At 31.9% G+C, this 72089-nt stretch overlaps 3 protein-coding genes across 3 annotated transcripts; 1 reads left to right on the top strand and 2 right to left on the bottom strand.

The window, feature by feature from the left end:
* Positions 1-13131: 13131 nt before the first annotated feature.
* On the bottom strand, positions 13132-14335 carry LOC115883790. Its single transcript, XM_030902197.1, has 2 exons — positions 13636-14335; positions 13132-13574 (listed from the first exon to the last, which is right to left on the bottom strand). Exons 1-2 carry the CDS (start codon positions 13831-13833, stop codon positions 13365-13367), a joined length of 408 nt encoding a protein of 135 aa, XP_030758057.1. The 5' UTR covers positions 13834-14335; the 3' UTR covers positions 13132-13364.
* A 34461-nt stretch (positions 14336-48796) lies between these two features.
* LOC115883758 (putative nuclease HARBI1) lies at positions 48797-50514 on the top strand. Its single transcript, XM_030902166.1, has 5 exons — positions 48797-48976; positions 49097-49290; positions 49390-49522; positions 49930-50086; positions 50135-50514. The coding sequence occupies exons 1-5, from the start codon at positions 48797-48799 to the stop codon at positions 50512-50514; spliced, it is 1044 nt and encodes a 347-aa protein (XP_030758026.1).
* Positions 50515-50635: 121 nt separating this feature from the next.
* Positions 50636-51380, bottom strand: LOC115883716. The gene is made up of 2 exons (XM_030902115.1): positions 51150-51380; positions 50636-51026 (listed from the first exon to the last, which is right to left on the bottom strand). The coding sequence occupies exons 1-2, from the start codon at positions 51288-51290 to the stop codon at positions 50661-50663; spliced, it is 507 nt and encodes a 168-aa protein (XP_030757975.1). The 5' UTR covers positions 51291-51380; the 3' UTR covers positions 50636-50660.
* Positions 51381-72089: the final 20709 nt, after the last annotated feature.

The raw sequence follows: 72089 nt of genomic DNA, 5'->3' as shown, positions 1-72089 counted from the left end.
GCTGCTAGAGAAGGCACGAGAAAATATTCTAATACTGCAAAATTGGACAATGATCTTACAGTAATTTCATTTGATTTAATGAAGACATTGGCAACACCCATCATCTCAACAGGAGTTGCGTACTACAAAAGACAACTTTGGACGTTTTGCTTCGGTATTCATGATCTTCAAACTGGCGAGGTGCACATGTAGGTACATGAAAGTGTCGCTTCCCGGGGTTCCCAGGAAATTGATTCATGTTTTCCTAACCACCTCAAGAACTTTGTTACCACAAGAAAGTTAATAATGTACAGCGACCAATGCGGTGTGGTCAAAATAGAAATTTCAAAATGGCTGCCCTTCTCAAAATGGCTGCCACATTGCCTTATCCAACGAATATACAGTTGACACCATTCACCACACATTTTTAGTATCTGGTCACTCCTACTTACCAAACGATCAAGACTTTGGTCTAGTTGAGAAAAACAAAAAACACTATAAAAATATTTTCGTTCACAATGACTGAGTGCAAGTGGTTCTTGAAACCAAGAAAAGACAGCCGTTCAAAGTAGTAGTTATGAAATCCAGTGACTTTTTCTCAAGAAAAGAACTAGAAAGAGCATTAACAAATCGTAAAAAAACCCGATATACAGTACAATGGCTACGTATACAGTGGCTTCGGTATGAAAAAGAAAAACCCGGAATTATCCAATATAAGTATTCTAACAACGATGATGTTTTATTCAACGAAGTTAATGTGAGAAAAAGGGGCAAGCAATCTTTCCAAGAGATGGCCAGACTTCTTCCTCCGTTTGAGGGACCCAAGTCCATACCAGTGTTGCGGACCGGTGTGGACTCGACCTAACCTAACAATATGGCCCGCCCTCGGATGACCTTAACATCGCATAGATACCGCAATGCTTCATTCGAAGATTCGAGAAGGATCGAGTCCCACTGGAATGGAGTAGTACCTACGAGAACATTCGAAAACCTTCTCTATGCACCTAACGATCTATGGACTATTCTAGTAAACTTTAACTGTAGGTATAAAAGCCGGCGGCTGTGGCCTAGAGAGGGCAGATATAAATATACCAGTGCAGTTGACGCGCTAAAATTCAAAATAAATTCTTTGTTATAAATCGTTTGCAAATAGTTCTATAAGTCTTTTATCGTTATTGTTTTTGTTAATTAGTGTTAAATAAATAGTGTTTAAATAAATTGTGACTTTCTATCCACACGGAACCGACGAAAAACGTAACACCAGAAAAGAAGTACCAGGACTTGTCTCTGCTTGACTACATTCCACCTGTGAACCATGTATTTTATCGCAAACTGGCCAACAATGCACGTGTGGAAAAAGACCCGAATGTTTTTGGAATTGAAAGACAAGAAGAAGTTGATTACGTTAGGTTAAGTTTTGTTTGAAAATGTTGTAACGTGCCAAAATTTCACTAGACTATTTTATTTATTTTTCTCAATAATTTAACGCTAGTTGATATTATTATTAGCCTGAAATATCGATCAGTTCAATTCAGTAAACCAAGAATAAATAAATCGTACTTACATGTCAACAAAAGTAATTATTCCATTCTTATTTTTAACAAAACATATTTCACACTTAATAACATTTTATTTGCAGCACAAAACTAGTTCGATTTAATACAATTTAATATTTATTTTAGCTGAAATAGATAAAATAAATCGTTCCGCCGTTAATTATGTTTATTTACTAAATACGTAGGTTAGGAATTTTTGAATTGAACCGTCAAATATTTATTTATATTTTTATTAACATTAACTATTAGGCAACCCAAAATTTACTGTAATAAATTGATTGTCAAACGATTCGGATGAATTATTACACGTGAAACAAATAAATAGTCAACTTGTAGACAAAAACAATATTCTTAAGGAACTAAACACTACACTCAAGGAACTAAATACGGAATTAAAAGATAAAAATACCAAGCTTTCTGAAAACATAACCTCAAACAACAACATTATGCAACATTCACCGATATAGTTAGAAACAAACATTTTAGTTACAAGAAAAATATTCCTTGTATTATTGTTAAATACAACAGTGAATCCTGCAACGAAACATCTATAAATGATATTAAAAAATTGCTATTTCATTCTACAGGCATACAGTTTAATAGAGTTAAATCTGTTAAAGGGAAATTGATTATAAGCTGCAACAACGAGGAAGATATTGTGAAAGTTTGTCAAAAATTGGAGAATAATATCACACAAGGAATGACTATGGAAGTTGAACAGTTGAAAAAACCCAGGCTAAAAATACAAGGGATAGACATGGATTTGAAAAACGTTAATAAGGAAGAAATTATTCATGAAATTAAAGAGAGAAATGGATTTGATGGCAAATTAGTTATGAACTATCAGCATAAATTTTTTAATAAGAAAAATTCAAATTGGAACATAATAATTGAGTGTGATGCAGCAGCATACAGCCAGATAATGTCTACCAAATACATATATTTTGGCTATAATAGATGCAGAGTGATGGACGATTACAATTTGAATAGATGTTATAACTGTTCGCAGTATTTTCATTCCAAATGCACAACTAATACAGTATGCAGTAAATGTGCTGGAAATCACAATACCAATGAATGTAACAACAGTAATTCTCCAAAATGTATCAATTGTATTACCTCAAATCAAAAATATAAAACAACAAGACGTACAGACCATGAAGCTTATGATTTAAATGCTTGTGACACCTATAAGTACTACCTACAGAGGCATATTCAATCAGCTGACTACCCATACAACCCTACACACACAAAAGGCACCAATGACAATCGATGATGCTAGACAAGTGGACAAAAGTTAGTTAAACTAAATTATTATTATTATTTATCTTTTTTTTTATTATAAATAAGTTTGATATATAATGGATGAAAACATAAGGATAGCACATTTGAATGTGCGATCTATATTTACAGGGTTTAATGAATTGAAATATCTGGTTGAAAGCAACGATTTTGATTTCATATTTTTGTCTGAGACATGGTTGTCTGATGGTGACGACTCGCTAATGTTTCAAATTCCTCATTATAATTTAATTAGAAGGGATAGAATGGGTAGAGGCGGGGCGTTAGGGTTTATATAAAAAGTGTTTTTTTAGTATTAATATGATCACTTTCGATTTTGTAACAAATGACTCATTCAGTATCTAGCATTTACGACCAAGATAAAAGACAAGATATATGGATTTGTTGTATTTTATAGACCGCCATCACTGAATTTTAATACCGTAACAGCTGATTTTGACAATATTTTCTCCAATTTTGTTCCATCGGTGGATGATATATTTTGTCTGGGTGACTTTAACATTAATTTACTTAGTTTAAATAATCCGTTAATTCCGTTATTTGAGAATTATAATTTGGTTCAAATTATAGAAGAGCCTACTAGGGTCTCTGCAAATGCGATTACCTTATTGGATGCAATTTTGTGACAAATCAATCACTTATAGCAAAATGTGGAGTCATGTCAGCAGATAATATATCTGATCATAAACTTATATATTGTAGTATAAATATACATAAGCCCTTGGTCACACCTAAGCTTATTAAATATCGTTGTTTCAGAAATTTTAATTATAATAATTTTTTGCACTCGCTGCATTCTCTACCTTGGGATGATATTCTGTATACGAATAACATTGATAATAAAATTGAAGTTTTTAATGAACTTATAATAAGTCTCTTCGATATACATGCCCCGATAAAAGAATCTAGAATAACAAAACCCAGAGCGCCCTGGTTAACTTCTGATATAAAAATATTTATGAAACAACGAGACACTGCCTTGCAAAAATATAAGAAATCCAAGCTTAGTGAAGATTGGACCCATTATAAATTTTTGAGAAATTTTACTCTCTCTGCCATCAGACGAGAGAAGAAAAAATATTTGGACTCTTTATATAAAGAGAAAAATACAAGGCGATTTCTTTGTATCTCCAAAATATGTCAAATTGTGATACAAAAACTGAGTATTACAGAAAAAATATTTTCAACGGTAATTTACAATTTTCGTTTAGACTTGCTAAGGTATCTGAAATAAATGAAATTTTGAATAGCATAAAAACTAACGCAACTGGTGAAGACAAGATTACGCCGCTGATGTTAAAATATTGCAGTCCATATATAGACAAGTATATTACGCACATAATTAATTGTTGCTTGGAACGCAATTACTTTCCGGATAAATGGAAGATATCTATAGGAATACCCCTTTCTAAAGTTACTAGTCCGACGACATACAACGATCTACGGATAATAAGTATTCTACCGGCACTGTCAAAAATATATGAGAAAATTTTATACAGTCAAATGTATGATTATTTTATTACTAATGAAATTATTCCTCACAGTCAGTGTGGTTTTCGAAAACATTTTGGAACAACAGTGGCTTTAGCGAATGTTGTTGATGATATCATCAGAGCTTGCGACAAAAGTCTTGCTAGCATTTTGATACTGTTAGATTTTTCAAAGGCTTTTGATACAATAAACCATGCACTTCTCTTATCTAAATTACATTTCTATGGCTTTTGTACTGAATCGTATTTCTTAATTGAGTCTTATTTATCCAACAGATTTTTGACTGTTTTTTCTAATAATAAATATTTCAACAAAATTAGGCTGCACTCTGGTGTACCACAGGGCTCTGTCTTGGGTCCGTTGCTGTTCCTTGTTTATTCATCTGACATATTAAAGTCTTTACTGCTTGTAAAGTACAAACATTTGCGGATGACACTCAACTGTATAGTTGCTTTGAGATGGATGACTATCTGGAAACTGAAGTAAATATAAATAAAGATTTAGAGATCTTAAGCCAACTTGCAAAAGGTCACAATTTGGTACTGAATAGTTCTAAATGTTACATTTTACTCTTTGGAAGCAGCAACAAAATTAATTTCTTGGAAAACAATCTTAATATAACAATAGACAATGGAAAGCTAACTTTTGTTAACAGTTCAAAAAATTTACGATTACTTTTGGATGTGGAACTTAGATTTAAGGAGCATTTGAAAAAACTATTACAACGAGCATACCTTGCTTTAAAGCTGTTATACAACAACAAACATATTCTAAATGTATACCTAAAGAAAAATCTTTGCGAATCGCTTGTAATATCTCACTTTAACTATGGCGATTTTATTTCTGGTTTTTGTCTGGATCTAGAGAGTAGGTTGCGCATTCAAAAGGTGCAAAATGATGTGTTCGTTTTATTTTTAATATAAGAAAGTTTGATCATGTGGCCCCCTTTTTTAAAGAACTTAATTGGCTAAAAATGGACTCGCGTAGAACTTTACACTTGTGTACATATGTTGTGAAAATAATTAACAACCCCGCTGCTCCCCTATCTATTATAGAGCGTTTAATTTTCAGACGTGACATACACGAAGTTAATATTAGGAATGGAGGTGAGTTGACGATGCCTCATCATCGGACAGCCATTTTTCGGCGCGGGTTTTCATATAATGCCGTTAAGGGGTATAACTCGTTACCAACAGAATTGTTGAATTTGGGTGAGAATGCGTTTAAGCATAAATACAGAGAGTATCTTTTAATGCATTCGTAATTTTTCATATTTTTCTTTTTTTTTATACTTTACTTGCATTGTACATTTGAAACTTTTTTTAAGGCAATTTGTAAAACATTATATTTAATTATTGAGTTTGCATGTTCTGGTTAAGTTGAGTAGCTATTGCAGCTAGACTACGCCAGACTTGCAATTTCGTTACCGTCTTATGTATTTTTTTTTTCTGTAAAATAAAGGCAATTTATTATTATTATTATTATTGTATATTTTTGTATTTTATTTAATCAGCAGTAATTATTGAGCCTATTGTCCCTTAGTTAAATTTATTAAATTTATGTTGATCTATTTTAATTTTTTAGTAAAATTTTCTAGGCATAATTGTCTTAGTAAAAATATCGTATCGATTCGGCAAGTGAGTCATGCGCAATATCTCTAGATGGTTATTATTTATTCATTTTTGAACGTTTTGATAAGTAAATTTCCATATAACTTTCATTAATCTCGTTAACTTTATTTATTCTATTAATTATATAAATTATTGATATTAACTTTATTTTCCTTTAACATATAACTTTTTCTTCATGTCTTTATTTAGCTCGTGGTTGGCAATCCATACTTTATCAAGGGCTCGTGTTTTTATCTGGCTATTTCTTTGTCGCAAAAAAGGTTTTCGTTTTTCTTGGAACTATCTTGGTTTGGTCACTTTACGTTCAGCTAGTGTGAGGTACAGAGGCCTCTCGGTATTTTGTCAAGTTTTGATTTTTTACCCTTTGGGGATTTTCGAGTGTGCCTCAAAAATTACTGCAGCACTCTATCTTACCTTTTGTTTTTTTGGACGGTGCTACAGTTTACCGGTGACGGGATTTTCACCTCAAAAAGCTGACGTGGGTCAATCAAGCAGCCCGCCTTTTTTTTCTCATCAAGCACCCCATTCCATCCAGGGGAAGAACTAATTTTAACCACCTGAGGATTCGTAGAAAACCCAGTTAGCAGGGTTTTTCATCTAGGCTAAAGAAGTTTTTTTCGTCTGGGCCAAAGAAGTTTTTTTGTCTGGGCCGAAGAAGTTTTTCTTCTCTGTTGAAGACATTTTCTCTGAACCAGTTTTTTTGCCGTATCCATTCTGCTTTTCTGGAGGAGTTGACAGTCCACGGTTGACAGTTGACAGCCGACGGTTTCTGCCCAAGTCAGATGTTAATTTAGAAGATTTTCAACTTTTTGGTATCGTACAATTCAATTTTTACTTTTTTCTATTTCACGATTTAAATTTTGATGGTGCCTACAAATACTGACCGTAGATAATTTTTTTCTTAACATTATAATATAATTAGAATAAATTTTCACATACACAATTCTGTTGATAAAATAATATTTCATTTTTTTTTTCTCTATTTAATTTTTTTTTTTTGTAAATTTAATACTACTGACATAGTTTCTTTTTGTCTATATTTAAATCTATTAATTTTTTTTATCGATATCTGAATTTTTTTTTGTAACTATTAGTTCATTATTTTATTTATTTAATAATTATATTATTAATTATTAATATTAATGAATTAGCTTATTATTATTTATTTCATTTATTACTTTGTTGATTAATTTGATATATTATCTGAATTTAGTTGCGCTGATTTATACATATATTTTTTTTTGTAAATCTTACGTGATCACGAAAGGTACCTGGGTATTTGCGTAATTTTACTACTTGCGTATTATGATATATATTTTTCTTGGTGCATAATTTTTTTTATTGATTTATTTAATTTAGTGTTTTCTATTTGGTATTTTCTATTTACTGGTTTCCTATATTTCCTTTTTATATTTTAATAGAGGGTACTGCAACTAAATTAGTTGCTTTTATTACCTTTGGCCCTATGTCAACCTTTTACTCTAAAATCTAATAATATATTTTTTTATTTTAATTATTTATTTTTTTTATGTATTTGTGGAACTTGTGAGGCCCTAAATATATATTGGGGGATTTCTGACTTTTCCGTCTAAAGTCAGTGGCGCTCTTAACCCGCCCCTACTCTCCGATTTTTCTGAGCTAGGGCATAAATTTGTTCACGACCAGACCCCTACAAATTACACAAATACTTTTTTTTAATCGCTAACTATATAACTCTTTTTTATAATTATTTTTTTTATATTTTTTCTTTCTATTTTTTTTTCTTTTTCTAAATTGAAAAGAGCCAGCTAAGGCCAAACGCGTGACAATGTCTTATCATTTACTTATAAATAAAAAAAATTGCGTCGAAATCTCTTTTTATTCCAAAATTAGTGAAGAAAGGGGTATATGCAAAAGTGGCGTAAGTCTATAATTGTTGTTCATTCAATGATGCTACCTCAGTTTTATGGAAAACTGATCCTGAGACACCTTGTATTGGTATTTATATTAAGTATACGATTATTAAAATATTTATTTTTTATTACATGGCGGAAATATATTTTATGCTCATAACTGCAGGGCTTTATTTCAATGTTCAGGGTGTCCCATTTTGGTTGAAATCATACGGTAGGGGTTTGCAGAAACCTTTGCCACTTTTTTGTCAAACGGAAGATGCCGTAAACAAAATTTTCATAGCTCTCTTCGTTTCTGAGCAACAGGGTCTTTTTGAAAATTTTGCAATTTTGGACACCCCCTGTATCTCTGTTATTGTTAAAGGTATTGAGACGGTGAAAACTGTTTATTGTAGAACTTTTTACTTAGAATACAATGGCGTAGTGTGTTATTCTACGAAAAGAATATTTTTAAAAATATGAAGTAATGTTTTCTTAAATGGAACATCCTATATATCTACAAATTATATAATCTGGCTTGCCATAAGCTTCTCAAAAATATATAACACTCTATATTTATTTTCCTTATTTAATGCAATATTTAAAAAAAATATATTAAAAGATCATATTAATTAGTAGGCCATGATAATAAAAGAAACTAAAGAAATATTAAAAGTAATACTGGCTATCTGTCTCTTGTTTTATTTTGAGAGCCACTAATTAATTCTTTGTATATTAGGGAAACTTAAATATCTACCGTTATTTGTAAATCTTGGAAGCTATCGTATCGGAACTTTTAAATATTCCTTTAGCTAATTTACGTGAAATATACTTCAGAAAGATGGGGCTCCCCCTCACAACTTAACTTAACGAATTTTGTTAAATTATTATTTCTCAAATCAATTAATTGAAACCAATGTACCAATGTCTACGTAAAAAGTTCTACAAGAATCAGTTTTCACCTACTCGATATCATCTATAATAGCGGAGATACGGGGGTTGTCCCAAATTGCAAAATTTTCGAAAAGACCCTGTAGCTCAGAAACGAAGAGAGCTATGAAAATGTTGACAGCATCTTCCTTTTGACAAAAAAGTGGCACAGGTTTGTGCAAACCGCACCCTTCTATCTTCACGAATAACTGAGATACCGTATGATTTCAACCAAAACGGGACACCCTGGTCAATTCCGGACTACTTAATTTTGTACTTTATGCCCGTGGGCCAAACTCACCCGCTTATCTGCTTCATGGCCCTACTTTTTTTTACTTGGAACACACCATCGACGGAAGGTTCGTTTATTTGTAAGAATTCATTTAAGAGAATACCAATGATAATGATTTTTTTGGGAGTGCTGCCATCATGCATCAGATTCTTTTGGTTTTGAAGCGAAACTGATTACTAATTTTAACTAAAAACAAACCTTTGCATGGAATATTGCAAGAAATAAAGAATCAAACAGGAACCTGATGACGGCAGTACCCTTCAAAAATGTCATCATTATCATTGGCATTCAGTCAAAACGAGTATAAATTAAACGGCAATCAAATGTTTTGTCAATGATGAGTCGTAAGTAAAAAAAATAGTACGGCCATAAAGTAGATAAGTAGATAGGTTGACATAAATGTCAACATAAAAGTGATAAATTAGGAATTATTATCGTTACTGTAATGTTTAAAATTGGCATCGCAAAAATGTTTAATTTTTTTTTGCAGTACAATATAACGTGATGAATTTAGTTATCTAGAACGTTGACCAAATACGTTAAGATCTGGTTTTACTTTTATTTCAATCAAACGTTTACAATTTGGGTATGCAGAACAACGTGCGACATTTTTAAGTTGAATGTACGTATTGATGACGTCACGGCAGCCATTTTTTACGAATTGGTTCCAAACAAAACAAAGTACTGTCAGTGTCAGTTTGTATCAAATTTTGTTTTGTTTTAATAATCTTTTATGCGTTTATTTAAGTATATTATGTATTCTAAAAGTTATTTATTAACTCAAGGTAAGCACACTGGTGATGTATAATTTAATTTAGATTATTTTTAAAGAGCAGTTTTTATTCATAAAGTAAGGTTTTGTCGAATGAAATGAACAACATGATTATTCTAAAATCATTGTTTAATGTTTACTTATTATATACATATACTTATTTTTATTAATAGATCATGGTTATGTGTTTCGCCCCAACATGTAAACACTACAGTGAACAAAGAAAATGCAAGTTTTTCTATTTTCCTAAGGATCCTATAGTATTTAGAAAATGGATTCAGTTGGTGAGGTAATATCATTATGCCAATACTTATCTTAATATTCAGTGGAAGGAACTCTACTGAGTGTACATTACTTTTAATACATTAAGTGAAATTAACTTTTAGACGTCAAGACAGAGAGCCCAGCATGTACGCTCGTCTTTGTAGCTGTCATGTTGTGAAAGAGGATAAAGAGAATCTTCCAACAATATTTAGTTATAACTTAAGAAAATCTTTTGACTCTTCAGAAGATGAATCAATGTGTAAAAGGTTAATATTATTTTCTAATATTTTTGCTAATTAATTTTTTGCAAAAGTTAATTATGTCATAAATAAATATATGTTAAGTAATATCTAATCAAATATCAGAGCAAAAAACGAGGAAGATATGCCTCAAGCTAGTATCTGGGCTACAGAGTCAACCTCGTAAATCATTGACAACTGCTTGTGAAGAGGGGTTGCTAGAAAGTCAACCTCTTACATTATCTACAACCCCTTGTGAACAGGAGTCATCTGATGAAAGTGTAGAAATGTCTGGACCAAGCAAAGAATTGGAGGAAGTATCTGCTTCTTCCGGACCAACGACTACAGCCACTCCAGCCACTACCGAACATTTTTCTGCATGTTGGAGTCGGAAATTTTTTATAAAACAAAAAATCGAAAATTTATTCACAGAAAAATTAAAATTGGAAGCCTTTTCTTTTGTACATATAAAAGATAATGATCGCATTATAATGATATACACAGGAATTCCTACAAAGGATATATTTTTATCTTTATTTAAACTGTTTGAAAATTTAGAGTTGACATATTTTCATCAATGGCACGTTGTGAATATGCCAAAAATTGACCAACTTTTGTTAACATTAATGAAACTTAAATTAAATTTGCTAAATGATGACTTAGGCTTTAGATTTAGAGTTAGTAGGGCGACTGTCTCAAATATTTTTAAAACTTGGTTGTTTGCCCTACATGAGGTACTAGTTAAACAGTTAATGGCCAATATTCCATCTAGGGAAAGGAATAAAATGTGCACGCCCACTTCCTTTAGTCCCTTTACTAATTGTAGGATTATAATTGACTGTACAGAAATTAATACGGTACAACCAGGACAAATGGACCGACAAAAGTCAACCTATAGTAGTTACAAACATCGTAATACATTAAAAGCACTGGTGGGTGTTGCGCCAAATGGTGTTGTAACATTTGTAAGTCAATTATATCCTGGTTCTACATCAGATAAAAAAATTACACAACATTGTGGTATTCTTGACAAACTAGAGGCAGGTGATTTAATATTAGCCGATAAGGGGTTTTTAATACATGACATACTGCTCTAAGGAATGTCACTTAATATACCACCATTTCTAATGACCCCACAATTCACACCAGAACAAGTGTTGAGAACGCGAAAAATAGCTAGAGCTCGAATACATGTAGAGCGTGCTATACGACGTATAAAGTCATTTTTGATTTTGAATGTTATACCTCCAAATGTTATTCCTTATTCTTCAGAAATATTCCAAGTGTGCGCTGCACTAACAAACTTACAATTTCCTCTAATTAAAGAAGTGGAAAAATTGTTTGATAATTAATTTTTTAACATATTTATATCATATAATTGAATGTATAATAATTTTAAGACAATTATTTTAATAATATGTTTCTACAGTCTCTTTGAATTTGTGGAATGTGTATTTTAGTAACTTGTGTAGAAATAGCGACATAATTTTATATGTATTGTTATATATTTTTTCTTTTTGACTATATTTTGTTACTAAATGTGATTTTATTTATATATCTGTGTATGGTTTGTTAACTTTGAAATTAGTAAACAAAGTATGTTTTAAGTATTTTATTTTTGCATTAGATACCTATTTACCAATATTTAAAAAAACATATTTTGTATCTAATAATATTTTGTCATTTATGTTGTTCATCTAAATAAATTAAGAACACAGCTAGATTACTGAAAACTTTATTAAAATTAATACTATATTACATATTAAACCTACTAAAATTAGAATAATAACAATAATAATTATATTTATCTATCCTAAAACAAACAATATGTACTTAAAATTAATGGATTTGTACTAGATCAATATTAATGTAATTATAAATAAATACATCCATGAATAATGAATCTAATGTTTAATATTTTATTAATTTTGTAATATATAAGTATAGCATTAAAAAGAAATGCTGCCAATCAACTATGGCAAGTATTCCTCTAAATAAAATGCTTTCAATATATCAAGGCTTTGTAACCATTCTTCATTTCTATACACTTCGTGTATAATTAATGTCTGAGGTGTCCACAATACAAGGTAACACAGATTTTTATTTGTTATGAATAGGTTACCTTGTATGTCGTAGTAGTACTCATCTAGTTTAAAACAAAATTGTTGTTGATTTTTTTAGTATATATGTAGAGTCCTTCTCTAATTCTTCTTCTAATAATTTGTTCCGATATTTGTATGGACATTTAACTTGTATAATGGCGTCTTCCCCAACAAGGCCATCTGGCTAGATCCAATGTAGCCACATGCATCTAACCAAAGTCCAGTCTTTTTTACTTCTAGACCAGTGGCCTCTTGGAATTGTAGGGTGGCTTCATTTTCATTAGAAAGGCCATATTGTATGGCTGCAACGCCTTGAAGGTTGTATGTTCCTATAAAACTATCAGTAATTAATTCAAATATTTTTTTTTTCTGTAATGATTCCAGGTTCAAATTTAGTTACATCTAACGTATCTATCAAAGCACTGTCCATCAAGAGCAGGGATGACATATAACAATTTTTTTTATATTAAAAATCATTATCTTTTATCTAAAATGACAACATCTCTGTCACTATAATTTATATTCTCTAGTTGGATAGACAACAGATAACACACATATAACACATACCTGTTAACTTTTTGAAAAGCGAAGGTGGATATTTATTACGTTTTGTTGCTGTCAACACTGCCCCAAAATACTCGCTGTGAGACGGTTCTTCCTTGATGTTAGCCACTTCTCATTTAGGGATTGACCTATAGTTAACTGGCATAGTTCTCGAATTTGGTCCTATGACACTTGCATTTCCTTTTTGAAAAACTCAATTTTATTTTCTGCATTGCAATATTCAGCAGAAAATAAAAATTCTTCTACATCTTTTACCAATGTTGGTGTATTTTCAGGTTCAGGTCTTAGTAACCAACTAAAACCTAGAGTGGTTCTATAGCTTTGTAGGCCCTCACGAAATTGAGCCAATTCGCCATCTGTTAAATTTCTATTCACAGATGTGTGACTTTTCTCCTTGTATATATCTGATACCGTTTTACGTCTTCCTCTTTTGGTTTCCTCGCAGTCCAGCGACATTCAGTATCTGTAACTGATATGTTATAATGTCCATATATACATAAAGCAGCAACATGATGACATAAGTACTGGCCTCTAGGGCAATTACATTCTGATTTTCGAATGGAATCTTCATTAAGCTCTACCTATAAATATGAAAAATAACAGTTAGTTTTTGAATTATTATTTACAAATATTATAATTTACTTGGACATTATCAACACGATCTCTCATACTAGCATGTATTTCGCCTTTTAATAACCCTAAGTTTGCCACAAAATGGAAACTTTTTATATGGTTCGATTCCACCGCATTCTCTCCTCTCGAAATAAGCTTTATCTCATCAGCACCCGAAAAATAGTTCATAATGGAACTGAATTTTAGAACATGTTTCACGGAAGCCATGGTTCATCTAAAATAAAATGAATATTTGCCAAAAACAGTAAACAATACTATCATGAAAAAGCATTCTAACCTAACTTTATTTAAAAAGCAATTTTAATCTATTTGAATAAAGTAATAAACTAATTCTACTTTGCAAAAAGTTTATCACTTAATGTATCTACAAAATATTAAAAATTACCTGTTTGATCTCTTCTAATTTTTCAAAAAAATACACAAATTCAAAAAGCTTATGGCAGAACACGTTTCGACACAACAATTGACAGTACTTTGTTTTGTTTGGAACTAAATCGTCACAAAAATGGCTGCCCTGACGTCACAGTTACGCGGTCCATTAAACTGGTATTGCCAAAAACCCAATAATTACATAATTTTAAAAATAATAATTTCCAAGTAATCTAGATCACTTAGATCAGTTAATTTTTAGTAAACAAAACCACAAATTATATTTTGGTAGTATGCCGCTAGTGCCGCCATTCCGAATTTTAGTGTAATGATTTTAAAGTATTTTATGTGTGTTTTTCTAAAAATTTTACAGATTTTCACGAATTTTAAGTGCAATAGAGGATAGAAACAATAAATTGATAGCCTAAATAGTGCAATATATTACATCTGTTAATATTAATCTAGTTCATTTAGAACTAGCCAAATTTATTTGAGGTTAGACAAATTTATATCTTTTTCAAAATTTTTGGTTTGGTAAAAAAGTGTATGGCCAAATTTCCACACGCTTATGCAAGCTTAGTTCAGCTCTGAAAAAGAAAGATGACAAACTGAAAATGTTGAATAATTTATACAACACCGGGAAATTCAATTTCATCAATGAAAATTTAAATATAGTTGCTAAGGAATTTCTTAACTCTCAATTAAGAAATTGTAGTAAAAACCAAATGCGCGAAGATGGACTGATCAGGATAAGGCTTTTGCTTTATCAATGTATAACAGAAGTCCAAGGTTGTATAAATATTTACAACAATATTTTCACTTGTCTTCTTCAAGAACTCTAAAATCCGTTTTATCAAAAATTCCTTTTGATACTGGTATTAATCCAGCAGTTTTACAGCATTTAAAAATTCAGTCAGAGAAAATGAAAAGTGCAGACCGCTGTTGCACATTAATTTTTGATGAAATTTTTATCACTTCAGGACTTCTTTATGAACAATTTAAACAATATATATATCTGGTTTTAGTAATAAATTAGCTAATCATGTACTGGTTTTTATGATTCGAGGAGTAAGGAAACAATGGAAGATGTGATTGCTTATTATTTCATTAGTAATACAGTTTCAACAAGCAATCTAAAGTTGTTAATTCAGGAAATAATTACCAAACTCCAACAGATTGGACTTACTGTAGTGGCCACAGTTTGTGACCAGGGGCGGACAAATTTCGCTGCTGTAAACCAGCTTTGCCAAGAAACAAATTCTGATAAAAGTCCACATTACGTCTTAATTAACAATCAGATATATTTTATGTGCCTCATGTGTTAAAAAAAAGACATGCAATGCTTTATTAAAACGTGCAATTCAATTTGGAACTTCAGAACATTTCAATTTTTCTGATTCGTACGTGAAAATAAAAGTTAAAGTTGCTGCTGCTCAACTTAGTAGCTCTGTAGCTAGTGCTTTTAGTAGCTAGAGGCTTTTGTAAAGTTTTCAGTTTTACCATCGGATGTAATTTATACTGCAGAATTTGTAAAAACAATTGACGATTTATTTAATTCACTTAATAGTTCATTCCCTTTTTCTCCTGTGTACAAACCATTTAAATCTGCAGTATCTCAGAGTTCTCCTCATATGGAATGTTGGTCAAAGTTAGTGACAAAAATGGATGAGTGGAAACTAATTGATCTTCAAACAAACACCAATATTACCAACAGATATTCATTTCTCAAAGGTTGGTTCGATCAGTTGCTTTCCTCTGGAATAATTTAAAGAATGTAGATGGATTAATTACTTGAATGTCAGAAGTTTGAATCAAGATCCACTAGAGAACCTATTTTCTAATATCAGACATGGGGCAACTAACGCCAACCCACATGCCATCAGTTTACTGCAGCACTTAAAACTGTTGTAGTAAATAAATTATTTTAATCATCAAATATCTGTAGTAATTGCTAAGCTGATATGTGTACACCCTTAGATGATCTTTTGGGTCTGATACGCTTTGCAGATAACTCTCCATTAACCTATGATATTTCAATAGATTCTACACAAGATATTATTTCAATGGATTTTCAAACCTCAGACCTTGATAATTATCCTCCAGAAGATTGTCAGGGACTGGCTTATTTTGTAGGTTGGGTGTTAAAACGCATTAACATTTCTGATTGTAATATCTATGAAAATTTACTATTTTCACAGATAATTACAAACCGACATATGTTTACATCCTTTAAAGAATATGTAAGTTCCCAGAGACTGAAGTATCCAAGTGATTATACAATTTCTCTGATTCAAAATATAACAAATTGTTTGAAGAAGTTTCTTCATGAAAATGGCTTCCAGCGAAATCTGGAAGATCAGTTGAGATTTTATTTAAACAAATTGTTAATATCAAACAGGGAAGTTGTACAATACATGATATTAAAAGTTTGATTTTAGTACAGTTGTCGTACATCATTTTTAATTCATAAATATCACCATACACGAAAAATAATTTCTGATGGCCATTCTCAAAAAATGAAACGACTTAAAATGTCCTAAATATGTATGTATATTTGTTTATTTATTTATTTATGTCTAATATTTCTGTTATGTTCGTAAATATTTTATATACATATACATGCAACGCTACCAATACGAAGCCCCCTTCATCACGCGGACACGTCGAAGCCTGGTAGGCTCGTTTGGCGAGGCAAGAGGCGGACCTGTGTCGAATTTAATTCGGCTGGAATATTTTCTTGTTTTGACGGCGTACATCGGCCGGGCGTCATGTTGCTCGGTAGCGGGAAGCCCGGCGTTGTTACCGTATCTTTTATTTTTATTCTTTCCTACTTAAATCATGTAAGTAATATTTATTTAATGTAATTTGATGATTTTTATGACTCATGTGATATCAAAATATTTTATTTTTCAATAGTAGTAAAATGGCATTAACTATACATCGTATTTTTAAACATTTCTAATAACTATCGCAGAATGACTCACTGTTTTGATTAAACTTTTTAGCAGGTTTTCTATTTGTGTATTTAATAATTGTCTTTTATTTTTTTACAACAAATGGTTAGAAATAGTAGCCTAAATTAAAAAAAAATGTTAATCTATAGTGTCATAACAGACTTATTTCCAGGTTGAAGTTAAACTTTTTTAAATAGAATGCTATACCGGGTGCGTCTCAAAAGTGGCTCAACCCCTATATTTTTTTTTCAGATAAAAAGCACACACCAAACATTCACTCTTCGTTCAATAAATCAATAAAGAAAGCAACAATTTGCAAATTGGGACGTTAGGCTTTCATATATTCCTTGTGTTCTTTTTTTTTCTCCATTCTGATAGCAATACACCCGAAAATTAAAAAAAATGGTTATTCCGATTATACAAATCTATGTATATTTTTCCTATATAGAAGGATGCGATTAATAAGTGATAATCAATTAAGTGATTATCGCTTGGTGGCCATATTGTAATTGTCATTTTTTGAAATATTAATTCGGAAGTCATTTCTGTCAGTTCCACAAAATATCCCGTCAATTCTTATCACAAAATGGCAAAAGATCTTTAAGATAAGAAGGATATACATATGTACTATATTTCGTTGTATAATCTTTTGAATATAACTCGATATTTCGGATTTAATATGTCTAGTAAAAATTTTGCTAACGGATGGCATGGAGAATTTATACTGTAAGGTCTAAAAGGTATACCCTGTATGTGTATTTTCGGTAAACCGTATAAATGAGGTGGTTTACTGTAATGGGGTGTTAATAATGTTCGTTGTAAGTCTGTTAATATGTTTGTATTTGTATAAAGTTCTGTATATTTTTCTTTCAATAGTTGGTGTTGGGTCTTTTGAAAGTTTTGTGTAACTACCATTATTTATAAGATCTGTAATTTTGTTATTATATTCGTATAAATCTATAATTACTGTAGCATTACCTTTGTCTGCTTGTAATATTTTAATTGTTTTGTCTGTTTTTAAATGTTTAATAACTAACCTTTCTTCTCTATTAATATTAGGTTTAAACTTAATAGGTCTTTCTAGAATAATTTTTGATCTAACACGATATTCATCCGCGTGTTCTAAAGGTAATTTTTGTGCTATATTTTCAATAGCAGAATTTTTTGGTAAGATGAATCCGCCACATAGGTATAGACATTTTTTACGGTATGATATTTTAGCAGCCAGATACGGAGGGCAACTATTATATATTATCTTGTGAAATATTACAGTCGAGTGCATCCTTCGTCTTTCTTTCATAGATATCCATTTTGCTTCCTTTAATTTGTATGATATTGGGGAGAATTTCCTAATACCTGTACCTCAGACAGGAATTCTGCACTTTCTGAATCCTATTTATGTTGTTTTGGTCGAGACAGGGACCATACACCGTATCAGCATAATTGAAATATGAAAGAACGACAGTCCGTCAGTCTAATTTTTAATGAAATCGGTAAAAAGTGTCGATGTGGATAAAGCATTTTTACTTTTGAATATGCTTGCTTAATACATTTAGTAATATGGGGCTCAAATCTTAAATTTTTATCAAACACCAACCCCAAATTTCTAACTACTTCAACTATTTTTAGAATGTTGTTTCCTATTTTTAATATAAAATTATCATAGGCTGATTCGGAAGCTCTACCAAAAAGCATATAGCATGATTTGTTGGCATTAATTTCAAGTTGATGCTTGTGGGAAAATTCACACAATTTCTCCAAATCATTGTTAACGGACTCTACGGCTACACTAATATCATTGGGATAGAAGGAGTACAGAAGTTGAGTGTCATCGGCATAAAGCTGTATAGAGCAATTATTAACCCAATCAGATATCCTGCATATATATATGCTGAAGAAGAGCGGTCCCAATATAGATCCCTGTGGTACACCATTTGTGATGTATTTGCTACATGATTTGCCTTTATCAGTGATAACATACTGTTTCCGATTTTTCAAGTAAGTTTTTAATAATTGAATTGATTGTTCAGAAAAACCCAGGTGTTGAAATAGAAATTAAAATATTATGATTAATTTTATCAAAAGCCTTTGTATAATCTAACTGATTTTTTTCCGTTATCAAGAGCTCTGAAAATATCATCTGTAATGTTTAATAGTGATGTTGTACAACTGAAACCCTTACGGAACCCAGACTGATTATTTGGTAGCAAGTTGTATTGATCCAAATACTTTTTAATTTGCTCATTCATTATATATATATACATATATATATATAATACTATATATAATAAATGAATAATAATATAATTCCTCACAGTTACTGGATGAAAATGAAATATTCCCTGAACATTTGGGTGCAAGTTTTGTCTGTAGTGTTCTAAAACATTGGTGTCTGCCGAATTTTGATTCTTTGAGTACTCTAAAAATGTATCATTGATTTTGTTTGGTTCGTTTAGAATATCAGGAATAGCGGAATTATTTGCTTTAAAAATTACTGATTAAGATTTTTTAAACTATTCCATAGTACTTTAGAATTATTTCCGTTTAGTCTGACCAAAGTTTCCAAATATATTTTTTTTTCTCATTACCTATAGCGATGTTGGTTTGATTTCTTAATTGGCAATAGTATTCCCAATGAGACCCGTTTCCAGTTTTCCCATATCTTTTGTATGCTCTATCTTTCAATTTAATTAAAATTCGAATTGTATCAGTGAACCATGGTTTATTTTTATTTTTCACTTTACCTGTCCTCTCTGGTGCCAAAACATCAAAAATATTCATCAAAGTTTTATTAAGAAATTCTATTTTCTGGTTAACATTCGATAAATAAATAAGCCTATCAAAATCAGTAAAGTTTAAAAAATGATTAAGTAAATCTCTATCAATGGATTTTAAATTTCGGTAAGAAACTGTTCTATTGTTCTTGACTACTAAAATTTCAAATGTACAGCATACAAGAACATGGTCAGAAACTCCTGATCCTAAGTCTCACAAGTAACAACCTAAGTATCACAAGTAAAATTATCTTCATCTGCGGAAATTATTATATGGTCAATAAGCGTAATACTGGTATTGGTAGTTCTAGTTGGTGATAAAACTATCTGCTTTAAATTAAATGCATCTAAGCAAACAATATATTTTTCCGAATATGAGTTTATTTCCAATATAATTATATTCATATCACCAGCGCAAATAACATTTGTCAATGAAAATTGTGAAAGCCGGTCTTCAAGTGTTTCTATAAAATTATTAAAATTTATGAAGCCAGGAGATCTATAAAGTGACCCAAAAGAATACGTCTGATTTCTTATAAAAATTCTATTCCATATCTCCTCCAACACATTCTCACAGTTTAATAGGAGTTGCGTATATTTTATATTCTTATTCACATACAAACCCACTCCACCTTTATGCTTCTTTATGCAAAAAATCATAACCCTCAATTTGAAAACAATCATCCAATGCACCCTCCCGCATCCTTGTCTCTGACAAACCTAACAAGTCATATTTATAAGTAGAAAGGAGTTCTTTTACATCTGCGAAATGTCCCGATAAAGTCCTCACATTAAAAAAGGCAAAAAAGTTTCATTCTGATAGACTAATTAGTTCTTAAAAATATGTTTCAGATATTGACTATTATTAATCCAATTTCATAAATTAATGATAAAACAGTGCATATATTCTCTTAAAAAAAGAAAAAAAATTATATATCAAAAGGCAAGTATTTCAAAAGTATTAAAAGAGAGTGATCATATAAAAAAAATTACAATATAAATAAAGAAAACAGAAATAAAATATAACAATAGTAGGGTAGTCTACCTTAACAAAATTTCATTTTGGTGGCTCCTCCCATATTAATTCTAATTTAATTCTGAAACATCGTCCTCGTTCTGAAGCAGAGTTATTCTACCTTTATAATTCACATAAATTTTGCAGCGGGAAGTCCATACAGAATGTTTGTCAAATTTTTCCTTGGCAAGACAAAGGGTTTCATATTTACTTTTTACCAGGTCTTCAGTCAGGACTATATTTGTTCCTTTCAAGCGTTTGTTTTTTATGAGTATATAATATTCTTCTGAGTAACATTGGAAAGTCTTACTACGACTGGTCTAATCTTGTCTTTATTATATTTACCAGAACGATAGCAATGTTCAATTTCAAATGTATTAACGTCAAGCTTGTCACGAAAAATTGTGCTAATATCATCTTTTAGCTTCTTATTATCACCTTCCTTAACACCATAAAGTTGAGATCTTTTTGTATGTTGTTCAAGTTCATCTAATTTCGTTTTTATGCCATCTCGCTCCTGCTCAACTTTGTTTTCCAAATCTGTTGTTTTTTCAGTTAGCATATTCAAGGTAGCGCCAATTTTAACCAGTACTACATCAGCGCGCGCGAGTTTTTATGCCAGATTATCAAGGACATTGAGATCGGCAAAAAAATCCTTTATTATTTCTTTTGAGACGTATTTAACAATAGATTTCAATTCGGTTTTTTGCCTCTCGGTAAATTCCATGTTTATCGATTGAGAATTTTGATATATAAAATAATTAAATCCACTAATTTCACTACTTAACAGTGATATTTTCTCTTGAAAAATTTAATACACTAACTAATATTTATACTTACTTTGACCATGCAAAGTTTAATATATATTTTCGTAAACAAATTCGAGATATATTTTTTATGGAGCCACAAATGAACGTGTTTACTCTACCGTACCAAACATACGTACATCTTCTTGGGAGAGGCCAACCATCTGCCCAATATGTTTTCAAGATGTTGTTACACATTTCCCTAGGCATCTCACGAGACACCATGCGAAGGATCCTGAAGTTAAACGGATGATTGAAATGAAACCAAAGAGCAATTAAATATAGTTACGGCATTTAGGAAGCGGGGTATTTTATTTTAAAAGAAGAACAAAACATTTCAAATCCTGTCCGAACATCCAGGGACCCTAGCGCTGACTATTTTGTATGCACATATTGCTTAGAATTCTACAGCAAAAAATTATTGCATAAACATGTTAAGGTTTGCAAAAATAAACCTCAAGATATCACTAATCCAGGAAAAATTGTCTGGGAAAGTTCCAAACGTTTATGGCATTGAAAAATAATGAATTGCTAAAATCATCTCGTTTAAAAAATGTGATTCAGTTAGCAATGTTGCAAAGAGTGACCCATTGATATGCATGTATGGAGAAATACTTCTAGCCAAACGCAAGAGGCAACAGATTACAACTTTAATTTCAAATAAAATACGAGAAATGACAAAGCTGTTAATGGCGGTAAGATCTATGCACGAAAATATAAAAGGTCTTTTTGAGGTGCTTAGCCCCGAAATGTTTTCAACATTAGTAGGAGCAGCAAAAATCATAACTGGCTATGATAATTAAAAAAATCTTTTCGGGCACCCTCACTGGCCTTACATATGGATACAAATTTAAAAATTGTTTGTAACGTTGCTTATAACAGTAAATAACAGTATTAGAGAGAAAGCAGATTCATAATATGCATTGGGATAATAATATAATATAATAATAATAGCTCCCGTATATAGCGTTTAACGCCTTAGGAGTAGCAAGGTACAGCTTGCCATACTAGAGCCGTTCGGTATACAAGGAAGGTAATGTGGCTAGCACTACGCTTCAACCGCCTATTATTACCTCAGGATTGTGAATCCCAAGTACTCATTTAAGGCTGAGTCGACCTAGGTATCCAAACTATTTTTATTTTAATAAAAATAGTCGGCTGATGAAATGCCGGGTGTGGGAATCGAATCCACTACCTTCAGATTGGTAGACGAGAGCCTGTACCTCTACGCCACCGGGCACCTTAATAATACAGATGAAAAAAAAACGTGATATAAAGGATCTAAAGAGGCTTATTGAAGACCATTGGTGTAACGAAATTTCAAGTTTAGCTCTAAAAGACTTGAAAGAAAAACAGTGACTTGAAAGAAAAACCCAACCCACTGCCATTAGCAGAAGATATATTGCTATTCAAGAAATATATCGAAGAAACCTGTGAGAACGCTTATAGGCTAATCCTAAGCGAAACCAATTTGAAAGAAAGTTTTAAAAAACTGACAGAGTGCTTATTACCACAAACGATAATGTTCAATGGAAAACGAATAGGTGATGTCCAATACTTAAAAAATGAAACATATGACAGAGAGCATTCGTCAACAACTCAAAAAGTATTTTCTGAATCGTTAACGGCCCTAGAAAAAATATTATGCGAAAAATTTAAAAGGGTTGTTACAGATGGGAAAGGCTCAAAGCCAATCCCTATTCTATTTTCTATCCAGACGCAAAAATACATAAGTAGTTTATTAAATACTACAAAAACAACTGACATAGTTCCTAAATCCAAACCTTATTTATTTGCATACCCAGACTCCAAGGAAAAATATATAAGGGGAGATTATGTCATGAGGGTACTGGCGAAAAATTCTAGGGCTAAGCATCCGTCTCTTCTGACTTCTACCAGATTCCGAATCAATTTCTATGACGTATTACCTAAAATGTCATACGCTGTCAAATCATAGAACAGATACAAATCAGAAATTTCACTGATGGGATTTCCGTTGTCAAGATTTAATTTTTTATTTTATATGCGCGCAGAGGGATCAAAACCATGCGCAAGTTTTTTGTGAGGTTGCCAAGTTAACCCATAATTCTCAGTACTTGAAAAATATATTTTTATATTATAATCCCACGGCTACATTTCTTCAGTCATTTAGCATTTCTTTCACGACATAAGTGACGCAAGTATACAAGAATTACCGAATATACATAATTATGAGGAATTTGATATATTTGGAAAATTAAAGTATGCCTAAAAATTAACATTATTATTACGAAAAACGCGGCATGGCAACGTCCCTTGAGTGATGCATTTTGCGACGTAGTACGAAATGTAACAAAAATGTACCTCATTTTCTGTACAAAAAAGTTAAAAAATATTATCATTGAAATATTTAAACCAAAACAATTGAAATTGATTTTAGAATAAATAAAACCAACGGACATCGTCAATTTTGCACTCTATTTTGCTTTACTGCTAAATATAAAAAATTTATTACTGCAATGGTAATTAAAGATTCAGGAATTTCTTTGTTAAAATCTGACAAGTGACAACGTTGCTCAACATTTCTAACCTAAAAATATGAATGTCATATGAACGGGCGGAAAAGTAAATTAAAATAATTTTAATTTACTTTGTGGTGTTTGTGATATTTTGTGACTATATTTGTTTGACAATTTTGTTTATAAGGTTCCCGGTTGTTTAAGCAATACGGAGGCTGATATGGGTCTTAGCTTCTTTTCATTCCCATTGGATCCAAAAAGGTACATAAATATTTTTATCTACACAATAAGGAATGTTTCCTCTAGAATTTTAAACAATCTAGTAAGATTTTTTAGAAATTCTAATGTTTTTGACAGACTCATGCAGAAAAAAGTCGAAGCAGATTTAAATGCTCTTTCAAACTATATTAGGGTTTCCTATACCTATCTGGCTCAGATATAGAATAAAAAGCGATTTTTCAATAAAATGGCAATCAAGATGGCTGGTGTCGCCATGGCAATTTGCTAGTGAGAGTATACCGTAAAACGGGGTAACTTCGACAGCGGGGGTAACTTCGACATGTATATTATAATGCTTTTTTTTTCAGGTTTTTGTTGTTTTCAAATGTTTTTGTCGAGGTTTTTGTGGTGTTTCAGGTAATCCAAAGTTTTTTCTATTGTTTTTGTTTTCTTTAATAATTTTTTTGTATTATAATTTTGTTTTATTTATTTACTTTTATTATTATTTTTTTTTAGTTTGCTTTAGTTTTTCTCTTTGTTTCACTCTTTTTTAATTAACTTTTGTTGAAGATGCCGCGCACCTACGTCAAAAAGTGGATCAAGTGTGTCACCTGTGGAAAGTGGGTTTGTGGATATTGCAACGGTGGTTCCAAACAAGTGAGATACGAATGTCCTCCATGTTTCGACGATGATTAAAATTTCGTTCCTAGTGTTTGCTTTGTTTTTACGTTTTAAAGTTTTAAGTGTTGTGTATTTATGTTTTTTACTTTGTTCAATGAATTTTAGTTAAGTTAAAATAAAGTCTTTTAAGTTCTGTTAGTTCAGATGCAAAATGTGCTAGGTAAGGTATACCAAAGTTTCTGAAAATAGATGACTGTATTTTTTGTTTCGTTTGTCTAATTTAGGCCTGAAACTATTTCCTAATGTTTCTAGTTAATAATTCATAATGACTTTTTTTTGTCGAAGTTGCACCGGAGACGTCAACTTCGACTTCATGTAGAATTTAGCATGGTGTCAAGTTATCCCAGATACAGAATAACTTCGACACCAAATAAACTAAAAAAGTAGAAGGAGGGGTGGGGGGGAGTTGTTTGATCGGCTATGAAGAAAAATACCTTCAATTGTTACGACGACACATAAGTCACGGTTCTCAAGATAATAGTTTTCTTCACAAAGCACGAAATACAGCTGAAACCTGTCGAAGTTACCCCGTTTCGTATAATCATCTATTAAATAACGAAAAATATTTTAATAAATTCTAGATGTTCTGATTGGGTTAAGAACTGCAACAGACAGGATTTTAGAGCAAAATCACCTGTAGATTTCCATAGAGGGTATAGAGCTTGTAGAAAACAACCTACCATGTTTGCGGGAATGTCTCAAAGCCGTCTAAAGAAATTTGCTGTTCCAACTTTATTTATGTCAGGTGGGTTCATAAGCATTGTTATTCATTTTACTTGTTTTTTTTCAAATCATCAGTTGCTTGTTTATCTGCACAATCGATTTATACACTTGCACAAACGAACATTTAAATAAACAAAAATTGTTTATAGATAGGCACTTAGAAAATCCAGTTTCAGTCTATTCGTGGTGGTTCTGTGGAATATTTTCAATATTTTTATGACAAATACTATATTACTGAAAAACAAAAACTTTTGACAATAACATTTAGCTTTCAATTTTGCCTCTTAAAATTGTGTTTGTGTTATGCTCAAAAAAATTAAACAAATATATTTTTGTAGACAATTCCATGATGGAAGTTGAAGCTACTATTCCTGCTGTTCCTGTTACATCTGAAGGTGAGTAAAATACTATTTTTTTTAAACACAATGCAATAGGGTATAGAATTCCAGTTTTTAATAAATATTTTATTTTATGTTTTCAGCTGTTTCAGAATCTACTTCACCAGATGTAATTGCTATTCCATCAACATCCAAGGAAGTTACATCTGAAGGTGAGTAAAATACTTTATAAACACAAGGCTAAATACAGGGTGGCGCACCTCATTCGCTTCGGTTGATTATACGAAAACGTAAAGATATAGAAACAAAATATTTTATGGGTATATGTGGAAAGACAATGTACTTAATTTAAAATTATTTTGAAATGTACAGGGTGTGTCAGAACTAAGATCCATACTATATTATATATATACATATATATATATATATATATATATATATATATATATATATATATATATATATATATATATATATATATATATATATATATATATATATATATATATATATATATATACATATATATAACAGTGGAAGGGTAGTCTTGGCCGACTAGTTAACAATAGAACCAGACCAACAGTTTTTCTTTTTTCAAACTCACATTGCACACAAGGTACGATTTTTTATTGATATGTAAGTTAATATAAAGTTAACAATTATCTCCATATTGCTTGGTATTAGTAATAAATGAGTTTTCATTAAATTTTGCCCTTACGACTAGGCCGTTACCCCAATTCAAAATTCTGGTTCTATTATATATATATATATATATATATATATATATATATATATATATATATATATATATATATATATATATATATATATATATATATATATATATATATATATATATATATATATATATATATATATACCCAAAGTTATATTTTTTCTTATGGAACGGTATTTTATTTCATTTTTGGATTCTTGGACATAAAATAAGGTATTTATTATAAGGGTTTAATATGTTTAAAAGCTTTGGTTTTTGAGATATTTAAAGACATTTAAATATGCATGTTATAATAACAGTTTGTCAACACCCTGTACATTAATTTTTAGGAGTTAATTCTTGTGCTGACTTTGAAGCCAGAGAACTAAACTTTACTAAAAAAATTTATTGCATCCTTGAATGTATACAGGGGTATCAAAAATTGCTGGTCTATTTTAAATATTTACTTTACATAAAAACTTCGTTATTTCAAATACAACACTATGTATTTTTTAAAATAAGTCGAAGCAGAGTTAAATGCTCTTTCAAACTATATTAGGCTTTCCTATACCAATCTAGCTCAGATTTTGAATAAAGAGCGACTTTTCAATAAAATGGCAATCAAGATGGCAGGTGTCATCATGGCAATTTGCTAGTTAGTAGCTCTTTTCAAAATCGACTTTAGTTTATGGACTTTATTTAAATTCATAACAGTTTATTTTTATTTAATTTACCTCCAATAGTTTAATAAGTATTTATTATTTTATCAAGAAAAATAAAGTAGTTCTTTGATTTATATTACGATGACTGGTAGATATATTGGATTATCTATAAAAGAGCCAATTAAGGCAAATTCATTTTCTTCACTTCCAACAACAGGTTTCTGTCTAGTAGGTTTCTACATCTTTCCGTTGTCGTACAATCAACTGAGGCGAATGAGGTGTGCTACCCTGTATAAATCTGTATTTCTATACTAATATAGGGTATAGAATTCCAGTTTTCGATAAATATTTTTTTAGGTAGTTTGTTTTTTTAATATTTAGAGAAGATCAATATTTCAAATAGATAAATAATATTTTTTTATTTCTTGTTTGTATAGATTTTTCACAACAGACACCTACATCCCTTAGTGCAGACAGTCCAAAAAAACCTGGGTTAAGGTTACAAATTAGAAGTTTGAAAAGAACGTTGGAATTTCATCCGAAGACTGACAAAACAAATGTTACAAATGAAGACTTTATAGATTTCTGTAAGGAACACTTCTCTTCGTCAATGGCTAATTTAATAAAAATACAGATTTTCTTCACAATTTAGATATTTTTAATTAGTAAGTAAGTTTAGTTACATCATAAATATTTCTCTATTCGTTTTTTAATTTTTCATTTGTATTAATACATTTTAGGATCATTTACATTTAAGTAATTGTATTAGATTTTGTACTTAATATCACATTGCTAGGATTATATGTATAATTTTTGCATATTTATAATAACAAATAAAATGTTATTTAATTTCAGTGAAATTGTTTTTATTATGTTTTGTCTACATTTTCAAATGAAGGTTTGTATTTAAAAAAAGTAAAATTGCTGAATCATAAAATCATGACAGCGTCAAGCTTATAGTGGGACCCTGAAATTTACATAAACATAGGCCCAAACTGCAGTTAAAAGTCGCTTATTCCTATAAAAAATTCACTACAAATTAGGTTACTGCAGCAAAATCCTTATTACTTATTGCAAATCCTGCATTTTTTCATAGGCCCCTTTACACAAGTATAATATTAATACCTTATTACTGACGTCTTATTCATTTTAATTTTCTCACCTAATTTTAATAAAATAGCATATTATCTAATAAATCAAGTTAGGATGCAAATATCTTGGTATAGCAAAACCCGCAATATGCATCATACTTCAACAAAACCCGCAATATGTATCATACTGCCACAAAACCCGCTAGGTCCGAATTATTTTATAATTTTTCTCTTTAAAAATGAAATATTAATTTTTATTTCTAGAAAAACGAGATACAAAACAATGACTCAACTCAATAAGCACGTTTTTTTTGTTAAATAACACTTTAAAAATTTGAATCAATTGGCATGATTTTTCGTATTATTTTTACACATTATTTATTTTGTCACTACTAAATCTTACTTTTTTGATCAGCTGTGCGGCGCGCAGAATGATGAAATCTGTACGCGACGAACGGAATTCTTACAACACACTTGAAAGGCACCGACGTTCACTGAAATTTCTGATTTGTATCTGTTCTGTGGTCAAATGTTAGAGAAATTGATTTAAACTATTTTTAACGGGATACCCTACAAATTAAAAGTATATTAGATAGCATTATATTTTTCTGATTTCAAAAATACATACATACGCCCTTTCTTTTTATCAGTTTTATCGAGATTTTTTTATTTATTAGTTTTAGGGGTTTTTAGGTAGTTAACCAAGCTGTCAGTTTTACATATACTATTTTTACACATTTACATCAAATTTAGTAAAACTTTTAACAAGAAAGGGCATGTGTGATATATTTTGAATTCTCAAAGAAATATGCTATCTAATAAACCTATCTACCTAAACACTTCTAATATATTCTATTTAAAAAAATGTAATTTATACCATTTGTGACATTTGACAACGTATGATATTATTAATAATACGCCATAAAACATGAAAAAAAAACTAAAATTTAGTTTTTATGAATATTCTATCCCCAAAAACAAAATAGTTAAAATCAAAGTGTACAATTATTTATATTTTTAGGTTACCGCAGGATATATATCAAACTGCAAAAGTTGCAAAGATTTTATTATTATTAGAAAAAGGCAGAGAAACAGAATTTAAAGGAAAAAATTTGAAAGAAATTAACATAGAAACAGAATGTTATATCTCGGACGAAAGCAGTGAAGAAGATGATGTTGGACAACAAATCAAACGTCAGAATGTATGTGAAGTAAATAGAAATGACATGAAAACTGATGGTTTATATGTCAGACTAGTTAAAGAACCAACTATAGTTCAGGATTGTAGCACGGAGACTTGCAATAAAGTGGAAAAAAAAGAAAAGCTAGTGACATAGACGATTTAACAGAAAGAAATACCATAATGCAGATAGACGCTCAAGATGAATCACGCATTAAAACCACTGGTGCACGTAGTAGATGGACGAGAGTAGAAAAGTAATTAGTTGAACAATATTTTCGAGAACACATAAAAAATAAAATACCACCGAAAAAACACGAATGCCAAGAATTTCTTAATAAATACCTAGATAAAATGGCAAAAAATAAAGATTGGGTTAAAGTCAAGACATTTGTATATAATTCGTATAGACAAAAAAATGCGAGCAAATGATATAAATGAAAGCCAATGAATAGCTCAAATCAGGACGAGGATGAAACATATTTATGACGTGTTTTCTAATATATGTTATACAGGGTTGTTCACCACATACGACACGGAGTTTTGTAGCTAAACTATTAGATTTTTACAAATTGCAAGTTTTGGGTTCGTTGAAGGACTATTAGAGCTACAATTTAAAAATATTTTTACAAGATACAGAGTGTCCCAAATAAGTAAAAAAATATTATAGTTTTAATTAAGTATTTTTTCAAATGGAACACCCTGTATATTATTCTATTTCTGGACTATACGATTGAAATAGAGGTAAATTTGATTAAGGTTTGTCACACTTAAACTTTACCGTTTTTGAAATATTTTCAATTTTATGAAATTGCAGTAAAAATTTTATGGCTTCATTTCTCCAAGGGTAAGTTATGTATCCGGCAAATCAAGGCCATGCCAAGAATAGCTGCAGAAGATCGTCTTCTCCCGAATCAGCATTATTTACATATAAAAGCAAAATGTTCTCACACTATTGTCATTCCTGTTTATTCTCTTAATGTTGTCACTGTAACTTCTGAAAATAAAATTTTTTAAAAACGCAGCTCCGAGTTTCGGTTACTTAATTGGCGCAGTCGGTAGGATTGTGCAGTAGTAATTTTCTAAATTTCGGGAGTGTCTCGACCGATTATCGAACATTTCCGCCAAATTGGGAGAAAGCTACGTAAGTTTTCAAGCTCTTCAGTGCAATTCTACGAACCAACAACCAGCAGCAGCGGCAGTAGCAGTATTTCGACATCCGGGAATCGGGAAGAGTTGGAGACTACAGTACAAGGTAGGTGCCAATTCCTTTCGCTCCTTCTGACCCTCTGATTAAGGATTCAGTTGGAATATTTAATTATCAGTGTATTAAAAAATTTAGATTAGTTCAGTCTATTGCAGACAATTAGTTTAGAGAAAAGTAAAGTAAATAAGATAAAACAAATCGAAAGAAATCAATAAATGAAATAAATTCAATTAAATAATGAGTAAAAAGTTATTTTTATAGATTTCTAATCGTTTAATGAGCGAATTAGAAGACCTGGTTAATAGATTAAGTACTCTTAGTTTTAATAAAACAGAAATAAAATGCCTAACACAAGTAATGACGATACATTAGCCGTAGATTGGGATTTATTTAAATCACATTTAAGTAATATTAAACCTTTCGATGGTGATTGTAATACTTTGAATAAATTTATTTTGAAATGTGACAAATTAATTCAAACTTATTCTACTCACAATAACAATGAATTGAATTCTCATATCTTTGATTGTGTGCAAGAGAAATTGATTGGTAGGGCGGAAGTTATGGTAGGTAATAGATCCGAACTAACAAACTGGGAATCTTTAAAAGCAGCTTTGCAACAGTGTTTTTCAGACCGCAGAGACACAGATTGTTTGGTTCAGGAACTAACACGTACCAGGCCATACAAAGGCGAACATCTAATTAATTTCGGCACTAGATTACAGTTGTTGAGAAGTAACGTGGCACAACGCATTAGTAACGATTTAAATCTAACACAAGAACAAAAATTATGCCATATTAAATATTACGAGAAAACTGCATTGAATACTTTCATTGCTGGATGCACGGGAACTCCCAAAAATAACATGCATCTTAAACAGCTAAATTCACTCGAAGATGCTATGGCATATGTTGTAGAATTTGAGAATTTTGAGAAATTGTATGGAAACTTAAATAACTCTCAAAATCAAAATAATTTTGGATCGCAAAATGAACAAAATATTTTTTCCAATGCACAAAATTTCTCAGGATTTCCAAATAAAAAATCAATGAATCAATCGAATTTTAATTTCGGAAATAATTTTAATACTAATCCTAATCAACAAAACATTTTTAGTCAATCAAATGCCAATAGAAATAATTCTATTTTCGGGAGACCAAATTTTAATAATTTCCAAAATAATAATATTCCAAATTTTAATACACCTAACAATCCAAATTTTAATAATTCGGGAAGCCATGCTGGTTTTCAAACCTGGCCTTCTCAGCCTATAAATATGCCTCAACCTCGACAACTACCCCCGCAAAGATATTTTACGAACAAAGAAGTTTTTGGTCCACGCGTTTACAAGAAAACGCGTTTGCACGAAAACCAATTCCACCAAGCCAACGAACAAAACCAACACCCATGTCTATTAGCCTAAAGAATACGAACGGGTTTAATAAACAACAATCCATGCAAAATCAGTTCAATAACCAACAACAGAGAGGTTGGAATCCTCCACAATTTATTTTCGAAGAACTACGCGCTAATGAATATGAAGGAAACGAAGACAACACCCAACAGTACTATGATCAATACTGTGGAAATATTGAAAAGGAGACATATTTTACAACAAACATGGAAAACACGAACTATCAACAAATCCAACATTTCGAAGAGGAAAAACCTAATGAAGAAAATCATGGATGCGGAAATTTTCACAATCCAGCCTATCCAGAAAACCCAACATAATTGATTATACATATATATATATATATACATAATTGATTATACATATATATATACATATTTTAAACAGAAAATATTGAAAACAATTTTAATAATTTTTCACAACAAATAGTCTGTATTGCCTCCTCGAGCCTCAATGCAAGCTCTGAGACGACGTGGCATGCTCTCAATTAAGTTGTCCAGAAGATGTTGAGGAATGGTTTCCCATGTTTCGCGCGCAGTAATTTTCAATTCATTTAAGGAACGGGGGGTCATTCCTTTTGGCAATATGGCGTTTTAGCATGTCGTCCGAGCATTATCGTTCATGTAAACAAATTTATCCCCCACTGTCCCTCGAAATGGACGCACAATAGGCTCTAAAACGTCTCTAAGATATGAGACACCTGTCATTGTGCCATCAATAAAAACAAGAGGAGTTCGAGCTCCGTGCATTATACCTGCCCATACCATAATGCATCCCCTTTGAAACGCGACACGGGGTTGAACCACAGCATTCAAGCGTACTCGTCTTCCAGATGCTCTCCAGACCAAGGCCTATTCTTGTTTCATCACTAATCATGACGAAATTTCAATTAGGTCCATTTGCGCGTAATTTTGTGCTGTAAATTAAGCTTGGGAACACGTAGAGGTCTCCTTAAATGTAATCCTCCGTCATGGAGTGTTCTTGCTATATGGTCTTTCTTGAAACATTTACTTCTTCAAGGCGAGATAACTCATTTTTAATAGCAGTACTAGAAAGCAGGGGATTGCATCGTTCAATTAGGGATATTTGACGGTCTTGCACAGCAGAAGTAACTCTCTTTCTACCTTTTCCAAGCCGGTCTGTAACCTCGTTTGTCTCCCTGATTTTTTTTAATACTCGCGAAACATTGCTTCGGTTAACTCCTACAATTTCAGCTATTGCAACTTGCCGGTAGCCCTGTTGAGACAGTGTTACTATTCTAACTCTATTAAACTGTGAAATAATGTTTCTAGGCATTTTAAGGCCAAAACAATGGTCAAATTTCTTCTGAAACCCAAGAGACCACAAATCGAAATGTGCAAGAATTTGTATAATATTGGGTCTGAAATTAAAAAATGTTAATAGAATGAATCATTAATTAGTAGAAATAAATATATCAGCCAGCGGTATTTTGCCGTACATCGAATTAAAACACCCTAATATTAAACTTTTAATAGATACCGGCAGCTCACGTTCAATTTTAAAACCAACAATTGCAGAAAAATTTTGCCCACACTGTATATATATCGTGAACCTAATATAATTAAAACAGCGATAGGTAGCGAAACAACACCATTTCAGGCAAAAATACCAGCATTTTTAGAATTTTCAGAAGACTACACAATCGATTTTATTCCATTTGGTTTTCATAACTTTTTCGACGGTGTTATCGGTCTAAAAGATTTAATAAATCTACAATTAAACATCGACTTAGTAGATAAAAAAACTCGTAGGTTTTAACTTCGAGATTCCTTTTAAATATAGAACACCTTACGAAGCAAATTTCTGCATAACGTTAAATCCGAACGAAAAAGCTTGGAAACAAATACCATATACGAGGGCGATATAATTATTAATAGAACTAATTTAGAAAATCTTTATAATTCCTTCTACACTTTCTAACTCTGAAAATGGTTTTGCGACACTTAAAATTCAAAATCCGACTAATAAAACTGTCTCAGTTATTTTGAATAGACCATTAGAAGTAAAATCTTGGAAAACAAATGCTCATGAAATAAATAATTTAGAAAACTTTTATTATTTTAATAGGAAAAATAAATCAATAAATCCATCAAATTTAAATCAGTCAGAAAATATAAACAAAAAGAAATTTAGGTGCGCAACGAAAGAGAAAAAGGGCAAGAACAAACAAGTCGAAAATTCCGAAATTCCGAAACAAGCCGAAATTTCTAGGAATCAAGTGAAGACAAACAAGGTAAACACCGATATTGATCATAACGACGATACTGATAGTTCTATAAGAGACCTTTTTCTCCTACTAGATGAGAAGCCTAACAAAAGGAAGAAACGAAATAAAAGAACAAAACGAAAACGTAGAGACATATTATCAGATATCGAAATAAAACAACCACCAGCGAACATTCAAACAAGAACTGAAATTACATCCAGAGTTAAAGTTCCTCTACCTCAAGTAATTCGTAACAAATCATCTGAGAAACTTCTATCTCAAGAAAGTAGTCAGACGAATAATTTCACACACAGAACAATAAATAGACCATCTATAATAAAAAAGAAGTACGTAACAGAAACCAAAAGAGTAGATTTGTTGGTAAATGATTCGGAAAACTTTGACACACCAACAAACGAAGAAACATGTAAGATGTTTAAAAATCAAACAATTTCTAGAACAAATGGCAATGACAATCACTATGGTGAAGCCTATCCACCTGAAAATTATAATTGATGACGAACTGCAAGAACAAGAACTGAAAGAACTTTAAGATGACGAACTGCAAGAACAGGAACATCTTTAAAATCATTATAATTAAATATCATTTATTAGCAAATAAGTACTAATAGAAATTCCCCCGTAATAGAAATCCATTCGACGAAGTTTACGCCATTTGAAATTGCACACGAGAACAATAAACCCAGTTGAACTTAATCAGCTGTTGGACAGAAAGAAAAAATACTAAGAAAATTTATTTTTACAGGACGAAGCTAGCATCGTGGACGGTACTATACCTGGTGCTTCACGTGTAACAAACATTAATAATCCAATTTTACCTATTAATTTGTGAAATTCTAGGTTAATCTATAATAGACATACATTTTTCTACGTGTGATGTGTGTCATTATACAAGTCTACGTAGTTTAACATTGAGAATTTAGTACTAAAAATAGATAAGGTTAAAGAATATTTTGCTACAATTAAAAATCATTTAAATAATTTAGACGCACCTAACACATGACATTATCGAAAATAAATAGGCCTCTTTCTTCCCCTAATAAACGTAGTAGGTCACATTAATAAATGGCTATTTGGTCAGTTAGATTCAGAAGATTAGCAAACGTTATGACGAAGCTATTTCGACACTAGAAAATAATCAGAAAAATACAATCAAAGAAATGAAAATGCAAATTTCTCTTTCTAAAGGTTTAATAGATAGTTATAATAAAACTATTACCACCTTAAGTAATAATCAAAATATATTAGAGTTCAGTTTAAAAACATTCCAATCATCGGTACAACAAACTATAAGTAGCCTAAATGACTATCTTAGTTTTCAAGGAGTTATAACACAGCTAAATTTAGATTACCAAAATTTAATCTTATTTTTGGATAACTTGGAAGATGCTATCATGTTTTCAAAAGTCAATGCTATGCATAATAGTGTTTTATCGAGTAATTACTTAAAAGAAATTTTGAATTATCTAGTCAAACTTATAGTCCATCAGAAGTACCAAAATTCAAAAATATTTTATCATATTATAAAATTTTGGAAACTCAAGTAAGTTTTTCTACCGATAAAGTAATTTTTGCGATACATGTTCCAATAATGAGACCCGAATGCCTTTCCTTTTTCATATTTTCCAATTATCCAAGATCAAACCATTTTATACAACACGATACCCTTATTTGGCACATACCCAAGCAAGAAGACAATTCGCCGCCGAAATTTGTCCATCCATAGAAGAGACATACTTCTGCGTCGAAGAATTCTACCCCCACGACCAGTGTGTTGAAGACTTGCTAGACAACCGAAGCATGGACAATTGTACAGACCTTCGGGTCAACATCGAAGAACCAATCGTGGAACAAATAACGAGAGATATGGTTTTAATTCTCCCCATGAAGACAGTAAGAATATTGGCAAAATGTGACACCGATCAATACATCCAAATCAATCAAGCAGTACTTGTCAAAATTCCGGAGACCTGCAAAATCCAAATACAGGATAAGAAATTTTTCAACAACGAGAAAGTCAGAAGAGGGAAAGCCCTGATCCTTCCAGAAGTCAAAATATCCAACATCAATATAACCAAAATTCTAATAACACTTAATATTGCCAAAATAAATTTGGAAGAAATATACCGATTGAAGGACATGGCAAATCAATTAACTTTACCAGACGACCCTGTATATACCAGTCTATACAGTGGGACTCTATATATTGGAATGGGACTCTTAATATTAGTTGCCATATTACTAATATTATTTAGAAGAAAACTGATCAATTGGTATCGATTTGTTGCCCAAAATTTCAAGAAGACGAATAAAGAAAAGATGTCGAGCTGAAGCCAAATTCATCAAATATCAACTCCGTCGTTTTTTGATTCTTAAGGAGGGAGGAGTTATGTATCCGGCAAATCAAGGCCATGCCAAGAATAGCTGCAGAAGATCGTCTTCTCCCGAATCAGCATTATTTACTATTGTCATTCCTGTTTATTCTCTTAATGTTGTCACTGTAACTTTTGAAAATAAAAATTTTTAATGAAAGTTTCTAATACTAAATAATATTTACTGAAGATTATTTATTGATCAGATATTGTGTATGTACTACCTTATACAGAGTATCCAAAGATCTATATTAAATAATTACTAGCTTTAAACGGCAATAACTTGTTTAATTTAAATGGAACACCCTGTATATTTTACGTGAATCATATGCACAATTTAATTGTCTATCAAATGTTATTATACCATACGTTTTTACCTATCTCTTCAAGTTTTCGTAGAAAATGCATTTTCTTATAATTTAGACCTCATTTATCATTATACCCATGGAATATTGACATTTCAGATTTGTAGCAACATATACCGACCTGGTCATTTATTACTGTGTATAGGATTGTAACATGTAAGACAGAGAATAATATAAATGACCGGTTGACAGACAGAGAGACAGCATCAAAAGGGGCCGTGGTGGGGCCGGTGCAACCGATACAGTGTTGCCGGTATTTACGGGTGTGGGCAAGGTAAAGCATAAGTATGGTGGGAGTACGCATTGAGAGGGGCGGTGCTTTATGTTAAGATTCGTATTCACTATCCGAAAGAACAAAGGAATGAAATTCGGTATATTTGGACAGCAAACCGAATGCATGCGGCCGTTCGCCATTCCGGTTCCCCTCCATCTGTTTCCAGTCGGTATATATCACAGACGTTCGAAAACGAATGAGGAGTTTATAGAACCGCGCGAACAAGACTGGACGTTCGCTCGTTGGATAGTAGCATTCGTTCGTTCGGATAGTGAATACGCACCTTTATGTAGATGAAAGGGTGGGGAAAGGAAATAGATCACCTGAGATCCAAACTGTTTTTGCATCATTCTTTTCGCCTAGCTGTTTCGGTGTGTACGTTAAGTGTTTCAAAAATGGCTATTTATACGACCGAAGAGAAGGTGCATATCGTTAAATGGTTTTACATTTCGTCTAGTGTGGAAGAGGTCATTGGGCGTTTTGTGTTCACCTTTCAAGATCGCCCTGTGCCTTGTGCCACAACTGTACGCAACATTGTCCATAAATTTGAGCAAACAGGCTGCATTGCGGCGTGCGTGAAATTGTGACAATAAGGAAGGCGCAGAGAGGGGTGATTCCCGACAAGGAAATTAATATATTTGTGCCGCAGTCGAAACAAAGCGAACCTTGTTCAAGCCGGTAAGCCGATATAGCCGAACAGAGTTGGTTGCGAAATGTCTCGAACGGTGCGCAGGGTTTTAAAAAGCATGGATATAAGTCCTACAAAATCAGTACCACGCAAGAAATTTTTCCCGCAGATGGTAACAGACGTCTGGAATTTTGCGAGGCTGTAAGAGAAAGAGCCGATCGGAATAATTTATTTTTGGAAAATATATTATTCTCAGATGAAAGCTTGTTTCCCTTACATGGCTACCACAATCCTTCGATAGTACGCAAAGACATTATAAATATAGACCGAACATCTCATTCATAAATACTCGTTGGTAGTGTATCAAACATTCCAATGTGTCAAACAAGGACAGAAGAGACAGAGAGTCTAAAAATTTCCGACCCCGGCAACTAGGCTCATTTAGATTGTTCTCATGGCCAGTGGCGTATCGTTTTTTGGAACGAATTTAATTAGTAAAAGTAAAAGTAAAGTAATTAGTAAAATTTTTGCCTCCCATATTAATATACTACATTAACAGTTTTCATCAGTTGAGTTTTGTTATAAGGTCTAATATAATAATATAATTAATATTCCACATGTATGTACTTATATTGAAACGTTAGTAGGTAGTTTTCGAAAATCGCTCCAACGTCGATTTTCAGATTTAAACTTTCAGTTAATTCTATATATATAAACTTTGAGTTACTTTTGAATATTTACAGGGTGACTCAGGCTTCCGAAACAGATATATATTAGGTTTGTGGTTTTCAAAATTTCTTTTCAGAATATGGAGGCAATAGTAAAGCACATTTTAGACATTTTTGTAAACATAGGTGGCCGGAACATATATTTTCAAACTAAAGTTATAGAATTGTCATTAAATTTCTATTCCAAAAATACCTACTTATGTTGCCACCTGTCCTTTTTGAAAAGGACAGTCCGCTTTGAAATAACTTGTATTTTTGACTTTTTTACTTAAAAAGTCATGTTTTATTCTACGTATTTTCCTGAGAAAATTACCAATAGCAAACAGAAATATTTTCAAATCAAATTTAATTAAGAGATGTTAGAAAACTTATAAATACATTTTTCTTGTTTAGAATAGGCAACGTTATTTAGAACTTTCCGTTTAATCTCAAATGATAGTTTAGGTTTTAGTTTGACCTTTTTTGATTTTAAAAAGAAATTTTTGAAAATTAGTAATTAGTAACGATTTAGTTAGTTCGCAATCGATAGCTTCCTGAGAAGTACTCTGTGTAATAGTTGTTTAATCTTAATCTTGTATTACTAATAACTTCCTATACCCAATATTTAATGAGAAAATTATGTATGTTTTTTTTGAAAATATAAGACAAGATTTGGCTCCGGTCTTCTTCTTGTATTATGATGAAACTCTGACACGAGGCAATTGCCTTTTGAGTCTTTCAATAGAAGGCATTTAACATTAAAAGTATCAAATCTGTGTGTGCTACAGTATGAGATTTCTGTCGCATAATAATGAATATTACGTTATTTACAAATCCATTACTTTTAAAGGTAGTTTCATCAGATAATCAGAATTTTAGTTAAATGTCCCAATTTCCATGAACTGTATTAAGCATACGTATTGCGGTTTGCATCACCCTGTATGCTGACAAAATATTTTGAAAATGTGCGTTACAATGGCCCCATCTTATGTAAAATAAAATCACAAACCAAAAAGCTTAATAATAGGTAAAATGCTTTTGGAGGGTCACTCTGTATATAGGTATGTTTAAAACTAGTAGCTCAAGAATTATTTACAGTTCGTCCCATTCTAAAAAAGAGTAAACACACCGTACAAATAACTCCTGAGAAGAGGTATTTGTACGGTGATAAAAAATGTCTAAACAAGGCCGAAGGGGCAGATATAATAAAGCAATAAAATGTAAAGGGTCAGGTAAACACCTTTGTTTTATTTGTTGAGCAAAATTCTTTTAGAATATCGTATAATGAAATATGACGCAAAATATAAGCAAAAAAAATGTCACTTCCTGTCTAATAGTAAAGTTTCAAGTGCAACGTTTATTCAAATTTGTTATGATCTACACAACAGTTAGGTAGTAATTGAGACGAATTATAATTTAATCACCGGCTACTACGTTCTTGTTTTAATAGATCAAAATTTAAGAAATAATTAGAAATTATTTTAATTGTGAGAGAGAGAGGCTCCTTGTGGGACGCCTATGTACAATTACGGCGGAAATATAATATGTTAAAACAATATCTACCTAAGAAAAAGACAAATTCGGATAATTTGAGCTTATTTTTCACACTTGACACTGTCGTACCATATTGAAAATTCGCAGATTCAAAAGTACGTTAAACAAAACAAAAACTACTGAAAAACGCTGAAAAGATCCAGTTCGAGGACTTGAGTTCCGACTTCAAACACACCGTAAGCTAAACGTAGTATGCTATAACGGACCAAGGGCCGTCGCGAGGTGGTGGGACCGGACAGCAGCTCATTTCATTCTGGAAGACTACTTAGCGACGTTGCTAATAGTTCTGAGACGTTTCAGCACACATTGCGGCGTGCAGAAATTGTGACAATAAGGAAGGCGCAGAGAAGGTGATTCCCGACAAGGAAATTAATATTTGTGCCGCGGTCGAAACAAGCGAACCTTGTTCAAGCCGAAATATAGCCGAACAAGTTGGTTGCAATGCTCGAACGGTGCGCAGGGTTTTAAAAAAGCATGGATATAAGTCCTACAAAATCAGTACCACGCAAGAAATTTTTCCCGCAGATTGTAACAGACGTCTGGAGTTTTGCGAGGCTGTAAGAGAAAGAGCCGATCGGAATAATTTATTTTTGGAAAATATATTATTCTTAGATGAAAACTCGTTTCCCTTACATGGCTACCACAATCCTTCGATAGTACGTTATTGGTCTCGAGAAAATAAGCACCTTAGTATGGCACTGCGGACACAATATCCACAAAAAATAAATGTTTGGGCTGGCATGCTGCAAAATCCTATCATTGGGCCTTTTTTTATTGATTGTATGTTAACAGCTGCCAAATATTTGGATATGCTACAAAACGAAATTGTACCAGCAGTTCGAAATTTGCCAATCAATTTTGAGGAAGTGTGGTTTCAGCAGGATGGCTGTCCTGCGCATAACGCGCGGAACGTAAATCTGTTCCTTCAAACCACATTTCCCAATCGGCTAATTTCCACACAAGGCACAATTAATTGGCCACCACGCTCTCCTGAATTGTCGCCCAATGACTTCTTTCTGTGGGGATATGTAAAAAATTCCATTTATGGCCATAACCATGACGACCCATGAATATTGACGAGCTGCGATTAAAAATCGTTCAGTCGTTAGAAAATATCCCCGCTGTTATGTTAGCTAAAGTTAGGTCAGAGTTTTATAACCGTCTTGGCTATTGCGAAGCACAACAGGGAGGTATTTTTGAACCTTTGATTTAATTTTTTTATAATTATTTTGCTAATTGTCCTTTTTTAAAGTTGATTTTTAGTCATTTTTTTAATGCTTGTTTTAACTTATGCTGAAACAGCAACAAAAACATGAGCAGTGTAGATACAACTGGACGTTTAATTCTTTTTATTGTTAAAAGATTAAACGTCTCGAGATGTATGGATAACCTTCAAAATCGTAAATATATTGTTGAATGATGTACACCCAACCCCTTTCAAAATCCGACTGATTTGATAAATGTATCAAAATATGTCTACCGTTCTACGACTTCGATACTGTCAGTGTTGCCAGATGAAGTTTTGAAAATTTCCTGAAGCCTGCTTGGCACGATCAATCTACCAACAAAAAATATTCTTTTAAAATATTTATCTGATGATACTTTTAGAAATGCCAAGTATGAGAAAACAAATTAAATACACACACTAAATTGTGTCCAAAAATATGCTTTCTAAAAATGTATTTCCTCGATAGAAACCTTAATGTTAGGGAATATTTTCTAGACCTGGAATCTACGGCCATATTCTTTCCTACCACTTGATTTGTCTTAGCTGATTGGTCTCACCCCACCTCTAAAATTTGGAGGCCATGCATTTCTCTTCGACACGTGTCGGCGCCAACTAATATTTTATTTCCATTTAGATTTAGTATTACAGCCAATTTTAGTTTAAAAGTTGTGCTTATGAATTCCTTAAAATTTAATTTATAAGAATTTTAATAAGAATCTTTTTATGACAGCTGACAATGTTTTAGATGGGAACAGTGGAACAACGCCTTCACCACGCTGCTCTTCTTAAGCCCCATACATACTCAATATAAAAAAAACTCATCGACATGATCAAAAAGTTTTATGATCAAGCGGGTTTTGTATCATAAATAAAAACAGATAAACAATTTTTATGTAAAACGACATTTAAAATTAACATTATAAACATTATAAAACTGTTAGGTGGCGTCGTATTTATGATTCTAATTGTGCTACCCTTTGAGGGGTGTGAAATAAATTACTTATTTATAACAATACTGAATTTATGCGGGGTGGTATAATTAGTGTTATAACGGTTGTAGCTATAGTAATACGGGCAACCAACAGTCCAGCTACATCGAAACACCGGTTCCCATTAGAACACCGAAGTTAAGCGACGTAAGGCGATACTAGTGGATGGACGGGTGACCAGTTCGAAACTCTGTATCGTGCTTTTGTCCAATAAAGGCAAAAGTGTAAAATCTACTGACACACACTGCTCATTCACGCCGGTTCGAGGCCGGATGAGTATATGATATGAGTATTCGAATATCTCGTGAGTAAGAGTCGATTTAGACACTTGCTCGATCATTGACCGAGGACCGCTGTTCGGATTCCGCGTAAACAAAGTAGGCCCCGTCCAGATTAGCCCTTGCAGCAAAAATGAGACGTTAACTTCAAATCTTTTACTTTACTTTATAGTATTACATTATAACATTATCATGTCATAATATTATGAAATATTTCCTACTACCAATTTTTTTAATATTGGTACAGCAAACTTATCAGTATAAAGTTTTACTTATCTTTATCCTTTTTATTGCTATTTGTAATTCTGAATACGAGGATAAGAAATTTTAGTTTTAAGTACGCCTATGACCGAAAGCGAACGTCTACCTCCCGCTTCTAATCAGCGGCCATAATTGGATGAAATCAGGGATGAGTGAATATAAAGGACCCTAAAATTAATAAATTTTGCTCGTCTGCTCTGTTCAAACACGTAAGAAATATTTATTGATGGATCAGTATGGCAGAGAAGTAATAAAAAGGCCGTTTTTATGAATAACAATATGGTATTTGAACATCATATTATAATCAAATTGAATTGACAATAGATTAATTTATCAGCTATCCGCAGAAAATTGACAATAATAATAAAAACATGACACATGGCAATTAATATAATTCCAAATTAAAAATCGATAAGATTTCTCATTCATAATAGTAATATAGATATATTTCAAAGAACTTTACTTAAAATTAACTTTTTTAATTTTGTACTAGTTTATAGCACTTGGTGGTATAACTTAACAAAATAATATCAATCATTAAATAAAGCATAAGCGAACCAATAAATAAACAAAAAGATTAATTTATTTAATAAAACGGACAACGTACGGCTTTGGATGCCGATTGTCGTGTGTATGAAGAATACAGTCAACGTGTGTTCAGTACAATACGATATACTGAAAGAGAAAAGACTATAAAATACGGGAGAAAAATAAGAAGTTTATTACCTATCCACTTAATTCGGATCGGTCGACAATAGAATTTGTGTTATTTACAACATTTTGTAATTAATTGATTATCGGTCCTATTATGTAACTGAGGATGTACGTAACGACGTAATAGAGTATATTTTTTGGTTAGTTTATTTAATGAAGCGTACACACGGCTTTGGTTGCTGATTCTCGTGTGTCAACGTGTTCAGTACAATACGATATACTGAGAGATATGCTGATGCTCTATTACGTAGACACGTACATCCCTAGTTGCATAATAAGACAGATAATCTATTAATTACAAAACGTACTAAAAGCGCAAATTCTGTTGTCGAACGCTGTAATCAGTATAAGATTATGTATTAAATAATTATGGAGGTGCATATGAAACATTAAACGATTCATCATTGTGTTAAGTTATACCACGTAATTTAACAAAAAGATCAATCATTTAATGCCTCACTTCACACTGTCTCACTCCATTATTATTTAATACTGGTTAGAATGGTCGACAATAGAATTTGCACTATTTACTACGTAATACAGCATATTTTTTGGTTAGTTTATTTAATGATATAACCGATAATGTACACACGGCTTTGGGTGCCGATTGTCGTGCACAGAGTCTATAGACTCTGTGATTGTATAAATGAACAAAGAGAAAGGAGCAAGAATTTTCCCAAGCGCATGAAGTTGAGCTCCGGATTAAGTGGATAGGTAATAATTTTCTCTCCCCGACTTACAAGATTGCCATAGCGATACACTTCTAGACATGTAGGTAAATGATGACTAAAATAAACGACCCAAGATTTTCTCTTGCCGACCAGTATATTATCGTAGTCTTAAAGAAATTAGAATAAATTAAACTATGTTAAAAATTTTCATGTATACTACTGAAATGAAGATAATATATCTAAGCTAAATGTAATCTATTACAGTTGTAGTAAAATGAGTAACTAATTGTCGAAAATCCAGATCAAACCCTAGATGCGACATTTTTTTGAAACGTCTACATATGCGGTTTGAAATTTTGATGCAAAATCTGGCAATACCGCTCAGAAGAAATGTACCCACCCATACCCACCCAACTTTTTTCTCTTTTTAATACATTTGATTTGCCATTAAGCTGCCTACATCACTGTCTTACACGTTAAAATCATATACACAGAGTTGACCTGTCCCGATGTGTATGTACAAAATGTACAGGTGGTAAATATTGCAAGCCCATTGGTATACAAAAATAATTATTTAAATCATTGTAATAGAGTATACCAATTAAATATACCACCATTATTTCCAAACAAAAATTAGTTAATTACATACTTTTAAATTGTTTTAATTAATAAAGTATTCTAAATAAATGTGGATTTGGCTCAGAAATCAAAATAATAATAAGTTATAAAAATGAACGTCTCTGTTTTTATAAATAAGCATTCGTCAAAAAATTAAATAAAATTTATAAGGTGTTACTTTTTACCACAGTCTAATACACACACAAAACTAAGTTTTTTAGTATATGGAGCAATTATTATTAATCAACGTAAACAGTCAATTAATGTAGTTTGAATACTGGGATCATATTTATAGGTCCTCTTTAACAAAAAATATTTCAACAGTTTGTTTAATTTTTTTTAATGAAATATGCGACAATATTAGTATCTGTACTTTTTGAAAATTTGTTACATCTTTAAAAATAATCTAAAATGTCAGTATTCCATGGATATAGTGATAAATGAGGTCTAAATTATAAGAAAATGCATTTTCTACGAAAACTTGAAGAGATGGGTAAAAAATGGTATAATACAATTTGATAGACCACTTTGTGCATCTGATTCACGTAAAATATATAGGGTGTTCCATTTAAATTAAATAAGTTATTGCCGTTTAAAACTAGTAATTATCTAATATAAATTTTTGGACACTCTGTATAAGGTAGTAAAATTTTTATTATTGCAACACAATATCTGATCAATAAATAATCTTCAGTAAATATTCAGTATTAAAACTTTGGTACCATTGGAGAAATGAAGCCTTAATATTTTACTGCAATTTCATAAAATTGAAAATATTTCAAAAACGGTAAGGTTTAAGTGTGATAAACCTTAATCAAATTTACCTTTATTTTAATCGTAGAATCTAAAAATAGAATAATATACAGAGAGTTCCATTTAAAAAATACAACTATAATATTTTTTACATATTTGGGACAATCTGTATCTTGTAAAAATATTTTTAAATTGTATCTCTAATAGTCCTTCAACGAACCCAAAACTTACAATTTGTAAAAATTTAATCGTTTAGCTACAATACTCTGTATCATATGTGGTGTACAACCCTGTATATTTTATATGATGTTTTATATGATTTTAGTTTATTTTTCAATAAAATATCTAAAGTAAAAGACTGTTATTTTTAAAGCTGTAACTGCAAGTTCTAAACGTCACAAGTTTATAAACTTATTATTTTTTAAATATACAAATACAATGTATCAAAATATAATACAAATAAGTACCATGTATAAATATATTTAAAACAAAATAATATTATAAAATATGATTTACGTATATTTACGTTTTTTTTTATATTTATTATATTATAACACTGTATATTTTTAAAGCTTCGATTTATATTTTCTTAAGGTAATTAAAAATCTAAAGTCATAAAATAATTTTAAATTAATTTTCCAATATATGCTGCGCACATACTGCACTTTAGTTAAGCAAATATCTGTTACTGCTATTTTGCTTAGTACGGCTTGGTAAATTTAACTGGCGCGATATCTCTCACACAAAATCATAGAATGCATTCCCGCTCATTCATGCATGTGCCGCATTTTCAAAGGCTAAGGCGCTCATAATTAGTTCTGAGACCGTTTGAATTTATTGTGGTATAAGTTGGCTTGTTGTTGGTTTGTTTTTGAATTTAACAAACTCTACATTCGATCATGTCTAACCGTAGTGATAAAATCATGGCACTTCTTACCAAGAATAAATCAACAAATAGTTCATCACCTATGAAAGTGTTTAGCAAAGAAAACGTTGTTCCAAACAATTATTCTTTATCTACGTTGACTTTTTGTGACACTAGAAATAAGATTTTGGACCCAGAGAATCAAAGTGTTTTGCAGGAAATACCAGAATTTACACGATGTAGTAAGTTTATTAGTTTTATAGGTTTTTAGTTTTACAGGTACTGATTTCTGTGAAATTAGCGTTTCTTACAAATTATGTTTAAAATTCGCCAAATCGTACCTATAAATAAAACGAAAGTCTTTCCGAGTAGTTCGCTAGTTTTATTTCTTCTTGAAATCAATCAAATTCGTATTGGGAGTATAAATAATTGAAAACTTGTAGGTACATTAATAGAAAAATTGGTTAAACGTAACGTAAAGTTGTGGGCTATTTAATTTATCAGTCCAATGTCGCATTGAAAATTAATTAGGTAGTTTTTTTACATAAAAATTACATTTTCGAAAAATTAACTTTTTTAATTAATAAGGATTTCGTAAAAATATTGTAGGAGCAGCTTTTTACCCGCTATGTGTATTTGGTTTTTAATTTTGCCGTTTTGATTTCAAGACAACAATGTGTTTCAGATGATGTTATGATGCAGTGGATAGAAACATTACCAGTTGTACTTGCAACGGGAAGCGATTCTTATACAATCTTACAGCAGATAGAATCTGAAACTGTTACTGAACTGCAAATACAACAATTTAACCGCACATCTGCATGTAACCTAACCTCTAACCTTGAAAAAAATGTATTGCAAGTAAAGAATGATTTACCAGAGATTGAAACTATCAATATTCTATCTTTGTGGACTCTACTGAGTACAGGACTCTACTGCTATGATGAGCCTAAGAAAAATATGGGCAGATAGGAACTTAACTAAAAACACCAAAAAGACCCTTGTTCGATCTTTGGTGTTCTCCATATTCCTATACGGGTCTGAGTCATGGACCGTCAACAGCGCTAATAGACACTGTATAGATGCATTTGAGAAGTGCTGGAGGAGAATGCTCCATATCTCATGGACAGCTCGAAGAACGAACCAGTCAATTCTCGATGAACTTGGCATCACAGATCGATTATCCACGATCTGCCGTAGACGCATCCTGCAATACTTCGGTCATATCACTCGCCGAGGTGAAGACAACCTTTAAAAAATCATTGTACAAGGCAAAGTAGAAGGCCGAAGGCTCAGAGGACGATCACCATCAATATGGCTTGACCAAATAGCAAATATTACAGGTCATCCATTTCAATCAAATCTCCGAGAGGCGGAAGATCGCCAACGATGGAAGACCAAAATCACCAGCTGCACATAGCCATAATGTCACGATTCTTCAGACATGAAGGGACGACGAAGAAGGACTCTACTGGTCAAGAAATAAACCATTTCTACAAGGAGGATGACTCTGAATTTTTTTCTCCGTGTAATGGAAGCAACTTCCAAAATCCACTTGAACTGAGCGCTGATTCACCTGCAATCACAGTTTTGCCCAACAACCTCACAGAAGAAGGAAATAGAGATCAGTTGATTGCTGATTCGCCTGGAATCACAGCTTTGGCAAAGAATCTCACCATGAAGAAAATGCAGAGGAGTTGAGCACTGGGCCCTTATTCTTGAATGTTGGGGAGGAGAACTTGTCCGGGAAATGGGCGTGGATCGCTTTAAAACAATAAAATAGTATTCTTGAATATGTGACCGTGAAGTAAATGTTCCCGGGAATTTTCTCTTTTCTCCACTTCTCGGCCAAGAGAAAACGATCTCCCGCTAAGGTTCTAACCTCAAAAATTGACAGTAGATGTATTTTTTATGTTGCTTTTTATTGTTTAATTAAATAAAAATATGGATGTTGAATATTTTAATAATATAATCCTAAATGATATAATTCAAGAAGATATGGAAGATGCTGCAGAAGCAGTAGAAGCAATTAGAAATGTTCTGCCACAACAAGATCCATTTGCTCTTTCGGACCATAAATTTGTGAAACTTTTTCGCGTCTCAAAAAATCTGTGCCGGGAAATAGTGGAAATGGTCACTCCATATGTTACTGTTTCAACACGATTGTCGTCCTTAACAGTAAGAACAAAGCTGTTGTTTTCTAAACTAACAAGGCATGGTTTTGCAGCTAAATAATATATTCATACAAACCGTAGAATATCATTTAAATGTTAGTACTTATGATTACATGTTTTAAAGGTACTAGCAACATTAAGGTTTTATGCATCAGGAAGCTACCAAGAAATTACTGGTAGTAATAGCTTTGTTGCTATAAGCCAGGCTTCAACAAGCCGTTCTATAAAAGAGATAACAAATGCTCTGAACAGACCGGACATTCTTAGAACGATTCGATATCAACTACTGAAGATTTTGAGGCACTACGTACTAGGCAAGTTATGACAAGAGTGACAGAATATAATTTGTTCTTAAATAAAAAAACATGTTAGCAATCTTAGTGTCTGCTTTATAACTATATATAATTTTTATTTTAGATTTTATGTGAAATACAGATTTCCAGGGCCTATCGGATGTATTGATTGCACACATATTAGTATTGTGACCCCACAGCAAAACGAGCATCTATATATTAATAGAAAGGGATATCATTCACTCAATGTTCAATTGGTTAGTTACTTTTGTTTGAACAGTTATCTTCTTTGGTACTGCTATAAAACATGATTCATATGGCAAGACGTTCTATGTGTTCTTTAAAAAAGAAACATACCTTGATAGTTTTTATTTACAACAAAATAACACTAATTTTCCACAACACACCAAAACATTTTATCTTAAACTCTGTATGCACGTTTTGCTAACCATGTTAGAGTTATTAGCAGATTATTAAAACTTAGTATTTTAATCATCTAGTGATGATGCTGACATGGTTAGTGAAACATACATCCATAGTTTAAAATAAACTGTTTTGATGTTTTGTGGAAAATTAGTGGTATTTAGCTGTTAATATCACCAATGGTTCCAACATCAATTGTATTTGATATTTAGTTTATTGATATTTTGAATTTATTTTTCAGATTTGTGATACCAATCTTAAAATTCTGAACTGCAATGCTAGATTTCCAGGATTAACCCATGATGCACATATTTGGAGACAGTCACCTATTTCCACCCTCATGGAGAATATGTACAGAGAAAATCCTGACAATTTATTTTTTCTTTTAGGCGACTCAGGTAAATATAGGAAATACTTTGACAGCCTGATAATTATTTTATTTTCAGGCTATCCTACCCGTCCTTGGTTGTTAACTCCATTGGGAAACCCTCAAAATGCTGACGATGAGAGATACAATAACCATTTCTGTTCCATACGTTCCACAATTGAAAGATGTAATGGGGTTCTAAAAAATAGATTTCGATGTCTTTTAAGACATCGTACACTGCATTATGATCCAGTGATGGCAGGGAAAATTATAAATGCGTGTTGTGTTTTACACAACTTGTGTATTGACAACAATATCCCTGAAGCTGATGAGCCACATGAAGTTCAAGAACCAGATTATGGAATTTATGCTGCCCATAATTATGTAGATAATATTAGAGCAGTTAATCCAGATCTGGTTGCTGCAAGAGAAACTCAGCGAAACATTATAATTAAATAACTTTTTTTGATATATCATATATAATAAAAACTTCAAAATTATTTATTTTAACTAATTATTTTGTTATACATAGAACATCACTAACCAAACCCCAAATAAAACATTAACAAACCAAAAAAGTTTCTGCCATAACAAATCGACTAAAATTAAAAAATATGAACAATGTTGTTTGCTATCATTTCAACATTTTCCGAAATATTTTCAATAACTTTAATTTGTTTTTCATAATACTCCTGCTTTATTTTAAAATGCTCTTCTAACAACTGTAACTTTTTCTTTTGATATTTTTCTGTTGCTGACATTCCTTGTTGGCTTATCATTAGGAACTTTTCATTATTTCTTAAGCTATGGCTTAATCTGGAAGAGTTCACACTTTTTTTTCTTGAATTTTTTGGTACAGTGTTTTCTGCAATGTGCAGGGTAATTTTTCTTTCTTTTTTTGGTGTCGAAGTTGCAGCAACAGGCTCCATGCTATCTTCATCTATAATCTCAATATTAGATTCATTTTCTTTCTAAAATAGACAAAAAATAGAGGTGAAATTAGCTACTTGTAGATGGGTTTGTTAAAACAGTGTGGTGGTCGCTTTTGATTTGACACTATATTTAATGAAAAGTATAACTAGTGATTGACTTACTTCCTCGATAATATGGAAAATTACATCATCGTTTAAGAAAAATGAATCAGGAACTTCATTCCCCTCCACTGCTATAGGTGTTAGAATTTCTAAAATTTCTTCATCGGTAGTTTTGTTCAATGCTGGTGGTGGTGGAGGCATTGGTGGACCACCTCCTGTACCATTCCTGTACTGCTTTTCTTTCGAAGCTTTATTTTTGACATTCTTTCGAAGGTCTCTCCAGGTCTATGGGGAAACAAAGAACAATATTTTTTATGGAAATGTATATACTGATATTTAATAATCGTTAAAAAAGAAATATTGTTAAAAATGACTGAATAATATAAATTTTACCTTGTTCCACTGAGGGGTAGCATTTAATGTTGCAGTTATCTGCTCCCACAGTGTTGTTAAGCTACCTTTTTTGTATACGTTGGGGGTAAGTTTGCCCTTTGCATTTCGGGTCTTGCGTATACAAAGTCAACCAATATTCGTTTTTGTGTGGCAGAAAGCTGCCTATTTTTTGGCTCATGTTCTGCCATTTGTATTAATATGTATGTGACTGAACTATAGATGTTAAAACTAATTAATGATGAATGACACTATGATGTTCAAAGCGTGCAATTATAAAGAGTAGAGCTAAAACTAATAAAAAATAAAAAATGACGCGAAACCAAAATGTAAGGTTATATTGTCATATCCTTCCTCCAGTTCTTCGTCTTTTATTTAAGGTTGGGCCAAGGATGGGTCTTAAAACCGCATTTTTTACATTCTGATTGACACTTGCATTAAGTGGCAACACTGTGAACACTCCTAGGCGTTCAAGAATACGATTTTTCTGTTCCCGGGAGTAAAAGTGGACTAGCCTCCCTGGGTAGGTTCCCGGGAATCATACCTTCCTGGACATTCAAGAATCAAAGAAGCCCTGATGTACCTGAAATCACAGGCTTGGTAAACAACATCGTAGAAGAAGAAAATGCAGACGACTTGAACGCTGATGGACCTGATAGTACAAACAGCCTTGCAGAAGAAGAAAATGCTTTCGAAACCATATATTCATTGACAAAAGAGGGAAACTTAAGAAAACGAAAAAAATATAAAGCGAATTTGAAAACAAGAAAACGTATAAAATTAAATCGGATAAGAGAAGATCATAAGCCCTTACCATCGTGAAACCGTAACAAGTGCAAAAAGATATAATAAATAATAATGCAATACTAAAATTTCGGAGCTTCGGCGCTCTGAAATCAATAAACAGTTTTGGGATTTGTAATGGTTAGTGTTCAGGCTAGCTAAGACATTTTTGTTAGATTATAATAATTGTTTATAGTTTAAAGTTACTCTACTATGTTAACAAAGTTGAAGAAATTTCCCATTATAAAAACTTATTAAGGTACCTTACCTTTAAGATGATAAACGACCCTACTTTATATTCGTAAAATTATAACTTTAACTTAACTATTACCACTGGGAATTTTGATCGTAAACCTATATAGCTGTCGCAGACGTCTGCCTATCTGAACAATGTAAGTTTAGGGCAGTGTCGTTTGGTTTGGTTTGGTTTGTCCACTGTTCTGAATATTAGATTTAAGAACATGAAAATTGTATTGTACGCCTATGGCTATTTTTGAAGTGAGACATTATTTAAGAGACTAGAACGTGGTTCTAGTCTCTTTAGCTTTACGCTTTTAATCTCTTTTAGCTTTACGCGTCCAGAGTACGCACGACGCGTCGAAAGACGCCATCCGCATATCGACAGTTACAGACTTTTTCTTTGGCTTTTATAATATCGTTACGAGAAATTTTAAACGTTCTTATTTTAAGTATTATTAATAAGTTTCATTTGTGTTATATTTGTATACAATAAGATAAGTGTAAAAGTTATCGTTGTTGAATGTTATTTCAACTGGTCCTTCGACAGTCCAACTACCAGAGTCATCCAGATTTTGGTTCTCCGCCAAGATACATTTTGGTCTTACAAGCCAGAAACATTTTGGTCTTACGAGCCCCAACCATTTTGGTCCTTCGAGCCGGATACATTTTGGTCCTTCGAGCCGGATACAGTTAGAGAGACGAACATTCATTTTTAACACTTGTAAACGCTTGGCAGTGAAAAGGCGACTCAAATCTGCAGACACTGAAAAGAAACAAAATACGTTCAAGTATTTTTTTCCTGGCGAAAATTTATTAACCACAGCAGTAACTTATGAAGTCTGTAAAGTATTTTTCCTGACCACATTAAGTTATAAAAAAACTAACGATCGGGTGATAACGGAAGTTTTGTCGAAAACACAAAAGGGAAGCCTTCAACCAAATCGAGATAAACGCGGGAAACATGAGAAAGACAATAAATTTCAACAAGAAAATTTACTTGAACGCCATATTGAATCATTTAATCCTACAATCTCTCATTACCGACGTAAGCATGCGCCGCTTACTCGATACTTACCTAGCGATGTAAATATTTCCCTAATGTTTAATGATTTTAAGGAAACATATCCTAATTTAAAATTGTCATATGAATTATACCGCCGAAAAGTGAAGAACTTGCATATATCGTTTGCATTGCTAGATAACGAAGAATGTGAAGATTGCGAGCAATTTAAATTGCATGGTCATATCAAAGACAATTTACAACAAGATTGTGAACAATGTCAAACGTGTAAAATACATATAGAAAAAGCTCCTGCAGCTCGAAATCTGTATCGTGAATTTGCTGAGCAGTCCTTTGAAGATGGTACAATTTGTTGCTCAGCAGACTTACAAAAAGTAATAATGCTGCCACGAGTTGATTGTTTCAAAAAAAGAATCGTTGAAAGAATCGTTGAAACGAATATCTTCACAAAAAGAATCGTTGCATATCACGAGAGTTTCGTTGCAGTTGGCAAAAAATCGAAGAACAAGCCGTTTGATTGTGTATCTGTAAAATATTCAGAATAATAAATTAGCTCATAAAACACGAACTTTACTTCTTAATTGATCTCAAGGTTTTTTTGGAAAACATTAAATTAAAAAAGGCTCGATATCTCAAAATGGCGAATTTGCACATACGGCACTTTCGTTTAGCAGGGCAGTATATGTTATGTATTTGTATATATTTCAGAAATATTTTATATTATGTTGTATTTGTAAATTAGTTTATTAGAAATATATTTTTATTTTGCGTTTTGATCCTCCCCCATGGTGTGACACCTTGTCGTGGTGGGGGAGCTTAAAAACTTCAAGGACCCTAAAGGCTATATTGACAAACCTTGCCAATTCTTTATGTGAATTATATAATGCTATTGGTGAGGTTTTTCTAATTGAATAAGTCATTAAAGTTGAGAAATAATACAAAGTGAGACACATTTTTTGAATATTTATTTATTTGTAAATGTAGTATATTTTTGGTGTTTTATAATTATTTAAAACTGAATGTATAAATTTTGTTAATTTTTATACACTCAGATGAAAAAAAAAACGTAATGGAGAAATTTTTGGTCAAATTTAAAGTTTATATTGTTGTTATTTTTAGCCCAATTTTTATGAATTTTTTATCAACCTGTACATAATTATATTAACTTTAATTTTTAAACTCAGTTTTTTATAAACTTTAATATTTGGCATATTATACAGTGTTAATCGAGGGGTTGTTTTTTTTACCTTAACTTTAAAACACCCTGTGCAATAATTTCGTGTGTAAATTTTCTTAAAATATAATTTTACGGTCAGAACCGTGTCTCCTGAGCATTTTATTTTTTGGATCATGTCAATATATGCCTTGGTTAATTTTTAAGAGCGAAATGAACTTGACACCACCAATTTGCAATTTTTTCAATTATCATTTTTTTTTGAAGTTATTTTTCAATATGAGAAGCCGACTTTGGTGATTATTGTGCACGATATACTGCCCATCATGTTCGACGTTTGGGACATGCTTGGCAGGAGGGTTAGAGGTCGCGAAGCGATCCCAGCTTCGTTAACTGAACTTCGCTTAGTTCTTAAAGAAGAATGGGAAAGCATAACGCAATATGTAGCCTCAATGACAGTATGAACGGACGTATACAGGCATAGCAGCCAAGGGAAGCAATGCAATGTATTAGGATATTTTTTACAATTTTTTTTTCTGTTTGAATACTTAAGTATTACAGAGGCTTTCTTTAATATCGTTAGTTCTGTTATTGTTATTAATGTTTATTAAAACCAGGACTGTATCGTTAGTCTTTATCGTTTTTTATTTATTTAGTATGAAGTATCCAATGCAGTGTAATGACATTACGACAATAGTCACCAAACCCATCTCGTCATTAAAAAACTACATCAAAAAGTAATGATAATTGAAAAAACTGCAAATTGATCGTGATCAGTTCATTTCGCTCTTAAAAATTAAACAAAGGATGTATTAACATGAATCAAAAAACAAAATGCTCAGAACTCATAGTTCTGACCGCAAAATTATATTTTAGGAAAATTTACACACGAAATTATTGCACAGGGTGTTTTAAAGTTAAGGTAAAAAAACAACCTCTCGAATAACCCTGTATAATATGCCAAATACTAAAGTTTATAAAAAACTTATTTTACGAATTAAAGTTGATATAATTATACACAGTTTGCTAAAAAATTCATAAAAGTAGGGCTAAAAATAACAAAAATAAAACACTTTAAATTTTACCAAAAATTTCTCCGTTGCGTTTTTTTGCATCTGAGTGTATATACCTGAATAAAGTTTAATTTATTATGTGTAAATATCATAAGCAATATTTTAATAAAATAATAAATTAATAAACTTTTAGTGTTTTATTTTATTTTCTGGGATAATTTCAACCTAGATTATTAATTTAATTGTAACAAAACATGGTATTTTTATTGTTTTAAATGTTTTGTTACAAATAAATTAATAATTTAGATTGAAATTATCAAATATATGTAAAAAACTCATGAACTGGCAGTAAACGTCCATTTAAAAATATGACGCGAACCTTTAGTTCTGCCAGTAGCCCGCTTGGATCGCGGCGAGGGCGTTTCCAAGCTTTAACATTGGAAGTTTCATTTCTTTCGGTTAGTTATTTCTATGGGTATCTGCACAGACTAACCTAAACAGATGCGACAAACAATGCAAATGTGAAAATTACATTTTGGCGAATGCGCCAGGCAAATTTTTCCGTTAGATTTGTCATATAGGCAAATTTTACAGCGGACCAGCAAAGTAACCTCCATTCGTTTACTAAGAAGCCACGCCTCCTTCGTGTAGAAAATAGAGAGGTAATTTTGTAGTTCGGAATCAAATAGAGATGATTTTAATTTCATTAGTTTTTTTCAATTTTTGATACATTCACAATCTATACCTACTAATATATAAAATTCTTAAGTGACTGACTCACTGATTAATCACGATCCTGCTCAAACCACTCAACGTAAGTAGCTCAATTTTTGGCATACAGGTTGATTCTAGGGTGTAGAGGTTCGAAAGAAGAAATTTTTCGAAATTCCAGTTCAAAGGGGAACCATCCCTCAAATATTACAATATTTTTTATTTAAAAACGGTCAAGTTTCCGAAAAAACGCTTAAACACGTATATGTTATTTTGTTTTTTTACATAATTTAAGATTTTAAAAATGTATACAGGGTGTTTCGAAAATCTGGTCATTGATTAATCACGATCCTGCTTAAAGCGCTTGACGTAAAGCTGATTTTTGGAAAACGGATTGACTTTAGGGTGTAGAGGTTCGATAAGAAGGGATTTTTCAAACTCGAATTCTAAGGAAGTGAAACCACCCTCAAATATTAGAATATTTTTATTTAAAAACCGATGAGTTTTTCGGAAAAAGCTCTTAAAATATTTTATTTTGTTGTTTACATATTTTAAGATTTTTTAAAAATTTATACAGGGTGTTTCATAAAATATGGCCATTGAGTAATCACGATTCTGTAAACTGCTTGACATTTAAAGCTGATGATTTTTAGCTTAAACGGATTGACTGTGGGGTGTAGAGATTCCATAAGGAGGGATTTCTCGAATATTTCAAGAGGGTGAAAATGCCCCTCAAATATTACAATATTTGTTATTTAAAAAACAGTTAGTCTTTCCGGAAAACGCTTGGACACGCATAATTTATTTTGTTTTTTTTTATATTTTGAATTTTTAAAAATCATACTGGGTGTTCAAAAGTTGGGTAATTGATTAACTACGATTCTGCTTAACTGCTTGACGTAAAAAAATTATTTTGACAAACAGATTTGAAATAAATTCAACGAGATTGAAACTACCCCTCAAATACCAAGTTATATAATATCGCCATAATTGTTTTCTCAGGCTCAGGACATAAATGTGAGAACATTTTATCCAGTTTAGCTTATGTTAATGGAAATTTTGAAAATTCCTCATCTCGGGGATGATATAGGGGTGAAAGTTGGTATGAAAATTTATTACTACCTGGCATAGAAGTATAATATTTTTACAAAGTTTATGTAGTTAATAAGTCGATTATTTGATCGAACTATATATCTATTCGCTTTTTTCGTTTTAGAAAATCTAGGTATTTTCGGAAAAAAACACCCACAGTTTTGATATAATTTAGTCTGAAATCTAAAAAATGTATCTTCTTATTTGTCTATTTTTTTAAAATAAAAAAAAAACATTTTTTTAAAAGCATTTTTTTTTTAAATAAAATCAAAACAAAAAAAAAAAAAAAAAAAAAAAAAAAAAAATACTAAGAACACCGTGAACTAACTAAATGTAAACCAACAAAACCCAACAGAAAATTAAAATCGAAACAGCTAATAATAATGATGTATGTAATATCCATGTGAAACAACTGAAGAGACTGACTTAAAAATCCTCTGAAAGCCTTCAATATTCCCATCTTAGATTCCCATATTCTTTTTCTAGGACACTGTTGCCAATTCTACTTACCAATTTGTATAAACTATATCGGTATCACGGCACATGCAAACAATATGCCGTGTCTGTATCATAAAAGTACCTATTTGCTATATAAAAGATCAGCTGCTAAATTTTAAATCAATTTAAAATATCACATAAAATGATAGTAGTGCATAAAACTATTAACAAGCAGAAGGATATAAAAATAATTAAGATAATTTAAGCTGTCTAATAGTAGACAGACTTTAGATTAATATTTGAAATTAACAGCTGGAAGTACAGCTAAATACAAACGGCAAGCTGACAACAAAAATCTGTTTCTTTAAAATTTTATATTTCTGATATTTTATATCATTTTAATTTTAAAGATATCGTCATTTTCTTTTATACATATGTATTGATCTTAACCCATTGTTAAGTTTGCCAAATTTCTCATACTTTACAGAAATAAATATTGTGATATTTCAACATCATGTAATTATAGTTATTTATTATTATCAGGAGAAAGCGCTAATACAAGTACATATAATATTTAATTCTCACATAAAAAAAAATTCAAGCGCGAAATCTCGCTTTGACTTTATAATCGTACGTCGGCTGCGACGGCCAGACGAGGCGGCGGGGTATCAAAGGCAAGGTTAAATGCGAGAAAGAACGAAAAAAATGGAAGCTTAGAGAAGGGGGTGTGCGGGAACGATTTAAAGTCACCACGGCTGTTTGTTTGGCCGAATATTTTGCCTTCATCGACGGTATCGCCGCTCTGTCGTCGCACTTCCGAACATAGGTCTTTTTGAACACAAAATTTCCCATAAGGTGTCACATCTGTTTAAGTTAGTTTGTGGTATCTGCTAATAAAGAAAGCGGAGAAAGTATTTTAAATTATCACGATTTTAACGGTGCGAAAATGCCCGACGCCGACGCTTTAGTTACAATCATAGACCCCCACGCACATACAGTCATTACAAACATATATGAAAACCCTATAAAAATTACAATTTTAAACCCATTTGAAATGGAACCAATTGATGAATTAGATTGAAATTTTATCGAAAAAATGGAAACAGATACCGAATTTAAGGCGATTCTTAACTTTTGTAGTGAATATAGGGATATATTCTACTGTGAAGATATTCCTTTAATATTTACAAACCAAATTAAACATAATATAAATTAACTGAAGAAATACCAATTTTTACTAAAACATGTATGTAAACTATGTACAGGGTGTCCCACTAAGAATAGCTCTCGGCTGTATCTCGGAAATTATTAGTCGTCGGGCTTGCAGAAAAAAATGTTTAACTAAAGGGATCATGACAAAAGGGATCATGACAAATTGCTGGAAATTAGTTTCAAGTTTGCAGAACGGCCGCTAGAGGGCGCAACTGCTATGGAAACTAAGTAAATGGAATTTTTACGAATTTGCCTAGATAAGGTTTAGTATAAATAATAGGTTCACAATCTTCAGTAAATTTTGTATCTTTTTGTCAGAGCCATTTTCGCCTATCTGCTAAAATAAAGTGGTGGGGGAAGGTTAGATCTGTTATCTCTCGTTTAAAAGAACGTTTCTTACTCTATACTATGCCACATAAACAATAAAAATAAGTTTTTGAACGTAGACGCTAGGGGGCGTTATCTTATAACTTAACAAATATTACGCGTTTTTTCAAATAATTTAAATGCGATAGTATATGTAACTTCAGCTGATACTAAAGAGGTAATAAAAGCTTGAAAAGTCAGTGAAAATCGCATCTTAATATCTCTTTTCAAACCAAAGTTATTAGCAAAATTTTGATAAATACGAAAAAACAAGCCCTTAATTACCTTATTTTTCCTATTACGGTATCACTAGCCCTCGCGATTATGACCATTCTAATAAAACATATGATAAAAAAGATTATTTTATTCAAAAAATCGACAATGTACCAGAATATCATAGTACTAGGTGTATTAATATCTAATAATTAAATATTAATAATTTTGGAAAACGTATTTACTTTAGGGTGTAGAGGGATTTTTCGAAATTCGTGGCCAAAATTAAAATTCTGAAATAGGCAATATTCTCATAATTAATATTTGAAATGAAAGGCAACATATATATCTATAAGCTAAAAAAAAGTTATCATAAATTTTCACCGTATTCTCTAGTTACATTGATCCAAAGTTAGCCTTGGCAAGACAAAATGTTATGCTAGTTGTCATTACTTAAATTTTCGTTACTAATGACGTTTGGTTTGATTGTGTTTCAATAATTTTTTGCGAAAAGTGAAACATGGATTGTGTACCTTGTGTATGTAAGTATAATATTTTACTTAGTAGTATTTTAATGCATATATAAACTTTTATTGGTTTTTGTTTTCTTGTTCCAAAATGAAAAAGAAAAAAAAATTAAGCGTTCATTCGGTTAAGCATTTAGTACCCTATTAATGCGTATTAAGCTCAATGCTTTTCACTGTCTTATTTATCAATGCTTAATCTTATTAACTGTGTTAAAAATAACTGCTAGTTTTTGCTAATCTGTTCAAAATAACAGATTTTTGGCTCTAAACATAATGTGAAATCTACTTATATAATACAAAATAAACCATAACAGCCATCCGACATTTTTTTAAAGGGACCGTTAGGTTAAGGGTCTTTTAAGTACCATTTTAACACTGATTGATGACCTGTACGTCACGTCAAATAAATTGCACCTTTAAAATTTAATTGTCCTTTAGTTAATGGACACTTAAAAAATGTCTGTGAAAGTGACTGTAAGTGACGGGTATAGGACATATCAATACACAGCTTAAACCTCTGGGTCTAGAGACTCGAAATTTTGCACAAAGGTTCCTTATACAAAGTAGGCGAGCAATGAAAAGAATTTTTTATAAAACTTGAATTTAAAGGGGTTGTAACCACCCTTTCCAAATATTGTAATATTTTTTATTTGAAACCACTGTTTCGCAGGCAAATGCTGGAACACGTATTTTATTCTTTTTTGACATACGAAGATATTTTTTTCCACGACGATTGTCCCATAGGGGGTGAATACAACACCGTTTTCATCAAGCTGAAACCAATAGGAGTAAAAAACTGAATTTTGGCTTACGTATAGATTGTTAGGTGTAGAGGTTCAATAAGTAGGGATTTTTCAAGACCCAAATTTTAAGGGATGAACAACCCCTTAAATATTTTTTATTTAAAAACTATTGATTTGTTGAAAAGCGATAGAAAATACGTGTTCAACCATTTTTCTGCAAAATTAACCAATTTTAAATAAAAACACTTTTTAGGGTTCTTCTCACTCTAGCAAAATTTATATGTAATGAAAATGAAAAACATAAGAACAATTTTTCAAAATACATGTTTAAAGAATTAGAAAACTATAGAATATTATTCTGTGATAATAATACCTCTGTTTCGAACTTTGCAATTTTATACCACCTGTATAGCATCAAAATTAATAATAACATTTTTTTTTTTTTAGTTTTTACTTTTAATGTAAATACTAGTTTCGAAAAAAAAATGGTTTATGCTACAAAATCATTTTGGCCACAATTAAGGAAAAAACTCCCCTCTGTGCACTCAATGATTCATGGTGGGCTTTGGAAAAAAAAGTTGATTTTAAAGGGACAGTTTAAACATGAAATATTGTATATCGACTTATTTTGATAGTCTCAGCAGCGTTTTTTATCTTTGATTTTTTTTAAATAAAAGCAAAAATGAGAAAGAAAAAAAAAACGCTGCTAAGAATATAAAAAATAAATTGATTTAACTCTTACTGACATTATACCATTGCATTCAAAAACAACTTTCCAAACCTACCATGACCTCACTGAGGCTTCGTTTCTTATTCACTGTCATTGATATCTTAATTATTAGATATTAATACATCTGGTATTATAATATTGTGGTATATTGTCGATTTTAGAATAAATTAATTGGTTCTATATATTTTTTTTTTAGACTGGTATTAATCAACTGTGTTATAAAAATAAAGTGATTAAGGGCTTAGTTTTTCGTATTTATTATAATTTTTATTATAATATCTTCGGTTTGAAAAAAGATATCAAGATGTGGTTTTCGTTGACTTTTTAAGCTTTTATTACTCTTTACCATCAGCTAAAATTACATTACTATCGCATTTATTTTTTTTTGAGAAAACGCGCAATGTTTGTTAAATTGTAAGACTGGGCCCCTTAGCGTCCACATTCAAAAGCTTATTATTGTTAAAACGGTATAATATAGAGTAAGAAACGCTCCCGTTTGTTGGATTCCGTTGACCCAGTCTGGAGTTATTAATATTTAAACAAAAAAAGATCTAACATTCCCCCACCACTTTATGTTAGCAGATAGGCGAAAATGGTTCTAACAAAAAAGATCCAAAATTTACTGAAGATTGTGAAGCTATTATTTATAGTACACCTTATCTAGGCAAAACTTCGAAAAAAATCCATTTCCTTTTTTTCCATAGCAGTTGTGCCATCTAGCGGCCGTTCTACAAAATAATTTCCATCAATTTGTCAAGGTCTCTTTAGTTATAATTATTTTTTTTTCAGCAAGCCCTACGACTAATACTTTCCAAGATACAGCCGAGAGCTATTCTTAGTGGGACACCCGGTACATATAAAAATATAATCTTAGACAAAACATATAGATATCCTCAAGTACATAAATCAGATGAAAATAAAGTAAAAATCGGAAGTAAACAAAAAAAAGTAAACAAAATGTTAAAAGTAAGTAAACCAAATGTTAAAAGACAGTATTATTCAGCCATCTAATTCACCATGGTCAGGCCCTATTAGGGTCGTTCCAAAAAAAGCAGATGCTAGCGGACATAAAAAATCGAGAATTGTCATAGATTTTAGAAAACTAAACAATAAAACAATAGATGATAAATTCCCATTCCCGAACATTACCGATATACTAGACAAGCTGGATAAAGCCCAATATTTTAGTACATTAGATTTGGCTAACGGGTTCCACCAGATCGAAATGAACCCTCATGACATTCCTAAAACTGCTTTTTCTACTGAAACAGAACATTATGAAGAGCATGCCGTTTGGTTTAAAAATGCGCCTTCTACCTTTCAACGCGTAATGATTAATGTTTTACGAGAACGAAATTTGTGGTGTTTATCTAGATGACGTCATTGTGTATCGTACCTCTTTATAAGAATATAATAGATAAAATTAATTTTTGAAAGATTTAGGCAATCAAATTTTAAGGTTCAATCGATAAATCCGAATGCTTACATAAAGAAGTAGCCAATATTGCTCACAAAATTACTAAAGAAGATGTAAAACCTGACCCTGCTAAGATAGACGTTGTAAAAAAATCCCCATACCAAATAAACAAAAAGAAATAAAATCGTTCTTAGGAGTTGCTGGATATTATCGTAGATTTATAAAAGATTTCGCCAAAATTTCAAAACCACTGACATTAAACCTCAAGAAAAATGCTAAAGTCGTACATAATCAATCTTTTAGAGGATCTTTAAATCTTTAAAAAATTACTCATAAATGCTCCAATACTCAGATACCCGGACTTTACACAAACTTTTGTCTAACAACTGACGGACGCCTCAAACATAACAATTAGTGCTGTATTATCTCAGTCAAATCCTCCTAATAACAACACTGTAGTATATGCTTAGCGAACTCTGAACGAAACAGAACGACGCTACTCAACGACAGAAAAAGGCCTATTGGCTGTTGTCTGGGCTTGTAGGTATTTTCGACCATATTTGTACGGACGTAAATTCAAAATTTTTACTGATCACCGAAATTTGGTGTGGCTTTTTAATCTCAAAGAAACCAAACTCAAAATTATCAATATCTAAATAAAAAAAAAAAAAAAAAAAAAAAATATATAAAAAGTGGAAAACAAAACTCAAATGCCGATGCTTTTTCACGTATTTCTTTCCAAGCGCTAGAAACTGAATCGACTCTAAATAATCCCGGAGATATAGACCTTGATATAGACAAATTTTTAAATGATATAACTAATAACCCACAAGAAGTTGACAATACAGAAATCAGTAAAATCATTGAAGAATTAGAACAACCGACAACATTGCGAGTTAATATAATTCAAGATATTCGAATTCCTGCTCCTACAGATACTGATGCAGGTCATACAGCAAATGCTAATGAAACCTTAGCCGATATGACTATAGCTTTGTTCGGGTTCTTGTTATTACCGATTCTGAACCGTCCTAGAACTCTGCAGCGCATGCGCAAATGAAATAATGTCTTCATATTTCCTTCTGCGCATACGCATTACAATTCTTGGACGGTTCAAAATCGGTAATAAGAGAAACCCGAATTAAGCTTGTTAGACGAAATAATCAATAGTAAATCAAATCAATTGTTAAAAAAAATCACCATATAACGCCTACACAGGTTATTCATTCGAAAATCTCGAAGGTAAAAAAAATATCAACGCAACTATACCAGCTGATAATTAATCTGTCTTAAAATTCCTAAAAGAACATCTTAAAGATAAAACAACCTATATTTATTTTCATTCAAAAGAATTACGACCAATATTCCACGAAGTAATAACAAAACATTTTGGTAATATGAAATTTGTCGAGTGTACTAAATAAGTAAACAATGTCAAACCAGATGACGCGATATGATTATACGATTTTTTCATGAAGCTAAAACAAATCATCGCGGTTACAAGAAACTTTAAAAAGAATAAAAAATAATTAGGTATTTTTGAAAATCAATGAAAGATGATATTACTAACTTTATTAACAAACTGTGAAATTTGTCAAAGGGCAAAATATAATCGTAGACCACCAGATCAACCTCTTATACTAACAGAGACCCCGGCAAAACCATTTGAAACAATTCACGTCGATACACTACATGTAGGTAAGTAAAAATTTCTAACCATTTTAGATAAATTTTCCAAATCTGGACACGCCTTATCACACTATGGTACAGCGATATCAGTTTGTCAAAATTTAGTTCATTTCTTTTCATTTTTTTGGAGTTCCAAAACAAATCGTTTCCGATAATGGGACAGAATCCAAAAATGATGTAGCTTTATGTTTTCCAATATTAAAAATTGATTTTTAAAAAATAATTCTAACTCAGAAAACCAAAGATTTATTTATTTTTAACTTCATTTAATTAACAATAGAAAAATTGATAATGGTGACGTTGTGAGATTCGTTCTGCACTGCTGTCGATAGATCAATCCGTCGTTCGAAGTCCTGTCTTCGCTATTTATAATTAAAGGGTATCTTGCATCAGCATTATTGAACAATGAAGGCTGGATACATAACTCCTCCTTGCGAAGAAGAAACTCTAGGGTGGACTAACTTGAGTTTCGTTAATCATCCTTGGATGGGGAACGGGCTGCGATTGAAGTTTTCTAAAATGAAATGTTATTGCAAAATAATTAGAATGGAGAAGATGCTCCAAAGTGTCCAATTCACTGCATGGGAATGAATGTAGAAGTTTTCCATTGGGGTTTCTTCTTCTAATTGAATTAAATGCATTTTATCCAAGGGTACTTTTTCAATATTTAATTTCTTGATTGGAATAACATTTATATTTGTCAATGTCTGTATCCCAGAAATCAATAGAGGGTGTGTACTAATAATCCCTTGTTTATTAGTATAAGTCAAGCTGTGACATTATAAATTAATATTCTTTCGAATGTGAATAAATATGTTCATTTCAGGGCCATTACTTGTTTTTCTTCACATATAGTAGTTATTTTTCTTCTTTGGAAATACTGCAATATAATGTATTTGATCTACTTCTTCTATGATGTTATTCTTCATATTGATAGATATTTGATTACAAGTTTGTGTATTCTTCGTAGTGGATAGCATTGACGTAACGCAATCTTCACTTTGAGGTAGTGGTAGGAGATGACTTCTTTGGCAAAAATTCTGATTTGTCTAACTGAATTTTCAGGTTGCTCTCTCGTAATCTATCAAATACTTTTTTCAAATTTACGAGGTGTTCTTGTAAAGAAGTCGAGAATACTATTATATCGTCCATGTATACGAGACATGTTTTGTTGACCATTCCTCTTAAAACGTTGTCCATCACACGCTGGAACGTGGCTGGGGCATTTTTTAGGCCAAAGGGCATACGTAAATATTCGTAGTGTCCATTTTCAACACTAAAAGCTGTTTTCTTGATATCATCTGGGTGCATTTCTATTTGGTAAAATCCACTTGCAAGATCTAGTGTCGAAAAATATTGACAGCGACCAAGTTTATCTAGAATATCTGATACGTTCGGAATAGGGTATCTGTCGTCGATTGTTTTTTTTCGTTTAATTTTTCGAAAATCGATAACTAGACGCCATTTTTTCCTATTCGAAGCATCTGCTTTCTTCGGAACGATCCATATCGGGGACGACCATGATGAATCGCTTGGTCTAATTATATTCTGATTCAACATATCTTCAATTTGTCGTTGGACTTCTTCTTTGTGTATAAATGGATAGCGATACGATTTTGAGTATATAGGGAATTCTTGTCTCTTCATCTTAATTCTATGTTTTATAGTATTAGTAAAAGCCAGTGGTATTAGAAAGACTGAATATGAATAACATAATTTTAAAGTTTGTTTTATATTCTCCATTCATATGATCAGTTCTAATAAGTGAATTTATATCAGTATGACCATCTGAATAAGGACTATTAATAGAAAAATTATATAATTCGAAATTATTTAAATCTAAGCTATTAACTTTATTGGACTATAAGTATATTTTGAATATCCTGTGCTGTTATGAATTTCTACCAAGTGCATAATTATTTTGTTCGCAAGTTATATTGGGATAAAACAATCATAAATATTTGTATTTAAACTTATTTGACCATTAGAAATTGAAACAGGAATATTTAATTGTTCGATAGATTTTGATTCAATTCGAGCGAAAATAAAAGTCATTTTGCTCGTAGTGAGATAAAATGGAATTTCAATTAAAAGGTGTTTTTAATTTATAGTTATTCAAATCTAATTGAACTTTTAAATCTTTTAATGCTTCGTAACCTATTAAGCCGTCAAAAAAGTGATGAAATTTAAAAAGATAGAATTTCATTTTTTGTTTTGATCTAAATTCATCAAAAGCTGGAATTTCTATACAGTGATTCCTAGTTGTTGTTTGGAAAATTGATGATATAGTAAATGGTTCCTTTTTTATTGAATTATAAAAATATTTTTCAGCCTTTCTGGATTTATAAAAGATTTAGTTGCAACTGGTAACAATTAATAATTTTAAAGGAGGATTTTAATTTGAATATATGGTAAATCTTTTTTATCGTATATCGAGTGAATTTCTACGTGTTCTGGTTTTTTTTCGTTGATGTCGGGAAAATTTTGTTCACTGTATGATGATGTATGTGGTTGGTTTGTGTCATCATATCTTTGAGTTTCATTTATAGTGTGTGTATTAGCATATTCCGACTCTGAGTAGTACTGTTGTTCGGGATAGGAATATTGATAACCTTCGAACTCATTGTTTGAAATATAAGGCTCATTGTCATTTTGTTCTACGTTGTGCAATTCCTCGAAAACAAAATGAGGTGGATTAAAATATCTTTGTTGATTTACGGGGGGTTTTGGAAAAGTTCCGTGAGATATTCCGCTCATCGGTGTAGGTTTTGAAAATTGATTTTGAGGGATATTTCTAGGTTTAAAGACATTGGTTTTTTTAGTCCCACAAAACTTGTTTGTTTGTGAAAAATTTGGGCGGTGTAACTGCCTCGGTCTTATATCAATAGGTTGAGAAGGAAAGACAGGTTTGGTTTGTCTTGAGAAATTACTTGGAAAGTTCTGTCTAAAAGGTTGGATTAAATTGATTAAATTATTGATTTTGGAAGGGTTGGTTTGGAAAATATTGTGTGAATGTTGGAACATTAAATTTTGGTGTGACTTGTGGTATGTGTGGTCTTTGTAAATGTCTTATGTTATTTTCCGAAATTATGAATTGTCGTGCTGAAGCCAAACATTCTGGTCTCATAGCCCTAATGCTAGATCCTAATGGTTCTTTAAACCTGCTAAAAATATTTTCAATGTAATGGTGTTGTAAAATTGTTTTTTAATTGTCTTTGTTGCTCAATAGTTTCGTGTGTGTCGATATAATTATGTAAAGCACTTAAATTAGACATGACACTAGTGTGGAATTGTAGTGGTGTTTCATGATTTGTTTGTCTTAATTGGTCTAAATCAAAAAGCAAGCCATTTTCATTACGTTGGTCTCCAAAATGAGCAATTAAAGAAGTTTAATGCTTTGCCAATCTTTATTTATAGAAATACTATAAACCTCTCTAGCCCTGCCAATTAATTTTGAATATATGCCATAAATAATAGTCACATTTTGAACACAATTTACATGATCTGGTCTAGTATCCCAAAAAATTTGAAATTAAAGTATTAGTTGTCTCTAAGTAAGATGATAGTTCTAATGGATTACCATCGAATTTAGGTACAATTTCTAACATTTTGCATCAAAATGCGGTGGTGCTGACATGTTTAAGTTTTCTGGTTTCTCTAAATTCAAAATTAAACTTATTCTAGAACTTAACTTAGAGAATTAATTGATAAGCTAGATAATAAATTCATAAATCTATATCCGTTTCTAGTTACGTTTTCTTGTCTTAAATCTAATTCGCTTAAATTTAACTCGCTATTTTCGCTACTTTCTGCCAAGGAATTAGGTGATAACGAGGGAATTGACATGGACAAGAAGTACTTACATGAGTAGTCTTCACCATAGTTTCTTTTCTTTTTTCTGACGTTGACCGGGAGATACAGCGAATAGAGCGACCCACTTCGTTGGTCCTAGAAGTGCCGTAGTCTGTCTCTATTTTCTCTCCAGCGGTTCCTCTTCTTGCACGATGCACGAAGTTCTTTTCTTAGAATTAATGCTTGATAGCAAAAGAGATGATTTTCTCAAAAATTTCTTCCAATCCTACCGATGATCAGTGCCACTTTATGTTTTCCAATATTAAAAATCAATTTTTTAAAAATAATCTCTAACTCAGAAAACCAAAGATTTATTTATTTTTAACTTATTTTAATTAACAATAGAAAAAATTGATATGGTGACGGGCAGAGATTCATTCTGCACTGCTGTCGATAGATCAATCCGTCGTTCGAAGTCCTGTCTTCGCTATTTATAATTAAAGGGTATCTTGCATCAGCATTATTGAACAATGAAGGCTGGATACATAACTGTAGTTACTGAACTATTAAAATCACATTATATAATTCATTTTACAACCCCACATCATGAGTCCAATGGCCTTCTAAAGGGTCACACTAAAGACCAGACTAAATTCCACACTAATCGAACACTTCTTCTCGAAAGAATTCTTTCAGAAAAAGATAATAACACTGATATTATAACATTAATGTCCTATGCTGTAATCACATATAATAGCACCATACATTCAAGTACTAATTTCGCACCCTATGAGTTAGTGCTTGGTAATACCGACACACGCGACCCTATGTTAGTTTTACCAGGTTTGCGTTTACACGGAATACGCAACTACTCATAGAACTAATACAGCATTAGACACCAAATTCCAAGAAAGTTCAAAACTTATTGCGGCCATTGCACATTTGGATTGTGGTTTGGATCGACAGCTAGGTTTATTAAGAAGATAAGGTCAGTCATATCTATTACAAGCCATGTGGTTTGTTTTAAAGATAATTTTACGAGCGTTAATAAGGGCTTTTCGTAATAAGTTTACTTTTTATAAAATACAAGTGTAAGAATATCTTTTTTAATCTCATTCCTACCAACTAGGTACCTGATTCTGAAACGAGGGATAGAACGCACCATTGGTAAAACATCTGGTTGTTTCATCGATGATGCCCGCTTTCGAAAAATATACTTCTTGAAATAAACCTAGAGGATATAAAACTAGCGTTAAAGAAAGTCCATAATTGGAAAGCTCCAGGACCGGACAATATCCAAAATTTTTGGCTCAAGTCCTTTGAATCAATACACCAGCCATTAACTAAATGCTTTCAACAAGTGCTTCAAAACCCAGAACAAATACCTAAATTTCTTACCATCGCGAACACATACTTGCTTTTCAAAAAAGGAGATCCTGCTGATCCGCGTAATTACAGACCCATTACTTGCCTGTCAGTACTGTACAAATTACTATCGGCTGTTATAAACAACCACATTTATAAGCACTGCCAATTGAATAACATAATAGCTCTGCTACAGAAAAGATGCGCTAGAGGCCCCAGAGGTTGTAAGGATCTACTTATCTGTGACTCTGTAATATCTGAGCAAGCTCGAACCAAGCAAAGAAATCTACATGTGGGATATATCGATTACTCCAAGGCATATGATTCGGTACCACATAATTGGTTGATGAAAGTACTGGAGATATACAAAATCCATCCAATTATACAAAACATCGTAAAACACTCTATGTCTAATTGGAATGTAAACCTAATGTTAAAAAACTGCCCTTTGCAGACCATCCAAATAAACAATGGTATATTCCAGGGCGATTCGCTTAGCCCTACATGGTTCTGCTTGGCTCTAAACCCTCTCTCTACATTACTCGATAACACTCAAATGGGATACAGGTTAGATAAACGAAGTGGAGTTAGAATTAGTCACATGATTTATACGGATGACATTAAATTATTTGCTGAATCAAGGAAACACCTTACATTATTACTTGATAGTACAAAATCATTCAGTGACAGTATTGGAATAGCATTCGGCTTGGATAAGTGTGCGGTTGTGAGTGCCTACCGAGGTAAAATAGAGCGGGTGGGTAACCCAATCATCGATATCGACATGCTACCTCAAGGAGAAATATACAAATATCTAGATATAGAGCAACATCTGAGTATAAATCATACAGATATGAAGCTTAAGTTTAAGCAACAATATATTAAAAAGTCACCAAACTGCTTAATACTAAATTGAATGGCAAAAATCTAATAACAGCCATAAATTCTTGGGCAATCCCTGCACTTACTTACTCCTTTGGAGTTATAAAATGGAGTCGAACGGGCCTAGATGAATTGGATCGACGCACTCGCGTACTTCTAACTAAATTTAGATATCTGCACCCAAATTCAGCCATTGAACGCCTGTATTTACCACGAAATAAGGGAGGGAGAGGTTTACTAAATATCAAACGCATGTGCAACAATGAAGTGGACAATCTCAGACGCTATTTTTACAGACAGCCTGGTCAACTTACGATAGACATTATTAGGAATGATATTAATGCCACGCCACTGAAGCTTCATACAGACATGGAAGAAGACGTTGTGCCGGTAATACAGTCAAACGAACAGCGATGGAGAGAAAAGGCTATACATGGTCGATACGCCAATCAGATAGATAACGAAGCTATAGATAAAGACCTTTCACTATCTATTCTCCGAAATGGCGACCTACATCCAGAAACGGAAGGCTTTATCCTCGCCATCCAGGATAAAGTCATAAGAACGAGAAACTATGAGAGGCATATACTTAAAGTTAACAGCGTGGATAGATGTAGAATGTGCAATTCAGTGGGAGAATCAATAGAGCACATTACGGGCGGGTGTTTTATCTTAGCAAATGATGCCTACTTGGGTAGACACAACAGCATAGCAGCCATAATACACCAAACTATTGCTTCAGACTGTAAGCTTTTAGAAAATAAAACAGCGATGTATAAATATGAACCCATATCAGTATTGGAGAACCACCAGTATACGCTTTATTGGGACAGGCCTAATATAACCGACAGGCACATACAGAATCACCGTCCTGATATTGTTTTAATAGATAAAGAAAAAAAAGTTGGACTCATCATAGACATAGCCGTCCCACTAACCCTAAATATTATAAAGACGGAGAGAGAGAAGGTCAATAAATACCAGGACCTTGTAATAGAAATGAAAAAATGTGGAAATTGTCTAAAATGGATATAATACCAATAGTGATATCAGTTGAGGGAGTTGTATCTAAATGATTTAAGGAATTTTTGCATAAGGCCTCTCTACCCTCAGGCCTTTTAGAATTTAGAATTAGAATGAGTGGGAGGGGGGTTAATCACTTCGACCTTACAGATCCATTGTGTCCCCCTTTCTTGAATCAT

The sequence above is a fragment of the Sitophilus oryzae genome, unplaced genomic scaffold (genome assembly GCF_002938485.1).
Source record: "Sitophilus oryzae breed Bouriz unplaced genomic scaffold, Soryzae_2.0 scaffold_1977_pilon_pilon, whole genome shotgun sequence".
NCBI classification, from domain to species: Eukaryota; Metazoa; Arthropoda; class Insecta; order Coleoptera; family Curculionidae; genus Sitophilus; species Sitophilus oryzae.
Note: the sequence above shows the minus strand (reverse complement) of the source record. Positions and strands in the feature narration are given on the sequence as shown.

Excerpts from the sequence above, each read along its gene's own strand:
- LOC115883790 (XM_030902197.1), bottom strand. The coding sequence starts at position 13,833 with ATGGCTTCCGTGAAACATGTTCTAAAATTCAGTTCCATTATGAACTAT. Across the intron at positions 13,575-13,635 it reads ATCGTGTTGATAATGTCCAA|GTAGAGCTTAATGAAGATTC; the intron begins GTAAATTATAAT and ends TCATATTTATAG.
- LOC115883716 (XM_030902115.1), bottom strand. The coding sequence starts at position 51,290 with ATGCCTCCACCACCACCAGCATTGAACAAAACTACCGATGAAGAAATT. Across the intron at positions 51,027-51,149 it reads TTTTCCATATTATCGAGGAA|AAAGAAAATGAATCTAATAT; the intron begins GTAAGTCAATCA and ends TGTCTATTTTAG.
- LOC115883758 (XM_030902166.1), top strand. The coding sequence starts at position 48,797 with ATGGAAGATGCTGCAGAAGCAGTAGAAGCAATTAGAAATGTTCTGCCA. Across the intron at positions 48,977-49,096 it reads CACGATTGTCGTCCTTAACA|GTACTAGCAACATTAAGGTT; the intron begins GTAAGAACAAAG and ends CATGTTTTAAAG. Across the intron at positions 49,523-49,929 it reads ATTCACTCAATGTTCAATTG|ATTTGTGATACCAATCTTAA; the intron begins GTTAGTTACTTT and ends TTTATTTTTCAG.